General features: G+C 36.2%; 2 protein-coding genes across 4 annotated transcripts in view; both read right to left on the minus strand.

The window, feature by feature from the left end:
* Positions 1-23,668: 23,668 nt before the first annotated feature.
* PDK1 (pyruvate dehydrogenase kinase 1) lies at positions 23,669-49,691 on the minus strand. The gene is made up of 11 exons (XM_044666503.1): positions 49,482-49,691; positions 46,176-46,317; positions 43,961-44,032; positions 41,011-41,195; positions 40,684-40,779; positions 38,682-38,759; positions 37,040-37,116; positions 34,743-34,841; positions 28,567-28,677; positions 24,781-24,894; positions 23,669-24,402 (listed from the first exon to the last, which is right to left on the minus strand). The coding sequence occupies exons 1-11, from the start codon at positions 49,654-49,656 to the stop codon at positions 24,262-24,264; spliced, it is 1,290 nt and encodes a 429-aa protein (XP_044522438.1). The 5' UTR covers positions 49,657-49,691; the 3' UTR covers positions 23,669-24,261.
* A 21,579-nt stretch (positions 49,692-71,270) lies between these two features.
* Positions 71,271-72,089, minus strand: part of ITGA6 (integrin subunit alpha 6) — a 96,203-nt gene continuing 95,384 nt past the window's right edge. For all 3 annotated transcript variants that reach the window (XM_044669792.1, XM_044669791.1, XM_044669790.1), the window contains one exon: positions 71,271-72,035. In XM_044669792.1, coding sequence (XP_044525727.1) covers positions 71,874-72,035 — 162 coding nt within the window. In that variant the 3' untranslated portion in view covers positions 71,271-71,873. The remainder of the gene's footprint in view (positions 72,036-72,089) is intronic.

Below are 72,089 nucleotides of genomic sequence, written 5' to 3' on the forward strand. Positions count from 1 at the left end.
AAACCTTGTTCTTCTATGCATCACTGTATGTCTCCCACACACTGAGCTTAGGATCCTCTAACATTCTGGCTTACATAAGTTTTCTCTCTCCCAACACCCTCTTTTTTGGTGATCTCATCAGCTCCATTTGGCTGAATGATAATTTCTCCCTGATAATTTTGAGGAAGACTCCAAAATCTATAGGTCCAGGAAGAATCTGTCTCATGAATTTCAGATGTAAACAATCAACATGTATTCATTAAGTACTTCATGTATCAACATGTTCAAACTGGAAAACATTATCTTCCCCAAACCTATCACTCCCCTAAACTTCCTATTTCTATTAAGGACACTGCCTTCTTTCCAGTCTCCTACCTCTGTTCACTAAGAGTCATCTCCAACCCTCCACTCTCATTTCCTATGTCATATCAATTATCCAATTTTGCCACTCCTGCCTCTGGCATCTATTCCTTTCTTTCTACTCACATGAACATTATTACCCCAGTACACAGCCTTATACAATCTCTTTCCTGGACTATAGAAATAGCCTCAAATTTTTAAAGTTTTTGTCTCAATTTTATTGACCTCTCTTATTTTTTTAAATCATCAGAATTTCTCCCAATATGCCCTTCTACAAGAGATATAAAATTTTTAAATATTTTTAAATAATAAAAAGGAAAAGAAAGAAAAAGGAAGGAAATCAGCAAAACCAAAACAGTACATTTAAAAAATCTGAAAATCAAGTTATCCATATCTGTTTACCCCCTGCCCCTCTGCAAAAGGAGTTGAGAAGGCAATATCTTCTCACATCTCCATTTTGGACCATACACGCTCTTTAAATTTTGCAAAATTATATTGAGTTACAAAGCTTAAAAGTTCCTACTGATGTGTCAGTTGGATTTCCTTTCTATGCTTGAAAATGTGGACTAATATAATTTTGGGGGTTTTGTACAGTAAACTATTTAACACCTCTACAATATTTGCAGCATGAACTACTTAAAACTGATGATTTTTTTTAAGTTGGACTGTAGTACCAAAGTCTTTGAAAGGAAGCTCTAAGAATATATTGCACTTTCACAGGCTCTGCCTTGGAAGAGTTATTGAGGAAATGGTTTCAGAGATCTTTCCTGCCTGATGAAAGGATCCTTAATCATTAAAACATAAAAGGGGAATGTTTCAGATTAGTATTATTTTGTTTAAAGTTTGGCCTTTAGAATTGTATTTTAATTATTTTCTTTCTAAAAATGATTCCTTTCTAAAGGAAAGAGCTACCAGAAACAACCAGAAGCTAATAGAACAAGCAGAAACTACCAAAACCACTGAAAAGGAAAGCATGAGTTATGAAATTTCAACTCTGGCATCACTCTGGAGAACTAGGTACACTAAATCATCTATTACAAATGGGATTGCAAAACAGTGAAATGTCTTTAGAGAGCAATGTAGCAATATCTTAGTAAAGTTATAAAAATTACAGTGTACAGTCCCTTACATGCCTTTATTGGGAATATACTAAGTAAAGAATATTATGTAAAAGTGGGGAAAGTAGGTATATGATCAAACATATTTATAGTAATAGTATTTTGTTATTCCCAAAACCTTCAGAACCATGAAATGCCTGACAAATGACGAATGACTGAATACATTTTTTTTTATCCTGGGACTCCATTCTAGGAGCATAGGGCCACAACCAGTAGGCAATGGGTCACACAGTCACTCAGGGGCACCCAGCTGGGAAGTGTCTGAGCCCAGACTTGAACCTAGGACCTTTCATCTCTAGGCCTGGCTCTCAATCCACTGAGCTAACCCAGCTGCTCCTACTTTAGGTTGCAGTTTCTTTAGCAGATGTAGTTTTTACAGGGTGGGGTTGCTAGCCCCACGCCCAACCCTCCTCCTTTTTCATCCGGGCTAGGGACCATCCTTGGCCCACTAGATTACAAATATAAAAGAATAATACCAACAACTAAAATCAGTCAGTATAAGAAATGGAAAGAAATGTAGGAACACTTTTTGTGAATTAATTTGAGCAGAGATAGTAAAAGCAGAATAAAAGAGTTCATAGAAACATATACTACTTGGAGTAAAAGGGAAAGGATTTCACTACAGAGATGAATGGAAAAAATATTAACAGGGACACAGAAGCAAATAACTGATAAGTTATTGTGGTTTTAAACAGGTGGCAATTAATGTAATCAATATGCTTATTAATTCATTCAGCTAATTAGTGGAAGAATTTAAACTAGAACCCAAGACTCCTGACTTCCATGTCAGCACTCTCCCCACTTATAACACATGCTATTGGTTTTTCTTTTCCAGAGAAATTGAATTCAAAAAAAAGGAGATAGCAATAAAAAGTGTTCTGAAAAAGAAAGTCCAGAGAGACACTGAATTCCTCAAGACAGCCTATGCCACGGTGAGGTGATTCAATTTGTGGGTACTTTTCCCATTTCTTTTCCTCAATGATTTATAGAGTCCCTGTTTGTATGCACTCTCCGGGAAGTTGTGGGATATAGATGGTGAGGAAGAAGAGGAGGAGGAGGAGAAAAGGAAACAGGAAAAAAGAGAAGAAAAGGAAGAGGAGGTAGAGGGTGAGAAGAAAAAGGAGGAGGAGGAGGAGGAGGAGGAGAAAGCAGAAAAATAGAAAGAAAACGAGGAGGAAGAGAATGAGAAGGAAAGAAAGAGGAAGAGAAAGAAAAAGGGGAGGAAAAGGAGGAAGATGGAAAGGAAGAGGAAAAGGAAAGGAGGAAGAGGAGGAAAAGGTGAAGAAAGAGGGAGATATAGGAAAGGAATAAAAGCAATGGCCCCAACTTGCCAGTAGATGGCAATTTGGGTGGAAATAATACAAGGGATGTTTCTAAAGAGAGCAAATGCCACTTCCTTTATTCCTAAGAATTCTGAAGATTGGAAAAACCAAGCACTGTATTATTCTTTTCAAGTGCCATTAGTAATATATATTCACTATTGATTCAAAAGTGTGTTTCCAAGTCAAGATTGTAGGTGACTTGCTCCAGTCTTCTGAAAAAGCATAAATAGTCTTGTCATGCTCATGTAAATTAATTGCATGGGACATAGATGATGCCTCAATACTTTCAAATTATTCTCTTTTCCTTATTATTTACTCTCAATATTTACAACCACTACTTTGCTTATGAGGGCAGCTTTCCTAAATCATGAAAAAAACCTTGACAACAAAGAACTGAAAACTTCAGAGGTGAAAGCCACCTTGAAATCATCTATCCCAACTTCCCAGCACTCTCTCAACTATTTTTATAGATACAAATACACACTGTGACTCAGCTTATAACGTTCCAGAACCCATGTAGCTAGTATATTTAGTTTTTGGTTTGAATTTTTAAGTCCAGAAAGAAGTAAAGTGATATAGGGACTCTTCTGTTGTCTTTTTCCCCTTCATACATTGACAACAGAGCAATATTATAGATGATAATCCTCAGGGATGGTTGATATGGAAAGTATTTTTTGGATAAATAAGGGGGGTGGGGTTGCTTTTTTTTTAAACCCTTACCTTCTGTAAGGGCTAGGCAATGACTTGCCCAAGGTTACACAGCTAGGAAGTGTCTGAGTCTAGATTTGAACTGAGGACTTCCCATCTCTAGACTTGGCTCTCAATCCACTGAGCCACCTAGCTACCTCCTAAGTAAGGTTTTAAAATAGGACTTTGAAAGAGCCAATGGACTGGGATTGGTAGAAAGATGAGAATTGTGATGATTCTATTGATGATAACTAACATTTATATATCACTTACTATGTGCCCAGGCACATTATTATCTCATTTGATTCTCACAACAACCTAAGAAGTAGGTGTTATGATGAAATGCATTCCAGGTGGGAGAAATGGAGTGGGCAAAAGCACAGAAGTGGAATGAAGTCTACATAAAATAAACTGAGAACTTTTAGTTGAATGGCTTGGGAGAACTGCTAAGGTTAGAACTAACTAGGTAATGGGATAATATGTGAGGGGTACTGAGAATGAAAATCAAAAACTATGTATGTAAGAGGCCAGGAAACTGGTGGTATAAATGGCAGTACTGAGTGGGGAAGTAATTATTTTAAGCTAATTATTTTAAACCAAGATAATTTTGGTGATTATGGTTTTCCCTTTTCTACCTACGTGAAAGCCATCTATTTAATATCTTTTAGAATTTTTTGATAGATTGAATTTCTAGAAGCTCCTTTGGAAATTAAAAAAAAAAAAGCTACCCTGCCCTTTTGGAAAATGGGAGACATCTGCTTGCATTCAGGTTTTCTAGTAATTCTCCAGGATTTCTCAAAGGCAGTAGTGCTGCCACAACATAAGCAAGGTCTTGATGCCCACTAAAGTTATACCAGTCCTCTACTCACAAACTGGAAATGTATCCCTATTGCCTAGTGAATCAAAGACCAGACTCAGAGTCTTCCATTACCTGACCCAAAATAGGTAAAATAGGTATTTTTCAGGTTTACTCCTCACAATGCAATCTGACACCTGACCATGAAATATCTTTCCTTGCTTGCCTTTCTCCAAATGCCCTTTGCACCATTCTACTGTCATGCCTATTCTCATGTCTGCCTAATCAAATCTTCAAAACCAGTTTCAACCCCTTGATAGAGGGTTGAACATACCTTTGTATTCCATGTATCCTCTCAGCTTGAAGTAGTCTCCTCATTTTCACTTTTATTGTACAAAGTTGCACAATTCATTGAGCAATTGCATTTTTCTTTTAGTTGTATCATGCGTCTACATATTTTCCATTTTATTATCGTATTATACATTTCTTAAAGACAGAGATCATATCTTTTCCGTTTCCTCTGCTCCATAGAATCTAGATAAGCAGCTTGCAGGTAAATAAGTAGAGGATGAGTGAATGAATTATAATGAGTTCATTGAGGAGTAGGTAGCGAGTGCAGAGATGCACTAGGGGCATAGATAACTTCAGCTACTCAGGAATATGGGTTTTGAAAGTAGAATTTTTTTAAAAATATGACACATTTTAATATATTAGAAATATTGGAAAAATTTGAAAATGAAGAAAAACATTTTGAAAATTTTCAGATAGCAGAAGCTGAAGCTAAATTATCAGTATATGAAAAGAAAAATGAAATTAAGATGGACCTACAGTCAAAGTTGGAAGAAAAAGAACATCTACCGAACAGCATCTCAGGAATGACACAGGCCAATGCGTCTTCCAATTTGGGTAAGCCCGAAAGCAATGTGGAAAGTAAGAAATGCTTGGGGTTTCTCAAGGGCCGCTGAAATGCTGAGAGGAGAGACAGATGTCAGAAATAATTAGGATTGGTGACAAAGCAGATTTAGTATGGATGTTTAGGCAGTTTGTATCTAATAATGGGGGAAATCTACATTTACTGCCAAGTTTAATGGCATATTGAAAATAGAATAGCTGATATATGAAATATATTGAAGGATTTTTTTAGTTCACTTTCCTCACTTCAGATCCAAGCATGATCAGACTAGTAAAATAAATTTTTTGTAAAACTCTGATAAGCACATTGAATTAACTCCTTGCCTTAGAGTAGTAGTTATTTCCCAAGTTAAGAATTTCTTTTCTTCCCTTCTTCTTCCTCTTTCCTTGCTGTCTTTCCTTAGTCCTATTCTTCTTTCTTTTTTCTCTTCTTTTCTTTCCTCTCTTCATCTATCTGTCTTTTTTCGTCTTTAGGGGAAAGGAAGGGGAAATTGAATTAGGTCCATATTAAAGTTAAATACTAAGATGACATACAAGGATTTTATGGGTTTAGCTTATGGAACTATGCCCACCTTCATATAAAACTATCAGAAAACAGAACATTGACTGAGAGGAGTTAGGAAGTGAGAGTAATGTGAAAGAATTCTGGTCCAAGGACAAAATCAAACCAGTTATCATAAAAAGGAGCAAACTGGTGAGGGTCATATACATAGAATGACTCATACTTCTAAAGCTCTTTTAATAATTATAATACAATCTTAAAATCCAAAGTAAAACAATACATTCCTCAGACTGCCAACTTCTATCTGTAAATTGTCATATGCTCTTTTTTTATGGAGCAAAAACATCTCAGGGGTAAAATAATATTGAAAACCTAAGAAAATAAAATTTAATAAGTTTTCATGTTAAAGGTATATTCTTGGATTTTAAAAACAAATTCAAGAGCAGAAATCCAGGGAAAATTCCCACTTCCCTTGGCTTAGGCAACTTGTATTTTTATTTTCCCCCCATTTTTTAGACAACTTTTTGTGCCTTCTACAAGTTTAGTTTCATCATAGTTGAGAAAATTAGCAAGTTTAGATTCTACTTTTGCCTCAATACCAATTTACCAATTAATAGTCTTTGAAGGGAGAGTAGTAGATAATAAGGGAGAGTGCTAAAAAGTTAGTCTTCATAATATATGTGTAAATGTGTGTCTATTTTTCAAAAAATGTAACATATGAAGTGTTAATATATTTATCATTCATTTCTGTGAGTTGAGTTTTGAGCAAACTAAAATCTGTTGGGAAGACAGAAGAAGGCCAAGTTCAGTGGTATTTCTTACATTTTGCCAAATGTGTTTATAATATGAGGCCTAATTTATTTAGACATTGTTCATCTTGATGATTCAGAATTTCTGAATTTTAAGGCATTGTTGTAAGTAATTCTTTTATTTTTTTAATTGTATTTCTTTTGCAAATGGAGACCTGTCTTCTCTCCCCAATTCTCACTCCCACCTCCCTTTGAGACAGAAAGAAAACTCTGTTACAAACCTATATGGTCAAGAAAAAACAAAGTTTCTCTACAATTCCAAAAATTTCATCAGAAATGCCCAGAAGTCCTCTTCTGTTTTATTAAAAGTCTTCTTCCCAATCCCCTCCCACCCCCACAGAAGTACATTCAGTTTTGCTATTTTATAAAGGTAACTACTAGAGTAGATTGTACATAATTCCAATTGTGGCTCTTTGGTATTTGAATATATTTCCTTTCTGGCTGTTCCCAGGCCTTTTTTTTTTTTAACCTTAAAGGTTTCTGGATGTTGGCTACAGTATCCTCAGGACTTTTCAGTTTTTGGATATTTTCAAGAAAATGATTGTTGGGTTCTTTCTATTTTCACTTAGCCCACCAGTTCTAAGAGGTCTAAGCAGTTTTTCTTCTATTTTTTGAAATTGAGATATTAACGTTCAGTATAACATAAAAGGACATGGGTTCATTAATCTGTGGAGGGAACCGCTGACACAAAAAAACACAGGGAAGGGAGAAAGTAAGAGTAAAAGACGAAGAAAAAAAACACACACACACACACACACACACACACACACACACACACACACACACACACACGGAATGTGCAGGGAGCCCTAACCCCTTCTCCTTCTCCTTTGACTGATGGGAGGTTTGTATTTAAATGCAAATCAACTAATGAGAATCAAGCAAATTCACAATACAACAGATGAAAGAAATTAACATCTGTTTTCACCTGGATGCTACAAGATTCTTGGGGAAAAAAATGTTCATTCCTACATTTGCTGATTCTAAAGTGAGATACAATATGTAAATCTGTTTCCTGCATTTTATGCCTTTGTATCTAATTCATTTTGATGTTCCTTGAGTTGAAGTTTATCTGTAGGAAGCCTTTCCTGTTATCACAAATGTGTGAGAATTTCTTACTTGTGACTTTTGGAAAGCTGATAGATAAGCAATCTGCTTGCTCAGATGTTGACTGAGAGGAAGTGTCTTTTTTTGTAGAAAGATATAAAATAAGTTTGTTTCCTGCCTTAATACTTTAGCCCCAAATCAATTCTTTGATTGAAGGATCCAGTAAATCTTGTGAATTATTAAATATGGCCATAATAAGAAAATTGCTTTTGCAACCATATCTTGCTTTCACTGTCCCTCAACCATTGTTTATTGGGATCAGCTTTGATCATATTTTCATAATCCTCAGGATTCATCATTCTGATTCCTACATTAAGATGTCAAAGCTTGTTTTTGTTGTTGTTGTTTTACACAGCATTCTGGCAAGCCAGTAATTCTTAAATTATCTCTCCCCAGACTTTTTCCATATTTGTATTTGTACTCTGAGATACCCTTTATTTCCTTCTATTTTGTGTTTGTTTACTTTTATATATATATATATATATTTCTTTCTATCTCATAGAACTAGTAGCTTTATTTGTTTAGTACAACTTCATTTTTAGAAAGTTTGTTTCTTGAATAAGGTTTTATAGCTCTTATTCCATGTCTATTAATTCTCTAAATTTTTCTTCAATAGCTCTCATTTCTTTTCCCATTTTTCCTTCTAGAACTCTCAGTTAAATTTTAAAATCATTTCATCTATTTAGAAAAAAGTTTGTTTTATCTCTTATATAAATTCTAATTGAGCTTGTACTCAAGATCTTTTTTTTTCAATTATTAGATCTTTTTTTTTTCTTCTTCTAGTCTTGTGGCTTAAGCATCTTTGTCACCATAACAAATATTTATGGTGGTATTCTGGTATTCTTTATTTTCTGAGTACTTCAACCTATTTCTCCATTTCAGATATTATGTTAGGTGTGGGCTATGTGCACTTCTAGGAAGAAGATCTGGGTTGAAACTTTGTCCTCTTAGGTCCTTTTGCAACTTTCCTTGAGGCTCTTGAGTGTTGTGACAGTCTGTGATCTCAGGGACAGCTCAAGCTGGAGACATGGAGGCTGTCAAAGCTCTCAAACTGGTTTTATCCAAGGTAGCATATGAACACTGCCCTCTTTGTTTGAGTTCTGTTGCTTTTCTGATTCAAATTTGGACACATGCTACAAACCAGTTGACTTATTCCTATTTGGAGTCCCAAAAGACTATTTCTGAACTTGATTACTATCCACCAGTTAAAAATATCTGCACTCTCCACTTTTGTCTGGTTATTCCACTACAAACTCCAGTCCTGATTGAAGGCTGGAATTCAGATCCTATAATGGTGCTAGAGACAAAAGTCTGATTTTTGCTTCTGAACTTGTCAAGGCCTGTCTTAGGGCCCCCAACCATATATCCAACCAGGAACAGCACCCTTGAATCACACTGCCTTTCCTAGCACTTAGACCTGTGACCCAGAACTGGCTGGGTAACAACAGAGCTGCCTGATAACAGCTGTTCCCACATCTTGCATGAGATCAAAGTACCATGTGCTGGGGCATGTTTACCATGATGCATAGCCTAGGTGGTCTTTTAATTCCTGGGTCCTAGAATGTGCCTAGTGGTGCTCACTTGGCTGTACCTGTATATGCTGGAAATGGTCATCTTTGTATGGCCTCCCATGCTACCCCAAGCTGGAAATATCACTTTTTTTCTTGGATTTCTTGAACAGAACTGCATTTTCCATATCTTTTTTTAAGGAGTTGTGTTGAGAGTTCTGTTGTATTTCTCCCTTCTACTCCACCATTATAGCTCTGACCCAACAGCTCTCTTCTTAAGAAAAGTCTATTCTATTTTAGGACTCAGTCTTTTAAGACATGGCTCTACAGAAGAATACTCTTAATGTGGATGACATTAAAATAATTTCATTTGAGATATGTAATTGTTACCATATGAAATGGAGAAAGCTATGTAGAATAGCTATCCTAGCTATTTGACAGGTAGTATTCTCTTAAGATTCACTGTAAAATGGAGCTTTTATCCTATGTAATAGCTTCTCTATACTTTTGCTTTGTATTATGAAACCTAGAACTTTGCAAATAAGTATAGGAGTTGCAAAACCTTACATGTGGCAAGGGAACTTGAAAGGAGATAGGCCTCTCTATAATCTCTTCCCCCCTGCTCTGTGTACCCCACTCCCCCAACCATTCTCCAAGGGAGACTTTAAATCCTGCCAAAAGGGAAAGTAAGGGGTTAGGGTCAGAAGTTAGGCTGTTCTGCTCTCTGGTCTCCTCAGAGAGAGGGTGTATTGGGCTAGAATTATATCTATATGCTCCATTAAACATTATCAGTCTAAGACAGTGATGGCAAAACTTTTAGAGACCAAGTGCCCAAACTGCAACCCCGAAGCCACATGTGAGCCCCCCATTGTACTCCAGACAGGGGAGGGAGAAAGTACTCCCACTGGGCTGCTGGGCAGAGGGGTAGGTGATGAAAGAAATGTCCTCCACCTCAAGAGTAGAGAGGGGGAAGGGAGCGAGCTCTGGTATACTCTGGCACACATGCCATAGGTTTGCCAACATGGGTCTTAGGAGTTGTAATTTTCAAATTCAAGCAATTTTTGCAACATTACAGGGAAAGGAGAAAGACTCCAAACTTTGCTTCTAAGACTTGACTCCTTTCCCATCAAATACCAAATCCTTAATGAACATAGACAACAATAGCCAAGAAACCCATGTATCCAAATCAAAGCATAAAAGAATTTAGAGAAAGTATATGCAATAGAACATTGCCAAATAATACAGAGTAAAGGAGCCCTCTCTCATTGGAAGCAAGGTTTATTCAACTCAACTGAAAGACAGTCTTAGGTCTCACTCAAGGAGAAGTTTACTGAAGTCTCTAGTGCAGAAAATGGGGATAGGGATATGACAGACACTGTTAGTTCCTCTCGTGTCCCTTTCATAACTCCTCCCAGAGTCTTTTCCTTCTGCAACCTGAGATGGTGTTGGCATCTTCCATCTTCAGAAGCCAGAAGAGACTGAAGTACTTGAAACAACTGCAGGGCCAGAAAAAATCACTGAAGAGAGACTTAAAGAGACCAAATTCTCCTCTCTGCCACTCTCACCAGCTCTGCCCTGCTCTTTACACAGGTGCAGAACATTGCTCTCTACCAACGAGGAGAGAGCCCCATAGCAATAGGTTTTGAGACTCAGGTCACACGGGCTTACAAAAGAGCAAGTTTGTGGATAAATACTATCTGAATTAAGATGATTATTATTGCCTCCTTTGTTTGGCTTTATTTTATTCACTTCGTGCTAAGTATCATGAACATGACCTTGTTAACTTGGAGTTAGGCTGATTGAATTTCTTTTGTGAACTTAATGAGAATTTTGCTTTCCTAAATCTGCTTTTATTTAAAAAAGAAGATGACAACTATTTGTTTGAAATAAATCACAGTAGGTTTGTACTGAAAGGAATTCTGGGGATCATTCTTGTTCAGTACTATTGTCATTTTGTAAATAAAGATCCATGAAGATCACACAGTTAACTAGTTAGTCATACAGAAGGGAGACTCCAGGGCTCTTGGCTCATAATACAGTGCTCTGCTTAGTCTCCAGTGAATACTGCCAACGTGTTTATTTATAAGGTTCCTAACCCAACTATAGGATACTCTTGTCCTTTACTCATTAATGTAGGTAGTTCTCTGTGTTTTACTTGTTGAATTATTCTTATTCCTAGATGTTAAAGATAAGAGAACATCAGCTACGCAAAGTTCATCACTGGTAAAGGCTGCAAGGAAGTTTGCAAGATGGTTCCGGTAATATCTGTTTTGCATACTGACAACAAAATTAGAACAAATAAAAGTTTCTTCCTGCTCAGCTTCAACTGTTTATCTGCCATTTTGCTTTCTTGCTTTTCTTTATCTTCGTCTTAATTATTTCTTTCATTTGTGTCCAGTTACTCCCAAGTGCTTCCATAATCTTCAGATGGGTCATATAGTACTAGAAAGAATGCTAGATGTGCAAACAAAGGACCTGCCTTCAGATTCTGGCTTTCCCAAACTTTTACCTATTGGCCCATAGACAAGAGGCATTTATCTACTCTGGGCCTCAATCTCTCCACCTAACAAATGAAGATATAGTGTAAGACTAGAACAACGTCCATGTCCTGAAACTCTGATGCTAAGGTCTTTTGACAAATCATAGAGTAAGAGCAAGCAGAAAAAGCCCTAGGTTGTATGAAATATTGAATAATCGTCCATGTTTGAAATGGGTTTATTTAACTACATTGCAACATTTTAAAATTCAGAATCAATATCTAAGAATTCATTATGGGATAAAGACAAATCTTACGTTAACATTCAAAAATAATTCCTTAATCACACACACACACATTTTAAACTTATAGGCTTCCCTATCTCTTACCCTTGTGGCAAGTAAGGTTCTTTAGTTCGATGTTGGTACATCATTTGATTACATTTCTAACATGGATCCTTGGCTGTGTATTAAAATGTGCCCTATTTCATCACCTTGAATAACAGAATTTTCAGAAATGAATTGGGCAAAAGACAAAAAAATCAGAAAATTAAAGTGAAGGTAAATTTTTATCTTGGTGAATTTGTCATGTAGATTTAAGTATGATTTCCCACTCATCCCAAAATAGCATTTTGGTAACCTGGATCCTGTGCAAGAAAAATGTATACTTATACATATATGTATAGATATGAATCTATATGATGTGTTGGCTTACCTGTAAAAATTGTCTGTAAGTACATTAATATAAGAATAAAGTTAGTTTAGAGAGTAAAGGGGTTGTTATATTTGGAAGCTATTGAGAATCTTTGTGTTTTGATATGACCTAATTTGTGTTTCTGTGCAAATGCGAAGTTTTGGAGGGGTTCTTTTGTGTGAAATGAGTCTTGAGGTATATATAATAAACTCCTTGCTGCAAGAGACACAGCAGCAGCAGCATCATGAGCTGACAGAAAGACGTGTCTGTATCTGCTTCTTTCTTATCAACTAAACTGTCATTATCGTCATTATCAAATTACCTGGAAGTGATAAAAAGATCTCAAGAGACTAGTAATATTGATAATGGACACTCTTGCTTCACCCCGATCATAAAGGAAAGGCTCCTAGACAATTCTTATTATAGGTAATGCTCACTCTTGGTTTTTGTTATTGTCATTTTAAGGAAAGCTCTTTCTATATTTTCTAATATTTTTAACAGAATGGATTTTGCATTTTGTCAAAAGCCTTTTCTCCCTCTTTTGAAATAATTATATGAGTTTTTAATGCTGAACCAGATGAATTCCTGGTATAAATCTAGCCTGGTCATATTGTATGATCTTTTGATATGTTTCCATAACCTCAGTGGTAATTTATTTAAATTTTTGCAGCAATATTCACTAGGGAAATTGGTCTATGGTTTTCTTTTTCTATTTTGATATGTGTTGAAAGGCACACACTTTTTTCTAAGTACTGTTTTGGTGCAACCTATACATATTTATATATTGCCTTGTTATCTTTAATGAAATTATTTTTCTATTGTTCTTTTAGCCACCTATTCTTTATGGTTGTCACAAAATTTTCACAAAAATTTCAAATAGATTTTAATTTATGTTTCAAAGTCCCTTTACTGAATGTAATTTTTATTACATGATGGTCAGAAAATATTGCATTTGATATTTCTGTTTTTCTGATACTCATTTCTATTCTCATTAATATTCCACAAATATCTACCGTATCTGACCTTTCTAAACTTCCATTAGTTGCTTAGCTTCTTGTTATTTTATAGATTTATCTAAGTCAGAAAGCGATAATTGAGGTCCTTCACTATTAGAATTTTATAATTTCCTCTTGAAAGATATTTAACTTTTTCCTTAAGAATTTAGGTATAATGCCATTTGCTGCATGTTAATTCATTGTCTATGGTAATTTTTAGCAAAATGTTTCCATTTATCTCTTTTAATTATGTCTATCTTTGTTTTTCTTTGAGATAGTTACCACCCTTCCTACTGCTTTTAAAAAAGAAAAAAACAACACCTTACCTGAAGTTAAGAAATTTGCATAGGGTCACACAGCTAAGAAGTATCTGAGGGCCCAAATGAAGCCAGGACCTCCTGTTTCCAGGCCTAGCACTCTATTCACAGAATCACTTAACTGTCCACCCCTCCCCCCATTTTTAAAATCATTTTTTAACTCCTTAAGTTTGTAACTATTCCAGGAGTTCTTCTTGGTCTTGCGCCCAATCTGTATGTTTTCAAGGCTTTGTTTATAGTTTTCAAGTTGTTGTCTTCTGTGTTTGAATCTTGAGCTTCTCTATCACCATTGTAGCTCTTTATGGTAGAGGTTTTGTGTTTTGTGTCTTTTTGTGGGTTTTTTTTTTTTTTTTGCTTTTGCTTATTCTTCCAGTCTACTTCTAGACTTTGACTTTATGATATCATTGGTTTCTATTCACTTCTTTGGAAGACAGAGTGGGGAGAAAGGTCTGGCCTGAGCTTATGTCCTGTTACATTCACAATTCATTCCAGGGACCTGCACATTTTAAATGCTTCCGAATTGGTATGATTTGGGGAAGTCTGTTATGCCTTTTTGCTCCAAGTTCTGCAATTTGGGTCTGTTGGCATGTGTACTATTGAGTTTCAGTAGATTATTGTTGAACTTGGTCACTGTAGTCTACTGGGAAATTCCACAGGTTCAGAGTGATTGAACTGATGGTTTCCCTTTGGTCTTGGTCTCCTGCCTAAATTATTCCATTGCAAGCTTATGTGTTGGGTTAAAGGCTAGAATGAAGTCACTGCTCAGCTCCTGGATTCAGAGTCACATGGCAACATTTCTGGAACTTGTGTTGTGGTCAATGTTTTAGGTAGATGTTGCTTGTAATCACTCCTCTCTACTCTCAATTAGGACCATAATATGGGTAATAGGAGAAAAAGCTGCCAAAAGGAACCTGTCCTTGCTCCCAGAGCTAATTTTAGGGGTCACTTGGCTTCTCTTTCTGTCCTGATGTTCTCTCTCTCTCAGCTCCCTTTTTCAATCCTTGAGCACAGAAATAAAATAATAAAGCAATTTCATTAATGAATATAGATGCAAAAACTCCTTTGCCTGTTATTTCAAATAATTTATTTAATATTGGAATTAAATGATCTTTAGTGTTTGGTAGAATTCTCTTGTAAATCCACTGATTTCTTTTTCTAAAATAAATTTATTTATGTATTCTATTTCTTGCTCTGATAGTCTAGGCAATTTTTTGTTAGAATTTGATTTATCTTTCATTGTTAAATTTTTTCATATAATTGAGCAAAATAACTCATTTAATTTCAACTTAATTAATTGCTTTAATTTCAATTTCATTGGTGATATAGTCACCCTTTTCATCTTTAATTTTTCTCAGATTAATCAATGGTTTAATCAAATTAGTGGATTTTTCATAAAACCAATTCCTAATTTTATTTATTAATTCAATGATTTTCTTACATTCAATTTTATAAATCTTTTAATTTTTAGGAATCCTAATTTGGTGTTTAGTTGGGGATTTTTAATTTACTCTCAAGTTTTTAAAAATACATTCCCAATTCATTGATCTTTATTTTATTAACATAAGCATTTAGAGATATAATTTTTCCCTCTAATTACTGCTTTTTGCTGTATCCCATAGGTTTTGGTATGTTGTCTTTATTATCATTCTCTTTAGTGAAATTATTTTTTAATAATTTGTTCTCGAATTCACTCATTCTTTGTTTAGCCTCCAATTTGTTTTTATTTTTTTTCATAATCCCTCATTATAGGCAATTGTTATTATATTTTGGAAGAGTGATGCATTAATATTTCTTTTCTACATTTAACTATATTTTTATGCTCTAATATGGTTAATTTTTGAAAAGGTGCCATGTACCACTAATAAGGTATACTCTTTTCTGTTCCCTTTCAATTCTGTCTATATAATCTATCATATTTAAAATTGATCTCCTTAACTTCTTTTTTATTTATTTTTGGGGTTAGATTTTGCTAATTCTGAGAGGGGGAGATTAAATTCCACTACTATTATTGTTTTGTTATCTATTTTCATCTGTAACTGTAAAAATTTTCCTTTAAAAACCTGGATGCATATTGCTTTAATAGATAATGCTTCATTATCTATGGTACATTTTAAGATATTGTTTTCCTGTTTTTCTTTTTTGGTTATATCTATTTTAGCTTTAACTTTGTCAGAGATTATGATTATTACTCCTGCTTTCATGTCAATGGAAACATAGTATATTCTACACAAGCTCTTTATTTTTAACTGTATTTGTAACTCTCATTTTAAAATGTTTCTTACAAACATATTGTCAAGTTTTTATTTTTGAACCCTTCTGCTATGGTTCTTTTCATGAATTCATTCATCTTGTTCACATTCAATGCTATAATTACAAATTACGAATTGCCCTCAATTGTTTTTCCTCAATTTGTCCCTCTCTTCCTTTTTTTGCCATATCCTTCCTCAGATGTCCAGTAGCTCTCCATTTCACACCCCTTCTTAGAAACCTCTCTTTATCCTTTCCTTTGCCCTCCTTCCAAATTGACCCACCTTTCTAAAAGACTATCTTTTGTCCCTTCCCCCTTCTTTTAGTTCTTATTCTATTCATCTTTCCAAGTCCCTTATCCCCCCCCCACAAATTCTCTATTTCTTGATGAGTTCAATTCTAAAAATACCTCCCTTAATTCCCTCACTGTACACCCCCTCAATTTCTTGATATGTACTCCATTCTAGGTATCCTTCCCTCTTCTTATCTCCTTGCCCTCTTTTCTCTTAACCTACTCTTCCTGTTTAGTCCCAGTCTTGTGGGGGGGCTCTTGGTACCCTCTCTTATCCTATGTCAATCCCTCTTTTATCCCATCCCCCTTCTCTCCTGTTTCTCTGCACATTAAAAGTATTTTTGCCCTTCTGATTGTATATGTTGTTCTCTTTATCCCAGATCTGATGAGAGTAGGGTACAAGACTAACAGCCCTCTACCTCCTCCTCCTCTACTTCTAGGCAGTTCCTCCATTCATTCATCTTCCATATGAAAATTATTCCACCCTACCTTCTCCTGGTCTACTTCACAATCATTTCTGCTCATTCCATTGCATTCACGTTGACCTCAGGCCTCCTATTTCCAATACCTAGGCAATGATGCCATTCCTAGAGGCCACAGATGACATTTTCCCATACAAGAATCCCACACAGGATTCCATACAGGAATCAAACAATTTGACCTTTTGCATCACTTATGCATCACTTTCATCATTACCTTTGTATGTTTCTTATAAGGGTTTTCTACTGAATTTTGACTTTTTCCCCAGGAATAGATGAAGCTCCTTTATTTTGTTAAATACTCACTTTTAAATTTATTTTATTTTTATTGTGCTCATCTTTGCTGGATATTAGTCTTGGCTGTAAACCCAGTTCTTTATCTCTACAAAATGCTGTGTTCCACATCATATGTTCTTTTAGTGTTGCAGCTGCTGAGTCTTGTGTTATTCTGTAAATAGGTCCACAGTATGTTTTTTTTCTTATTGCTTGTATTTTCTCCTTAACCTGGGAAGATATAGATCTTAGCAATGATGTTCCTGTGCATTTTCATCTTTGATTCTCTTTGCAGCGGTGAACAGTGGATTCTTTCCATTTCTTTTTTACCCTGTAATTCTACAATTTCTATTCAGTTTTTCTTGAATGAATACTTGAAGTGATGGTGTCTAGCCTTTTTTTTCATCATGATTTTTCTGGCAATCCAACTATTCTTATATTGTCTCTCTGACCTATTTTCTAGGTCAATTGTTTTTGTGATGTTTCATATTCTCTTCTTAGGAAATCATTAGCTTATTCTTGTACAATTCTAATTCTTAATAAATTATTTTTTCTTGAATTTCTAGATTGCTTTTTCCATTTGAGTGATCTTTCATAATTTTCTTGATCTTGCATTGGCTTTTTTTTCCTTCTAATTTTTCCTCAACCTCTCTCATTTATAAGCTCTTCCAAAAGCTTTTTGAAACTCATGACCATTTTTTATATTTTTAAAATAGGTATTTTTAATTCTGTCCTCTGAGTTTGAACCAAGGTCTTCTCTGTCCCCAAAGTAGTTATCAATAATTGGGTTCTTTCCCCTTTGCTTGTTCACTTTTTAAAAAACATTTTAAAATTTTAGTGTACAAGCCATTTGACTTAATTACTGACTTATTTGACCCCTCAGCCCTATTTAGTTATTCCAGGTCCTAGACTGTGATTGACCTCAGGTGCTCCAACTAGAGACTGGCAATTCTACTACTACAATTGCAAACGGTCCATATACCCCTGTGGCAGCAACCAAAGACTCTACTTCCCTGGGAATGACCATTGCTTATAGGGCCCCAATCCTTCAGCACCCACACTCACTGATGCTCACTCCTTCCTCACTCCTCTCCAACTACCTAAGCCCAGGATAGAGCAGTTATCTAGTCCATGTTCTTCAGGCTTCCAAAGTTCTTTTTTAGCAATAAAGTTTGAGATCCTGCCTTCCAGGGTCTAGTGCCCATAGATTCTGTGGTGTCTACTACTTCAAACCCCAGGTGTGGGCTGGAGAGGGTCTATGGAGCAGATACAGCTAAGTGCAAACTCCATGACTCAGCAAACAAGGTGAGGTTGTCCATCCTGACCCCTGGGGGGCTGCCTTGATTCCAAGTTGCTTGGTCTGGCCCTGCCCCCAGAGCCTGCAGCAGCAGGACTGAATCCAGAGGAGTTAGAAACCTTCCTCCTTCCTAGTCCCATGATGGTTCAGCTTCACTATCAATTCCTGTCTGTTTCTGTTGTTTTTAGCATTGATTCTGTGGAGTTATTTTTGATTGATTGTGGGGGATATTAGATGGGTGAGGAAGCTTCACAACATACTCCACATCTTCCACCATTTTCTCTTATATTGTTCTGCTTCTGAACCGTTTATTTCAGAAGAGTACCTAAAAAGGCCTTTGCACACTGAATTTTAATTGTATGGGCTTTGCCTTTTCTTCTCAGTGCAAGATTGTGGGGAATTAATTTGTATATTTGCCAATTCCAAATACTGCTTTCTCAGGGATGTATTTCTAGGCTCCACAAAGTTTTATTCATGACCTATTATGGCATGAAAGTGACCTTTGTTGGGGGCAGCTGGGTAGCTCAGTGGATTCAGCGTCAGGTCTAGAGACGGGAGGTCCTAAGTTCAAATCCAGCCTCAGACACTTCCCAGCTGTGTGACCCTGGGCAAGTCACTTGACCCCCATTGCCAACCCTTCCACCAAGGAGCCAATACACAGAAGTTAAGGGTTTAAATAAAAAGTGGCCTTTGGGTTTCTTAAGGTTATGCCAGAGGAATGCAAACTCTAGAAAGTTCTACTACTCTGGAAAGGTTTCAAATCTGTTTCCATAAACAGATCAAATCTGCTTTCCAAGAATCAGCAGTGCGAGGCTTTGCACCTTGTCAGAGGGTTCATTAGCCATGGAATAATGAAATTTTGGCCATGGTAATTGCTGAAACAAAGAAAAATACAAAATAGCCCTCTTTTCTGCATGGTCTCTTTCTACTTCTTGAAATGAGCAGAGTGGCTAAATAAGATGGCAGATGGTTCTAAGAGTCACAATCATTAGACCATCTCTAAATTCATTTTTGGCTGTTGATATTCTAAATGCAAGATCTTTGACAAATAACCATAGAGGATCTACTGAAGTAGCTGAATTGTGTCAAACTTGACACTCTTGCTAAAAACAAAACAGAAAAAGGAAATTGCTCCTAAAACTGAAGGATAATTCATAAGAACTTTGAGAAATAAAGGTTGATACAATTGTTTTATTGTATACTCAAAGGCATCCAGAAACATAATTTCATGAAATATGTGATTCACAAATTGCAGTAGAGAAGATATTTACAAGTTCACCAGGAAAATAATTGTAGGAGGAAAATCTGAAAGGGGAAAGTGAGGAAAAAGAAATAAACTGGCTTAATGGGTTGGGGACACATGAAAGATGGTATATTTAGTCCTAAAAGAGTGACTAAGAAGGCAGTATCTTTTGGGGAAGTCAAGTTTCCATGACTGCAAGATAGAAAGATATGAGAGGAAGGAAAAAGTGGTTTGTTAATGACAGAATGGACATTCCAGAAGGCCCAATAAAAGGGCAAAGCAGAGTAGAACATTAGAGGGATAACTGATATAAATGGAGATGAAGAGACAAAGAGTGGCAGTGGTTGCAAGAGAAAGGAGCTTATTCCTAGACAATCTGTAACTCAGTAACAAGGATTCTGAGTAGATTTCACACTATGCTATCTTCATGCCAAAAAATGTTTAAACACAAGGTACTTCTCTCCCTGCTTATGTTGGTTTTGATGTGATACTTCTTTTTTTTTTTTCTTTAAAACCCTTACCTTCCGTCTTGGAGTCAATACTGTGCATTGGCTCCAAGGCAGAAGAGTGGTAAGGGTAGGCAATGGGGGTCAAGTGACTTGCCCAGGGTCACACAGCTGGGAAGTGTCTGAGGCCAGATTTGAACCTAGGACCTCCCGTCTCTAGGCCTGGCTCTCAATCCACTGAGCTACCCAGCTGCCCCCTGATGTGATACTTCTGATGTAAATCAAGGCCATTTATGTTTCCCCTAAGTTTTTACCTTCCAGGCTAAATAACCACTTCATGAATTTCTAAGTGCTCGTAAGCCAAGCACTTGATTAGAGCTGGAAAAATGGAATAGACTCCTGCCTTCAAAAAACTTTCATTCTACTTCAGGTTAACAACATGAATATGGATAAGGAAACATATATATAAGTAAGTCAAAGTGATTTCAAGATTTTGGAAATAGCACTTATATATGAATCAGGATCTTCTGGTAAGATGTTAGATAACTTGGGCTTTGAAGGGAAGCAGGATTTCCTAGAGGAAAGGAGAAGAGAGAATATTGCAGGCATAGGGAAAATTTGTGCAAAAGCAATGAAACAAGTGAAATGTCATGGTTAGAAAAATGAGCAGGCCATTTTGAAATAAAGAGAACATGGCAGGGAGTAATGTAAAATCAACCCAGAAAGAAAAGATGGGAGTCAGATAATGAAAAACTTTAAATGCCAAACAGGAAAGTTTGTATTTTATCCTATAGGAGATAGGGAATCACTAAAGATATTTGAACAAGGTCACTTCACATGGTGAGATGTAAAGGAACTTCCTCAGCCAAACCCCATTTAGCATGGTTTCCAGTTTCCCCACCATCTGGATCCTCTCTTCCGGACACGCTCAAGGTTTGCAGCTTTCTCTTCATCCACTCTCCAATGATGTCCATCCTTCCTCATCCTGAGCCCTGGCTTTTATTTAATTCAACTATCATTTTAGCACCTAATAATAATCATCATTATAACTAGTATAGTATTTCATGGTTTGCAAATTGCTTTATAAATATTATCTTATTTGATTTTCATGACAACCCTGTGAGGTGCTATTATTATCTCCATTTATAGTTGAGGAAACTGCAGAAGAGAGCTGAAATGTCTTTCCGAAGGTCACAGAACTATTTAAGTGTCTTATGGCAAATCCAAACTAAGGTTTTCCTGACCACAGGTCCAACACTTCATCCACTGTATGAATCAGCTACTCATATGCGATACTGTGTTGGGTTTTAGGGAGACAAAGAAAAAAAATTAAACAGTATTTGTCCTTCGAAGAGCTCATAATTCTCTTTACATTCTACCTATAGAACCTCAAAGACTGAGGGAGCTTATCCTACCTGGGGAGAGAGGAGGGCACCCCTAACCCCAAATAGTGTCCCCCAAAAAAACAGTGACTGAGAGCATAATCCCCAGACAGGAAAGTTCAAACCAGGTAACCTGGTCCCTGACGACACAGTCTGAGGGTGACAGTCAAAGAAGGACTCAGGAAAAGAATATTGATACTGCTGTGCTCAGGAAGGCTAGACTAGAGCCCAGTCAACAACCACACCATACTAACGCCTACTCTCCAGAATTTTAATGCATAGTCAATAGATATAAAAGTTATGTTTCTACATTTCTGTATCTCATTAGCATCCAGCAAGTGATAGGTGCTTAACTAAATCACCTATTACTTTCCTCCTCATTATTAATAGTAACACATTTCTATAGTACATCAAGGTTTACAAAGAAGTTTCTTCATAAATCATTAGGTAGGTACTGAGAACATTAATATCCCCGATTTCTAGAATACCATATATGTCTCGTCACTAAAGGGGGGAAAAAGAATTCATATAATCAAAGCTGTACTTTCTTATATTTACCTTATTCCTTTCTGATGAAAATTCACTTGAAGTAAGAAGGAATAGCTGATTTTTATTGTATAAGACATAGTAGTTCTATAGTAAAACTTAATTAGTTCTGAAAGGATTTTTAAAAAATTTTAATTCATGGTATTTAGTTTCATACACAAAGTGTTTCATAAAATTATACTTTATGCTTCCATTTGAATATCTCACTTAAATATTCTAATTCAAGGAAAGAAAACATCTATGTATGAATATAGATAAAACATAAAATAGAATATCTATTTTACTATGACCTCCGAAAACCAGTTCATAATTTTCTCAGGTGTATTGATTTAGAAAACAAATGACATCTACATATTATAGTTAAAACTAAATTATCTCCACTATATTTGCATGAATTAGATCCTGGTGAATATAAGTTTTAAAACGGCTAAGAGACATCAAGAATTGTTGATCAGTCAAGTAATATGCTAAACTACAAGGAAATATTAGGAAACTAAAAGTTTCTTGTTTGTAAGTTTCTGTGGATTATCACAATTATCAGTCAAGTCTACAATCATTCATCTTATCTAAAAGCATGAATATGTCTAAATTAGGTTGTCTAAAGGTAAAGGTACTCTTTATGATGGGGTAAAAAATAGAAAAGTAAATTTTATATGCCTCAATTGTAAATATTCCATTTTAAGAAAGACAACCATTTTACAATTTATTTAAAACCTGTTCTGATTTGAACAGTTCTAAAATTTTTATATATCATTATTGCTAGAAGTTTTGAAGACAAAGTTATAAAACAGCAATGGTAATGAGTTAAAATCATCCATCTTTCATCTACTAATATATAGTAAACTAATAATTCATTTAGTTTTTTTTTTAGTTGATCATTCCTCCAAAATTAGGTCAAACTGCAATGTTATATGGCACAAGCAATAATACCTCATTAAATGTGCACCATCGGAAAACATGCTAACCTTTGTAAGTGAATCTATTTTTTCTATTTTCCAATAAAAAGCTTTTTAAAAAAATGCATTCCCTCACTGGCTTAAACAGAATGATACAGGATCCCAGAATAGTCATTACTTTACAGTCACATCACCAATACTGAATAAGAGCTGGCTTCTTTTAGGTAATTTATCATCACAAAAATCAATTAATATTTGTGCAAATATTATGATGCTACTGGTCCTAATTATATACAGCTTTTTATCCTCAAGTCTAATCACTGTTGTCAATTGTTATTCCTTCTATTCTTATTTTTTCCTATGAGCTATGAGTGCCTCTCCTATGCAATCAGATTCCCAGTGGTTGAGGTGGCTGGGAGACTGACCAATTGAGAGAAGTGTATCATGCTTTTTTATGTCTGTGGAAACAATCCAGCCCTATATCATTATGCCCAAGTGGTATGGATTACCTCACGATCATTAGAATCCTCTTTTGGGGAAGGAAGTCAGATCTGTGACTTCACTGCTATGATGATCTCTTTATTATGAAAATTCCCTCCACCAAAATAAATTAGCAATTCACAATCTTGAAGAATTAAGGCAAGGAGAAGTGGCTGACCTTTGGTAACATAACTGGTACATGTCGAGAGGCAAAACGTGAACGTAGATCTTTCTGACTACAGTGCCAGCCTTCTACCCATTATGTCAGACTGCTTCTCAATGTCATAATTAGGATCACTACACAAATTATAATCATATAGTAAATAGTCATCCTCTCAAAACTTTTGAGGATTTTAAGATTTGCTTAGTTATTTAAGTAATAAAAATTTTCCTTCTGAAGTTAATCAAAAGAACATTCAGTGTAGATTTCACAGGATCTTGACTGAACAGAGAACTAGATATCAACTGTTCAGGAAAAGAAAATTTGCTTCTAAAAATAAGTGGCTCTAGTCAACTATATGTTGAAAATATGAATAGCAGGTGGCATTAAACCCATAGGGTAATAATTTTCTGCCTTCATATGTGTAACCAATAGGCAGTTATTGATTAATGTGAAAACAATTTTGATTACTCTCCTTCCTGAGTAGAATTAAAGCATGGCAAAATTTCTCCAGACAATAAAAAGCTAGTTAACCAATAATTAATTAGTACAACTAGGGAAATGCTTTTAATAGATATAAGTGAAAGATATAAGATAAATTGCACGGGTCCCATGAGGAACCTAAAGAGTTCTATACCTGAAATCTTGTCCCTGAAGTCCAGTGAAAAGGAAGTAAAACACGTTAGCCACATTTGCAGTAGTTAAAAGTAAATGTACATAGTAACCAAAATTTTCTTTCTTCTTACAGCTAAATGGTACAATTCAATGCTTTTGGAGGTCAGAAAGATAGCTATGAATTTCAGTTTCCATTTATTCCACCCAGTCAACAAGTATGAAAATCAGATGTGAAATATTTGGCGTAACAGTTTTTTAAAGTCGCTTTCAAATATAATACTAGAAACCTTTTCTGTTGGGTTTTTTTTCAGGTGACAGATGCAGTTATACACTGCGAAATGTGGTCATGTCCTTTGGTTCACTGCTTGGCACACACCAGTCATCTGCCTCATGATTGGTATTATAATGTTTCCAAGCAGCTTTATTATACACTGGGAGCCTCTCCACTGACTCTGTTGATAGGGCCTAAAAGAAAAAAGAAACTCAACTTAAGTTCAGCTTATAACATAGTCAATGATACTTTAAAATAGAAACATCTGGGCCATTATGAACGGTCTCCCTGTTAGGTAAGTGGCCACTGAAGGGAACCTACATGATAAGCCAGGCTTATCACTTACCTCACTGTATTTCTTAAAGATCTTTAAGATGTATTTTCTACACACAAGCATGCATGCACAAATATTTACACATACACATTCATATGCATATGTATGTACGTACTCACACACACACACACACGCGCGCGCACTGAGGTAAAGTTGGATTATAACTTAAAATAAGAGAAGCTTTTTGACAAATCAAAGACAAACTGATCTGGCAAATATAAAGGGCTGTAGTCATTACCTTAATGTAAATAACAGCATCTGTCCCATAACCTTCTAAGGAATACAATTTCAGGTCTCCTTGAAAGTACTGTGCATAAAGCCGAGATATTGGCAATCCATAACCAAAACCAGCCTTTTAATAAGAAGAAAAAAACTGATGTAAATTTATAATCATACCAATTTGCTTACAAGACTATTTTGTTCACTTTTACATGTTGTTTATAACCCATGTTAACTTAAATGTGAAAGAAGGGCGCGCCACTGATTTTCATTCTGATGTTCAATAGTTTATTATAAATAATGAACCATAAATCTGAGTACTTTTTTTAAAAATCCTCAGTTTTGTCTATTTAAAGTTCCCTTTTCCTTCATTCCATATAAAAAAGTTTGAGTGGGGTCCTTATGTGTTCTTGCTAAGACGACCATAATATAGTACAGCAGAAACTTCCTTTTTCTCTAGTATAATGTTTTTGGCTACATTTCTCAAAAGAACATTCATCTCTCTGACCACTTCCAGAGGTACCAAAAAACAGAAGAACAAAGGACTTGAAATCTATAACCAAGGCTTGAGTACTGGATCCACTACTTTTCAGCAGTGTAAGCTTCGGGCAAGTGACGGAATTATTAATCATTTTAAAGAATGCTGTATTTTTTTTAAATAAGTGAAGCACTCTTGTTTCATCTGAATTATCACCTCATTTACAAGTTTTAGATTTTTACATTAGGTTTTCTTAGAGTAAAACACTAATAATAACAGGCAACTTTTCAGAATTTTTTTAAAACTATTTTCTTAAGTCTCTATGGTAATTTTTCTATATATGGTCTACAAGTCTAATTTTGGACTACACACTAATAGAATCTAAATTTTTTTTAATCTACATAATAAGAAGCCTTAATTTTAATTTATTTTTAGCATTTAAAAAAATTTTTGAGGTCCCAATTTTCTTTCCCTCCCATTTCTCCCTACCCTGAGAAGGTAAGCAAAATAAAATGGTACTTCCTTTTAAGTTCATCAAGTCTCCTTATGAAAACAAATGGCATTTTTTCATCATGACTCCTTTGGAATTTTCTTGAATCATTGAATTGTTCAGATTAGTTAAATCTTTAACAGCTGATTCATCATCATTCAACATTGCTGTTATCATATACAACAGCATCCCAATTCTTCTCACTTTATACCTTGCTTCAGTTCTTTTACGAAAACACCTCCTTCTTCATTTCTTAAAGCACAATAGTATTTCATCATAATCATACCACAACTTGTTCGGCCATTCCTAAGCTGATGAGCATCCTCTCAATTTCCTATTTTTTGCCACCATAAAAAGAGTTGCTATAAATATTTTTCTACATGTAGGTCCTTTTCCCTTTTTCTTTGATCTCTTTGGGATACAGACCTGGTAGTGTTATTTCTGGGTCAAATAATATGTAGTTTTATAGCCCTTTGGGTATAGTTCCAAATAGTTTTTCCTGAACAGCTAGAGCAGCTCACATTCTCACCAATAGTCTATTAGTAGATTTAGATTTCTCCTCATCCTCTCCAGTATTTATCATGCTGATAGGTATAAGGTGGTACCTCAGAGTTGTTTTAATTTGCATTTCTCTAATCAATAGTGGTTTAAAACATTTTTTCATATATCCACAAAAAGCTTTGATTTTTTTCTTCTAAGCTGTTTTTTCATATCCTTTAACTATCAATTGGAGAATGGCTCTTATTTTTATAAATATGACTCAGTTCCCTATTTATATATTTGAGAAATGAGGTCTTTATCAAGAGAAACTTGCTGTAAAAATATTTGATATTATTTCATTACTTTTGGTGCTTCCAAGGTGCTACGATGATCCAGGGAAAGGTATGGTCAGGGCTCTCCTAGTCTGTACTATGATCTCTACTCAGGAAGGGCCCCATCTCTCCTGCAGCCTCAAACATTAGCATTCCTCTTGGCCTCAGAACTGTGACCAGGTCCCCTGTTGTCAGAAAACCACAAGTACTGGTACAATTTTCTATTCAGAAACTAATAACCAGGGCCTCTGCTTCCTTGTGATTACCCATAAGAAACTGCAACCTAGAACTATTTATGAGCACTAGAGTTTCCATAAGTGCCAGCATAGCGTCCCCTATAATCTCCTTCTGACCAGCTGTCTGACCTCCTTTCTATCTCTTATCTGAAAGCTCCTACAGCTGCTTCTTATAGCCACCTCCAAAGCCCACTGCTGGGGCTCTTACCACACTCCAGGCCAGCCCTGGTACCTGATGAGTATCCATTGTCAGAGACTTCTCCTATTGACCTTAGTTGTCTTAGTTTGGAAAAATATTTCACTCCAACCTTTGATTGGCTCTGTTGCTCCAAAATTTAATCCAAGGAGTTATTTTAAAATTGTTTAGAGGGTTAGATTGGGAAGCATTCGGCGGGGCTGCTGCCTGTACTCTACCATTTTGATCATATTTCAGAAAACATTTAATTTTCAATAAAATCTTAACTATCTCATATTCAATTTAGTCTTCAAATAAGCACTAACATTTTCAGTGTTAATATTTTCTTCATAATATCTCCCTATATATGTAGATATATATAATACTCTAGATGTAAGTAAATATCCACATATAATTTCCATAATCATTTTATGGGATTATCTTAGCATAAAGGAAATCAATGAATAAATTCAAAATACTAAAACTATGCTATAATGTAGAACCACATTACAAGTAAATTTGTAATGAAGCCATTTTTGTAAATCCTTGGGAAGGATTCAAAATTTTAAAATTAATTTTATTTTGGTCATATTACAGAAAACCTTTAATGGTACCCTATAACTGAAAGCAAATGAATCTGTTGCAAGATTGCAAATCATTCATTTGGGAAACACACTTATCATAGAACAATCTGACCTAGACTTTTGCAAATGTGAAAATAATACTGGCATAGGTCAATAAAAGAAAGTTTATAGAGAATTTGATCCAAATCATTAAACAAGTAGTAAAACTGAATAGAACCCACCTTTCCTAAATTTTAACTTTTTAGCAGTTTGTGTACCATGAATGACTCTTTCATTATTTGGCAGTCATTACTCCTACAAATAGATTATAATAGAAGTCCATGAACCCAAGGACTTTATCAATTCATGTTTATCTATTTGAGCATAGTACCATGAACATACTCTAATAATTTAAAAGGTACATGACATCATCACTGAATGTATTCCTTCCACCAATGCAGATAACTTCAATGCCTTCACAGAATATCTTCACGAGCTATTGTGGTTAAAAAATCTATAGCTCAGTTACCAATCATATGAGATATACAGTCTTTCGCTTAGCTTTTTTGAGCCACCATAAAAAGCAAATGTCATCTTGAGCTGCATTATAATAGCCAAAGCGTTTAGAAATAAGGGTCCCTATTTACTGTTTTCCCCATATCTCATCTGAAGTACAATGTTCAGTTCTAGTGACTATGGTTTAAGTACAATGATTAGCTGGAATGCGCAAAAAAGATCAATCCAGACAGGATATTTTTCCTGGTATGAAATCTAAATTTATTTCTTTGCCAAATCTGCCCTTTGCACTCTCAGACTAAACAGAACAAATTCTATTAAGTTTGCAATACCTGCACTTATGCCAAAGGGTTTTTTAAAACTAGGCGCACTTTTCTTTACAGAATAATCTTCCCTGATTCTTTGTATAGAACTCCACCTTGTGGCCATACTGAGTAGTTTTTAAATGATGCCTTTGGCAGCCCCGTCCTCTTTTTACCTTGAATTAAGGAACATCACTAGAGCGTATTTCAGTATTATGAGATTGATTACACACCAGGGGCACAGCTCGAGATGTCTCAACACGAGGTCGGGGTGCAGTTGAATACATGTAGTTGAAAAGTCTATCAATTTTCCTCAAAGGAACACCACCTCCACGATCACTCATCTAAAAGAAGAAAATATATTTTCTAACATCTTATGATTAAAAATAGTATTAACCTAGCACATATTATACATCTACAGATTCATATCACTTTTGAAACAAAGGCCTTTTAAATCTGGCATCTAGTAAGTAAGATCCAAGATATGAGGGCATGTAAACACTGCCTTTATTGACAGTCCTAACAGCTGAGGTAAAGAAAAGCCCTTATGTGCCTCTTCAAATTGGTTAATTGCCATTCAATTAAACCTATTCCCATAGAGTAAAAGGCTTAAATAGAGCAAAGATTTTACACAAAGATTAGAATGCTGCTACAACAAAGCCTGATAAAATGCTTAATTTGAGCCCTACCTTGAATATTATTTATAAGTTTTTTGAAAGAAAACTGTTCTGGCTATAGCAAAACAACACTGACAATTTCACTGTGAGATGAGAACATATAAATTCCCTAAATCTTTGCATGGTTTAAAATGTTTAATAAATAAGACTGTAGGCATATAAATAGGATTGAAAGTCAAACTGATTTTTTGTCTCACAACTAATGTGAGCTTTAAGTTTGTCAGTCAGAGGGAATTTGTCACTTTTCACTAGGTGTGAAATAAAAAGCACTGTACATGACTGCATGGTATAATTTGCCTGAACGTTAGTAAAAAAAATTTTTTTAATACCATGGAATGACCTAATCCATTACTTAACTTTTAGAGTGAAAGACCCAAAATATGAAAATTAGTGTGGGAGAACTAAGAACAAGTTTGAAATGACCTTTGAGCTTCAAATACTATAAGGGATGTAGTAGCAATTTGTCTTTAAAATTAATGAAGCAGTGGCAGCTAGGTAGCACATTAGATAGAGGGCCAGCCTGGAGTCGGGAGGACCTGGGTATTGATCTGTCCTCAGATACTTCCTAGCTGTGTGGCCCTGGGCAAGTTACTTAACTATGATTGCCTAGCTCTTACTGCTCTTTTCTCTTAGAACTGATACTGAGGCAGAATGTAAGGGTTTAAAAAAATTAATGAAGTGGGCTCCAGAAACTTAAATATGTAAAGGATTTTTCATACTGTTCCTTAAACTAGAATAGCCAGTTTTTAATGTAAACATGAAGTTTTTTTAATTCATTTTAACTGGCCACACAAGTAATCAACATTGTTAGCAAGCTACTAAATAAAATATACATAAAAGCTGCCTCTTTTTTCCCCCAAAGTGAGCAAAGTAAAGTATTAATCTTAAACAAGCACACAGAAGAAATCATCCCTATCCTTTTGGAGTGGGAACTGAAGCAATAAGGCAGATAATGACATCTAATTCCCATTTTGGGCTTCATTTACTCTTTTTATATAGGTACTATAATCCAAGTACTCTTGAAAGGATTTCAGTTTAGCTCTGAATAAAAAGTGAAAGGCAACTTGGCAAGAGGTTGTTTTAGGTAATGAGATGGGAAAGCATGAGAAAAGACAAAAAGCTGAGAAACAACAAAAGAAATTTAACTAAGGCAAAGAAATGAACCAAGATGGTAGAATTGGAATAAAAGCTGATTTACCCTTTGAAACCTTAAACAAACACTATATGCAAATGAAAATTTATATGAAAGCACTTATAAAATTTGAGTACATTAATGACATAGTTTAAATGCTTACTACAAAAGAAAAACATTCTAGCAGTACTGGGAAGCCAGTACCATTAAATATATAGGTTACAAACTAAATTTTAGTTCCAGGAAATAAATTATCTACTGTAGAATATTGTGTGGGGAAACTTATCAATTACTTCCTAATACTATCATCAACAATATCCTTGATGTATTTATAAGATGTTGTGTTTTCATAAAAATCCAGGATTTAAAATTTTGTTCGAGAAAAAATTTCAGAGAAAGAAGCTTGCTAACTCAAATCCAGAAAATGAACTCTTTGAAGAAAGATGCCTGCAAAAATCTACACTGCATCAAGAAGATCCAGAATGAACTTTGGGGGTGCAACTGATTGAACTGAAGGGGGCTGAACACATTTATTTTGAATTGTAAAGTCTTATGCCAAAAGGGACTGCCCCCTAATTGGCTTTTTGTCAATGTACCTAGTAAAACATTGGTTTGTTTTGCGTGCGCTCTCTCTCTCTCTCTCTCTCTCTCTCTCTCTCTCTCTCTCTCTCTCTTTCCCCTATTTCCCTCTTTTCTCTAACTATTGTAGTTAGAAGATTTTTAGGGGTACAAGATGATTGTGTCAAATGATCAATTGGGGAGACAAGTCTTCCAAATGATCACAGGGGGGATTGTGGAGATGGGATTAATCCTACCCTGCCTATTTTTAGAATTAATCATCAAAATCCTCAAGTGGGGGAGGTTTATAACACACCTGTGCAATAGTGGGTGATAAGAATCAACTGACTGTCCTCTGGGCAGTCCTAAACAAAGCCTTTGTTGTAATTGGTACCTGCAAAATGGGAAGAAGGCACAGGAGGGACTGACAAAATGACTTGTTTTTATAAATTGTGAGAACTTCCAGGGCTCCCTCTCTTTTCTGCCTTGAACTGGACCTGGGGGACCTCTGGAAGAGGACCTTGGACTGCTTTATATTTCTCCTTAGAACTATCATGTGGGTAAATGAAAAAAGGCTGACTCCCTTCCTTAGCTTTCCTGGAGGTACTAGCCTCCAGAAGCTCCTTGATTGAGAGGAAGTCTCCTGGCTAAAACTCTTGTTAAATGACCTTTAGGCTCTCCAGCTGGGGCCTCTGGAGCCTTGCCGGAGTAAAGCCAGGGCTTGAGCACATAGTCTAGCTCATTAAGTTAGATCTCTTACTCTGCCCTCTTCTCATTTCTCTACTTTCATTCTTTCCCTATATTTTATAAATAAATTGCTAAAAAATCATTTGGAATTGATATATATTCATTTCTAGCAAACACCCTTTTGAATATTCAGTCCAACCATAATAATTTTACCCTTTACAATGTTTCTAAAGAAACATTTCATATAAATGGTTGTTGGGGGGAGGGGTTGTATTTTTGAGGGTAATAATAAAGTTCAAAATTACTTCCACATCTTTGTTACTTTCACCTCCTTTGAATATCTTGATAATCAATCAATTTATGATTTGTATGATATTATGTCACCTCTAGCACAGACCTCCTCTGTGTACAATTAGTCTAGTCTAACTTATTTTACCATGCTTTTTCTCAAGTCCCTTGAGATTGTGATCAGTCAGTCAATAAATATTTAAGTGCCTATTATGTAACAAGCATCGATTTAAGTGCTAGGGATACGAAAAAGAAAGATAATCCCTTCCTTCAAGGAGCTTAGTCTTAGAGGGGAAAACAATACACAGAAGGATGCTAAAAAGGAGGGCTAATGGGACGTACCTAAAGCAAAGGCATGATAGAGAAGTCCAAAGGAATATAGTTGGATAGGAAGTGAAGAGATGGAAGTTTTGGGAAGAGTCCTCTCAACCCTCCAATCAGAGAGGTCCCAGGGCAGAAGGTACTGATAAAAGGCTGATATGATCTTGTAGGATGTTAAGTTCTACTAGGACTATGTCTAATCACTTGTCATTGAACAAAGATCTCACATTTAGAGTGGTCAAAAGCAAAGTTAAAAGTTTTAGACATTTTAAAAACTGAAATCTTAGTAATCTTGTCTCCTTTTCTACCAATCTGCCATTTGTTGCAAGGAAGGGTTTTTACTTAGGGGTGGAAGATTTATTGGGTAGTAACAGTTAAGAAAAAGAAAAAATCAAGATTCTCTTTAATCAAAAGAAGATTTTTTTTTTAGTGCAAAAATATTCACAAAAGTTTTGTTGCTACCTTATTAAATTTAATATAGACTCATTCTTAAACAATGTATAAGACAGGTTCTCTTTTTAGGTAAGCACATTATTTTTGCATATGAAAATGTTTATATTTACTGATAACTATTAAGTTCACAATAAAAAAAAAAATTTGTCTTTGAATAAGTAGAAGGATGTACAAGCCTGAGGGCCATTTTATAGTATGTTGTTGCTATTTTATGACCTAAGAAATTATCATCAAGAGATAGCCCACTGGACTGTCTTTACCTTTCGTTGTATCACCAGAGCTTAGCACAGTGTCTAGCACATAGCAGACACTAAATAAAAGCTTACTGACATTCTCTCAAACTATGAAAGTTGAACCTCAGAAAATAGAGTCTTTCTAATATGACAAACCCTAACAGAGCTTACACAGGCACAGCCTTAAAAATCCCAAGGTCAACTCCCTTTCATGACAAGGCATAGAAATAGAAGTCTGGGGAGGTAATAACCTAATTAAGGTTAAATTTAATTCTAAGAAATTCCACTTCAGCTTATTTACACTGGGTATTACTATAGAAAAGCCTCAGTTGGAACCAGAGGTATAATTCTATACTGCAAAGAGTAGAAAAAGTAGTGCTAAATTCAAGTAATTTCAGCAGCCTATGGACTAAGAATTTGCTGTGTGACTCTAGGTAAGCCATTTAACCTCCATGGACTTAGAACCAGTTATGTGATTCCAGGCAGTCATTTACTGTTTAACCTTTATATACTGAGAAGTGGCTATGCCACCACTGCCAAATCAATTAACTTCTGAGTCACAGGAAACTGTGTAAAATTCTAAGAGACTGTCCGGAATGTGAAAGGGTAGACAGAATTTCTACATTTGACATGTGAAATTTTAAAAAGCCTTAGGACTAGGTCCCTAGAACCTTGGTAAAGAAGTTCTAATATGAGTTAAGGCAATGATTTAATATATGGAAGTTTGATGTAGGTGGTATACATAAAAAAAAAACAACTTGGTTATGATAAAGAACATAAAAGACAAGTTGACAAGCAGGTAAAAGATTGTATCTAGTATAGCTTCCTCCCTTCCCCCCAGCCCCACACATCTCTTCAGACTTCTAAAAAGAATGTGTTGATGTTGTTGTTACTATCCCATAAAATACTTTGTATCAAATTAAAAAATAAACTTGCCAAGAATGAAGTCCTAGGACAGAGCAGCAATAAAACTATGTTAAATGCATCATAGTTCTGTCCATCTGGAGGTCTATAAATAACAAGGTACTATCATGAGCTGCCAGAACACAATTTAGACCAGTGCTGGATAACTTCAGCTAGAATGTTTTATTTGGAATAGCAGCATCCTGTAATCCATGAATCATAAAGGCAGAATCAAAAACACAGCTGCTAGAGTAGTTAACCAGATAATAAACATCAACTATATCCATATAAAAAGAATTAAATGACCCATAGGATTTTTTTTAATCACATGGATGAGAATACTCTCAAGGGAATTGTACAGAAGTGGGCAGAAATGTATCATCTAATAAATTAGCACAGCATAGACTATAAACCATGAAATATGCAAAGAAATAACTATAAACTCACCACACATTTTTAAATTTCTTCCAATAATAGTAGCAAATTGTGATATGCCATCCTCATTTCTCTTTTGAGGTGACTAGTCAGGTTTAGGGGGAAAGGGAGAGGGAGAAGTTTCTTTATACAAAGCTGATTTGTAGTGATATTAAACCATTAACAATAACAACTCACACATATATAAGATGTTTTAAGATTTATAAGGATCTGAGCAACTGAGCAATCTAGTCTATAGATTATATATACAATCTACATAAATACTCATACATTTGTGTATTTTTTAAACCTTGCTTTCTGTCTTAGAATCATTACTAAGTACTTAGAATCAGTTCCAAAGGAGAATGGTAGGGGTTAGGCAATTGGGATTAAGTGACTTGCCCAGAGTCACATAGCTAGAAAGTATCTGAAGACAGATTTGAACCCAGAAATTGTCTCCAAGATGAGCTCTCTAAACACTGCGCCACCTAGCAGCCCCAATACTAATACAATTCAAAACTGATATATCATGAACTCCCTAATAAATGAAACCATGTGCCTATATTCAAATATCTATTTTTGCCTAAATTAATGGATAATTTCATAGCCAGACAATATCAATATATAACTATTAGCCACAACTAAAAAAATTTTCTTTCTGATTTATTGTTTTAAATCTTGAAATTAACAAAACATTTTTCATTTTGGCATATCTAAGCACCAAAATTTTAAACAGCATTTACCTTCACAGTCAAGTCCTCATTACCCAGTGTTACATGAACCTGAATAGGAGGGTAAACACCTTTGTCAGCATGGTGTTCCATAGTTGCTCTCATTGCATTCTGAAAAATATTAGTTAAGATATAATTTTCCAAAACTAAAACTTCTTTAAAGTTTCTAATCCCAGTGAAGGAAAATAACAAATGGCATAAAGGACCCAGAGAATTCTTCTAAGTATTTTTAAGGAATATTTTTTTAATTCATTAGAATTTTGACAGAGAAGGGCAATTTTGAGATTTTTGATTCTTAAATTGCTCTCTATAAACAAAATACTTCTAAAACTCTTTAAAAAGTTACACCAAAGCAGAAAATTCTAACAGAATACTATTGTGTAATTATACTAGGTAAAAGAGCTTTCCCCTCCTCCAAAAGATGTGTCAACACACTGTACTTTTTGTAAGCATAGTTTGAAATATCTCAAAATGTCCAAAAGAAGGAACATTTTTTCATAAACAATGACTTCCAGTATCTAATCCTAAATTATCTCAATGAAAGATAGGAATAAACAATTTGATAATAATGCACATTTCTAACCAATAATCAGGTTATAGCAACAACACATCCATATCTCCAAGTTTCCTCTATTTTCATCCTGCATTAGTCATTTCTTATCATGTGGTAAGGAGCACTGTCTAGTTCTACACTTCACATAATATGGAAATAATTGTTAACAAAATAATAAAGAGCATGTCTGTTCCCTTTATCCAATGATGGGCAAACTTTTTAAGGAGGGGGCCAAAGGAAAGGAAATGTTCATCTGTCAGTGTGTTTCTAAGGCAACTCTATTGAAGTTTCATTGTATTGTATCCTACTCATTGTATTCGTCAGATTAGGAATAATGTCTTGCAGCCAAATAGAACATTTCAGGGGGTCACATCTGGCCTGCAGGCCGTAGTTTGCCCATCACTGCCTTTATCATGTGGGAGTCAAACTATAACAGTAAAATTCTAAAATAAAGACTTTTAACACAGACAAAAAATGCAAAAAATGACAAGTCTGACATTAAAATGGTATGTCAGAAAAATTTTAAATGCAGAAATATCTCACTAACATTATATGACATCACTGTCAAGTGATATGTTCTAAATAAAATACCAAAACTTTATTTTAAACATGTTGATTGAAATCTCTGTGAAACACGTGTCCTTACTTTGTTAGAGAGGACACTGAAAAAAAAAAAGCTTTTCTTGAAGATTAGTCATTACAGTAGCATGATTTAATGGAAAGAACTTAGGTGTTTTAAGTAAGAAGTTATAGGTTTGTATCCCAATTCACCTCTCACAGCACAATCCCTCTGGACCTCAATATTCTCATCATAAAACAAGAAAGCTGGACTAAACAGTCTCAATGGGTTTTTCCAGATCTAAATCCCATGAACCTATTCATGCAATGGGAAGACTAATAGATGATCTGAGTTTGAACCCAACTTCAACACTTGCTGGCTCTGTAACCCTGAATGAATCATTTGATTTTTCTATGCCTCAGTTTCCTCATCTGTAAGATAAGGACACTAACACTTACACTATCTATATACTTCAAAAGGCTGCCATGAAAAAAAGCACTCTGTAAACCTTCTAGCTCTAAATAAATGTCACCAAATAATGAACATTCTCCATTACAACAGTGTACACTCTTAGTTTTCCTGTCTCCTTTACTGTTAGGCTGGTATCTATCACTGCTAACTAATGGCTATTGCATTTGTGGTAAATGATTACTCCTTTACCCCAAACACTCTCTGTCTTCTTTCCCCTACTAACAAGCATTTAATTTGTTATTGTTTAGAAACCAAATAATTAAGCTTACTAAGAATTGTCTTATAGTAAAAACCAACTGAGTGAAAGGTTGCATTTTTCCTCTATGCTGTCTATTTCTAGCTATCTAGGGCAGTGATGGTGAACCTTTTAGAGACTGAGTGTCCAAACTTCAACCGTCCAGCTACATGTGAGTCCCCCTTACCTCAGACAGGGGAGGGAGGAAGCAGTCCCACTGGGCTGCTAGGCAGAGTCGGGAGGTCATGTGAGAAATGTCCTCAGGTATGTGTGGAAGGGGGGGGGGGCAGCCCCCTCCAGCACATGTGCCATAGGTTTGCCAACAAGGTCTAAGGCCACCAGAACACTGACTTCCAGATAAGTGGGGTATGAGAATATATTTTTAATGAAATTCCATTTTACTTTTAAAATAGTTTTAGAAGTTGAATAAGATTCCTAAAACTAAGGAGAAGTCTAAGCATACAAAGCTTATGTAATTCCACTTTACAAACCTTGAAAAGTTCAAACACCATGTGATAGAGATGTGATGGTACATAAACCACTTGCATTGGTTGTCCTGGTGATTTTGCTACAGTGGAAAAAGAAAAATGTAACTATGGAATTGGATCTACCCAAGCATCTTAAAAGATAAACAATATAATCAAGGAAGAAAACATTTACTATGAAGGACAGTATTGTTTTTGAAATGTTGTTACATAACTCCCTCTTGATGGCAATAACATTTGAATCGCCTTGCTAGTGGAACTCACAATTGACAATAACAGCATTGATATTATAGTCATCTCAAAGAACACTCCAAAATAACTTAGCGGCTATTCCCATTACTCTGATTCTTTTAATCTTTTTTTTTAAAGGCACTGTATCTTCAAAATTATAGCATTTTGCTTTCCCAAAGAGAAATTTTAAAGAGATCAAGTAAACACTAACTTCCAGTTTACACTTTTTTTGTTTTTGAGCTAGGGTTTTTTTGGACAATTCATCATAAATCCAGAAAGTAAAAAAAAGGTCATTGAAAACAGCTCACTAAGGCAAAATTTTTCTACTCTTTTTCAATTACTTTTAAATATAAATCAAAAATACTACACTACTTTAAGTGTATTATTTCAACATTCAAATGTTCACTAGGATCATGACAATAATCATATCTGAAAATTAACAAAAGGTTAGGGAGAAAACAAAGGATTATGAATCGTTATGGTTTATTATTCCAGTTCTACAAATCAATGAGTCACACATTCTTATAAGACATAAGTGGAAAAAGCACCGGAGTCAAAGAATCCAAGTTCAAATCCTTCTTCTGACACGAGCTATGTCACCTAGAAAAGTCAAATACAGTTAAAGTTAAATGACTTTTTTAGGTCACATAGTTCATTTCAGAAGCAGGAATTGAACCTGGATTCTTTAACTCCTGAGCCAGTTTTTTTCTACTGTCTTTTATATCACTCAAAGGTTCACAGAACTGAAATAAGCCAAAATCATCAATCCAAAGTCACTTAACTTCATCTATAAAATGGAGTTGAATTAGATAGTTTCCAAGGTCTCTCCCAGTTCTCTATGATCTTATTTCCTAAGGGATAAATAGTCAATACTTTTTGTGCCTATCTAAATTTCTTCATATCACTAAGATTATATTTAATGTAGTCAAGTTTTGCTTACTTAAATGGCTTTAAAAAATCAATGATACTTGCAAAAATACCTAAGTTATTTCTCTATTATCGGTTACCTATCTTTACCTCCTACATTTGCATGAGTACACACAGTTTCCTATCCTCGCATCACAGAACCTGACTTAAAAGGAACTCAATGATCATTAAGGTCCCTTCCAGCTCTAAATTTATGATCCAATGATCCAATTTACCTCTTTGAGTCTGGTTCCTCATCTGTCCCTTCTAGCTCTAAGTTCTATGAAGATATAGGATGATATTTATACTAGCTAACTTAAAAGAATTCTAGCAAAGGAAATATTTTGGAAGCTATTTTTTTAATGTAAGTTTTTACATGTGTTTTACATAATGCAAAAATCCACTGTTAAATAGTGATCTTTTATTTTCATATTCACAAAAAAAATCAGTAATACTCTATCTCTCAATTAATTTTTACACTAATCATTGTGAAAGAAATATACAGTCTTACCATTTAATTCTTCAAGTTCTAGTTCCGGAGAATTAACATAATACAAATCACAAAGACGCTTTGCATTTTCATAGCCATCTAGAGTAAATTAAAAAGGAAAAGAAAATTGGGACATTAATGCACTGCTGGTAGAGTTGTGAACTGATCCAACCATTCTGGAAGGCAATTTGGAATTATGCCCAAAGGGCCTTAAAAGAATGCATACCCTTTGGTCCAGTAAATATCACTAACTGGGTTTGTACCCCAAAGAGATAATAAGGAAAAATAGTTGTACAAAAGTATTTATAGTCATGCTTTTTATAGTGGAAAAAAATTGGAAAATGAGGGGATGTTCCTCAACTAGGGAGTGGCTGAACAAATTATGGTATCAGATGGTGATAGAATACCATTGTGCTGAAAGGAATGATGAAAAAGTAGGATTTCTATGTGATCTGGAAAGACCTCCGAGAATTCATGCAGAGCAGAGGAGCAGAACCAGGAGAACATTGTACATAGAAAATGAAACACTGTGGCACAATCGAACATAATGAGCTTCTTTACTAGCAGAAATGCAATGACCCAGGACAATTCTGAGGAACTTTTGAGAAAGAATGCTATCCACATCCAGAGAAAGAACTGGAGGAGTAGAAACACAGAAGTAAAACATATGATTGATTACATGGTTCAATGGATATATAACTGGGGTTTTGGCTTTAGAAGAACACTATTACAAATGCAAATAATATGGAAATAGGTTTTGAACAATGGCATATGTATAACTCAGTGGAATTGCCCATTACCTCTCTGAGGGGAGGAAAAGAACATGAATCATGGAACCATGGAAAAGTATTAGAAATAAACTTAAAAATAAATAATTAAAAAGGAAAAGGAAAAGGAAAAAGAGTTAAACATATTTAATTCATTTTCATACACTGAAAATACTAGGATTGCTGCACTAAAAGAGGCCAAATTGATGAATAAAGTTTTTAAACCTTTGGCTTTATTTTGATGAGTAAAATTCCAAATGAAAAGAATGCTTTTACTAAAAGTGTTCCATCCCAGATATGAGAAATGCTTGGAAAATATGCTAACAAAGTTGATTACTGGTACATTATATAAAATACAATCATTTTCTTAAACACGTATAGAAAAGCATTAGTTTTTTTGACCTTTACTTAAAAAGTTTCTCTCCTAGATAAATGATGCACAGGTGAAGTATACACTCTAATTCAATTTGTAAACATGTAAAAATGTTTTTGCTACAGGCATTTATTATCAGACTGTTGAAGTTTATGAAGATAATTTTTTCTGTTGATAATCTAGTCAGCTGAATTTCTGGAAGGAAGGCACTAGTGATGAAATTTCATCTGAGGACTATATGTCAAAAACAAATGCTTATTTTAATTAAGAGTAGAAGGAGTTAGAAAGTTATATTCTATGTACTTTACTGTGATGTCACATATACTGACAAAGTACTATAGACCATACAAACCACTGCCCTTCATGCATTCTACATTTCTTCCAAACCAGGTTTTCTGCCATTTGTCCTCCCCTACCACCAATACCTTCTGAAATTCTAACCATCCTTCAAAGTTCCAGCTCAAATACCACCTTTTTTATGAAGTCTACTAATTCTTCCATCCCAGTTAGTAGTGTTCTCTTTCATGAACTCTTAAAGCATCACTTTGGTTAATATCTCTAATGCATTTACTGCATTCTATTTTGTACTATATTTGTTACATTTATTTTCATCACTAGTAGACTGTAAACTGTTTGAGGGTAGGAGTCATGATTTATTTATCTTGTGCCTAATACATTAGCTCGTACAATATAAATATTTATTAAAATGTCTCCTCAATGATTATAACACATCAGACAATTACAAAGCAAACTTACTTTGAAATCCAACATTTGATACTTGCTAAATTTTTCTATATAACATTACAGCTAATATCTTACACAGCTAGGGAGTAACACCTTCGATATCTATATATTTTTTAAATAGAAGTTTGAAAGAAATTACCTTTAATAACTTCGACGACATTACAATTTGGATTAATGCTTCCAATGTGTTTTCGGTGAGTTGAACTTCCTTTTCCTTTTCCACCAAATAGTAAGGCTACCGAAAATTTAAAAAAGTAATGTTAAAATAACTGAATACTACATTTCAATCTTATAATATTTTTGAAATATATATTTCCTATGAGCATTAACATAACCACTGCTATTAGCTAAAGACTGAAATGCTATAAATGTTTCACTGATGAGCACAAAAGGAAATGAATTATTCATTAATGTATCAACATATTTCATTTTAGTTTTTCTCCTCTCTGTGATCCTAGGTACTTACAGTGCTGATTAAGTAGCATTCTGATTGAAATGCGACTCATGTAAAAACGATCCAAAAAATACTGGACATTCTGGCTAGTCACTGGATCCACACCAAAGCTTTCCTTGTATTCAATCACACCCTGAGCCATGGTAGGAATGACATCATTATGTCGATTTCGGATTCTTATCACAGTGTCTGTAAAACTAAACAAAACATACTTGTTAAAATGGCCCTTCATTTTATAATGTGAATTTAGAGTTAATTTTAAAAAATGAACTAACAAGAAGGGAAAATGTTATTCCTCAATTCCTAAACAGAATATATAATAAAAAATAGCATCAGTGCATTTTTTTGGGTGGTGATTAACCAGTATATATCTTGCATAAAGTGCAAGAGTAGTAAAAATAGCCAGTTTTCAATCAGTTCGAATTTAGTTTTCTTGCCCACCATTACCCAAACTATACTCTATGACACTTTATTTAAGCACTACAAGGTATTTCTTTCATCCATTATTAACATCCTCTACACAGCTGCCAAAATAATTTTCCTAAAGCATAAGTCTAACAAGTTCATGCCACTGTCACAAAGACCTTCGCTGGCATTCATCACCCCTAGCATAAAATACAAGACACTCAAAAAACAGCATTTAAATCCCTTCATTTTGGCTCTAATATATCTTTGGGGGCCTATTTTATTACTCCTCTTCACATACCTAATGTTTCAGGCAAACTGATCTATTTACTGTTTCCAAACATAGCATTACATCTCTCGTGTAAGTGTTGCTACACAAAGTATCCCATGTAATATAATTCTGCAAATGTTTTTAGAATCCTTTCAAGGAACTAAGAGTACTATCCTCTTAAAGATGATGTTAAATATGGCTATTGTGCCCACCAGATTTGTTCATATACATATAAGCTTATGTCAATAATTAGACTATTGATACAAAGATATAATAGTCAATTCTAAGTTTTGGTTATTCCCTGACCATTTCCCATGCCCCATATCCACCCAGCCACACACACTTCCAATGGACTTTATCTTCATGGTTAAAATGGTAGAATGAATGAAACAATACTGTCTCAGTCAAGGCCATTTCCTAGGAGGTTCCTTCCCCAATCTCTTAGGTATTAATGTTCTCTTTTGCTTCTTCAAATGATCATTTATTTCATCTCATTGCAAGTTGAACAACCTAAGATGCCTCAGGGAAGAAATACTTTTTAATCTTATCTTTAAATCCTTAGTGTCTAGCACAGTTTTTACACATGGTGGAAGACAGATAAATGCTGGCTGGGTTTGTCATCTTTACTGAGCTCTCACCATAAGAATGGTACTAGAGATACCTCCAGAGTATGACAAAACAAAGACTCTACTCTTAGTAATTGGGAATCAAGATAAATAGGCAATTATCACTACTTTAGCTCTAGAAATTGTTCTTTACCTAGAATAAAAAAAACCTACGTATACCAGACAACATTATTTCATTCATTCTACTATGTTAACACTATGAGAATGAAAGCAGGGGGATTGGCAGATTAGTGGAAGGGGGATGGGAAAAGTGACAGCCAAAACTTATAATGGGCTATTACCTCCTTGCACCAATAGTCTATAGACTGACATAGTCTTGTACATAAATTAGCAAATCTGTAGTTGGCACAATAACCATGTTAGAGATAATGGTGCTTAGAAAACTAAGGTAAATTAAGAAAAGATTCACAGAAGTATCAAAGGAAGGTGGTTATTTTAAAATATATTATAAATATATACAATATCATTTTAAATCCAATTCAATGTTCTACATAAGCACGTTCCCCTGTTATGTTAAAATAGCATTTCCAAACTACCTGCTAGTTCCTTAAAAAATGGAACTTGTTTTCTAAAAATAACAGAATTTATAGCCTATAAATGAGTGTTGTACTTTCAAAGTACTAGAAACCTTATACCTAGCATTAATTCTTTTTTTCAAAAACTGAAAACTATATACTCAACTTGATCATCCTTATCAAATATACTTTGAATGACTTTTTTTTTTTTTAAACCCTTAACTTCTGTTTATTGATTTATAGGTGGAAGAGTGGTAAGGGTAGGCAATGGGGGTCAAGTGACTTGCCCAGGGTCACACAGCTGGGAAGTGTCTGAGGCCGGATTTGAACCTAGGACCTCCCATCTCTAGGCCTGGCTCTCAATCCACTGAGCTACCCAGCTGCCCCTGAATGACTTTTAATATCCAAAAATCATTGTTAAATCTTTATTTTTTTTGTTCACCATTAATGATATTCAAAAGGACATGACACAAGTTCTAAAGGCAATTCTAAGTAGAGCTCCAAAGATTTTGAGCAACAATAGCATTAGTGAACAAAGTGTAACCTCCTAAGGTAATGTCGTTGAAAGAGTCAAAACTCTTTCAGATGTATAAATTCTAGTCTATTTTCTAGCAAATAAGTCAAGTGATTTAGGAGTTAAGACAAATAGAGGCAGAGAATCTTAAGGGTGGGATGAACACTTGATTAACTCTCTGTGACCTCAAAGAGTTAATGAACCTTCTAAACCAAACAACTCCTTTCCCTGTTAGCAAAATTAGGTCCAATTATTGTGTCATTTAAAATCACTTGGGATACTTGGAACTACATTTCCCGTGATCCCCAATGGGTTTCCTGTTTTGGATTACGTATTCAAGATGAGGGATGGTTTTTAAAATAGGGGGAAGTGAACTTGGAACTTCCTTTCCAGCTACCTGAGCGCGCGGGAAGAGGAAAAGGTAAATGGCTGGGGCGGCAGTTTTGAATTCTTACAAGCGTGTGGTCTAATGAATTTACCAGCATGGCCATGGCTTTAATTAAAATACTAATTTCTATAATTATAGCAGCCTTTATTATTTTTAATTATAACAGTTTTTTTGAATAGTACTTAGAGGATTTTAATCAAACAGAAAAGGCATTTACAGGAATGGGACTGAGAATATACTTACTCATAAACAGCTTTAGCATCTTCAGCACTTTTATTTTTAAAATAAAGGAGTTCTTGTAGACTCTGAATATACCTAAAATGTAAATCCTCTAGGTTAAATCTGAACATATATGTTCCAAGACTTTAATTTGTAAAAATATTTCAAATTTATTTTTAATATGACCTTTCTTCAGGAACAATATTACGGTGTCACATTAGCAATGCATCTATCATTGAAGAGATACTTTTATACTTAATTCATAAGCAAGTTTATATTTCCTTCCTGCCAAGATATTGGCAGGAATAAACATTACTGGCATCCGTAAACAATATATTATTCAAGAATCGTAAGATTTTATCAAATTATTTTTTCTCTTAAACTATTTCCATTATAATAGCTTTCATATGTCTTTTAATTCATATAGTTCATATGTATACTCAACTGGTGAGTTAAGAGATCTAGGTCTTAGCTCTGCCACTAGTATTAGTTTCCTAATCTGCATATTGAAGCAACTGGACTAAGCAATCTCTTAAAAGCCTTTCTAAAACTAAAATTCTGAAAATCTAACTCAAATGTCTAAATTCTAAAACTCTTTATTTTTACAACATATATGATTCTCTAAGAGAAGATGAACATAAAATAATAATAAAAGCAAGTTTTTATTTGTTTAGCATTATAAGGAAGCTGTGATACTTGAAACATTCAGTACTGCATTTCTAAAAGAGAAGAAGGTATCACCAGCTCAAAAACAAAGAAAACAAAAGGCGAGAAGGCTACTTAACTTTTTGAAGTCATAAAATTAAAATTTTTCTAACAGTAAAAAGAGTAGAACTCAAATCACTACACTATTGTCTATTCTTGGTTAAAGAGAACAGCTATATGGTGCCATGAAAATTTCTTCCTCTCAAGTACTCCATTAAGATTCAAACTGTTATATGAGAGATCAAGCAACAAAGATGTCTTAGGCAATATCTATATATATGTTTTTGTTTTTCTCACTACATGTCTGACTGAATTACAAAGGTATATATTTTGCTGTTGTTTAGTTGACTAAGTCATGTCCAACTCTTTGTGACCACACTGTTTTACCCATCTCCTTCTCCAGTTCATTTCATAAAATGAGGAAACTGAGGCAAACAGAGTTAAGGGACTTGCCCAGGGTCATCCAACAGGTAAGTGTTTGAATCTGGATTTGAACTCAGAACCTCCTGGCTCGAAGGCCAGTATTCTATCCAATGGTTCACCTAATTGCCCCCAAGACAGAAATTAGAGGAGATATTACTGTTCAATTATTTCAGTGTGCATGTATATACAGAATACATATAAAACATTCTATATTAATCATCCCATATTTTCTTTTTGAAAGTACACATAACAATGGAATAACTATTTTTAAACATGAAATGCACTATTTTGACTGAAACATATATTTCAAGTATGAAATTCCTCAAATATTTCAGCTTTCCTCTCTAATTCTTAATCATTTTGTGCTTAATCAAATCTATAACGGTTTAATGCTTTTTAAAACTGGCACTGCTGTTTTAAAAAATTAGTATGATTATGCTAATTGTGACCTACTTCTTTCTTTTGTGAACCTAAAAAATGGATATGCAAGGGCAAATTCTTTCATGGAAGTATAATTTCCACAAAAATGAAAAAAAAAACCTATAATTTCTTGAAATAACCATAATCAAGGATTAAAGTTTTTATAACTAAGTTATTTTTCATTCAAAATTCATCTTGGGCAACTCTTTTGCTTAATGTTTACATTGCTTAAAAAAACAGCAATAGCAAAAACAAAGGGCAATTACTTGAAAATAACACAGCAATTAATAAAAAGATTATAATCAATTCATTAAAAATATGACATAATACTGAAGATGTTTTTACAATGGAATCAATTCATTTACTAAAAATGTGTACTTCTAAAGTACAATTAACCATATTGATGGCATCTGTTTGAATTTTAAAGTGTTCAAAAATCATTCTTGTGAAATTTAATAAAAAAACAAATCACAAAACATACTTAAATATGGTACCTGTATTTCTGTGCAGCACTGCTTCTCTCAAAGCAAAGAATAGCCAAGTCTAGGACTTAGGAGACAAACACATACAAGAAAAATAAGGACTGCTGTATGATCCTGGTGGTTCAATGAAGATTAACAAAAAGGCCACATTTAATGTTAGGTAAAGTATTCTCCACTGATATTCCAAAAAAACAAAACAGGACTCTTACCAGCTCTGTACCAGTTGAACTGAAGGTGTTCTTAGAAGATTATCTGGAAGAAGACTTATTTCTTTCATTATGTTTGCCAATCGCACTGGCAACTCTTGCCGCAAAAACATAAATGAGGTCTTTTCACATGCATTCACAGATCCTGAAATCAAAGGAATTTGGAAATCAAAATGTAATAGTGAAAGAAACAAAACTATTCCACCACCAAAAGTTGCTTTCCTATTCTATTTACAAGCAGTGAAATTCTGAAATTATCTGCTTATAAAATTATCATGTTGTTTGAAAATTGAACCTTATTGGAAACAATGAAATAGGAAGGAGAAAGAAAATCACATTAAGAACAATTCAACTCTGCCTAGAAAAAAATGTTTTATCAAGAAAAAGTTCCAAATGACTAGATCTTTGTCCCTCATCAAAAAAAAAAAAAAATAACTCATTGACAAGTAAACTCAATGACATAAGATAAATAACCACTACTATATTCTTAAATTTCTATCAAACATTTCATTCAAAAAAGAATGACTTCTTGATTCACTATGTGAATAAAAAAGGTTCAAGTCCTGCAAAGTGTGCATTCTTCTGGTATAAATAAATGAGACTAAATATAGTGATCCAACTATTCTTCCGGGGAGTCATCATTGTGCTTTGGTGTTCACTCACATTACAATATAATAGGATCAGTATGTCCTACACATGCTGATAACTGTAACTAAAACACCAAAAGCAAGAATTTTTTTTTAAGAATGCTTCATTACCATACCCTACTATGTAGCAACTCTCAAACTAGTGATGAAATCTGTTTCTCTTCCCCTTGAATGCTACAGATGCTTTGAAATTTTCTATGATTACTATGAGACAGTAAATGTCCATTTCATTTAAACAGTTATACTATTTTGTATAAATGTAAAATTATAGCTACAAATTTTGATTAAAATTAAATAAGGTAATAACTTTAAAAAATTATAGCCACAGCTATATTTTATTTTATAGCAAGCTTTTTAATGTCTTTTTTTTTTTAAAACCCTTGTACTTCGGTGTATTGGCTCCTAGGTGGAAGAGTGGTAAGGGTGGGCAATGGGGGTCAAGTGACTTGCCCAGGGTCACACAGCTGGGAAGTGGCTGAGGCCAGGTTTGAACCTAGGACCTCCTGTCTCTAGGCCTGACTCTCACTCCACTGAGCTACCCAGCTGCCCTTTTTAATGTCTTTTACTTGTTTTTGAAAAAAATGAAGTAACTTGCCTAAGATCATGCAATCAGGGGAAAGCTAGAACAGAACCTATGTCTCCTTACTCCCAACAAAGTACTTTTTCTACCACAGTGTAATTCTTCATACCATGTTTTCTCAAAAGTTTTAAAGGAAAACACTTTCTCCTAAGTCAGTTTTGATGGCACACTTAAAGAAAGGCAATGACCCAGCCTTAACTATCAGAGTAGTTGTTACAAATTTCAAATAAAAGATATTCTAGTCAAAACAAGCAGCCCTCAAACTTGTAATCTTTACTTTAAAATAAAGAAATCCTCAATATTATATTGTGGGTATTCTCTTACGACAGTGAATCCTGATAGCAAAAGAAGTAAGTTATCCCAAAGACCCACTATGTACAGTACTTTTTTTTAAAGATTATTTATTATTAGAAGTTTCTTTTTCTTTTCCTCTCCCTCTCTTCTTCCCCTTTTTATTTACATCCTTTAGTCTTAGAAACAATATTGTGTATTGTTTGCAAAGTAGAAGAGCAATAAAGGCTGGGCAATGGAGGTCAAGTGACTTGCCCAGTATCACAGAGGACCTCAAGTCTCTAGGCCTGGCTCTCAGTTCATATAGCTGCCCCCTTCTCATGGACAACCTGGAGTGAGGGAATTCTGAGTTCAAACTGGACCTCAGATACTACATTTTCCTTAATTTTCTCATTTGTAAAATGGAGATAAGATTAGCACCCACCTCAAGGGTTGTTGTAAAGACCAAATGAAATAATAACTGTAAAGCATAGTGCCTACCACATAGTAAGCATTATATAAATATTAACTACTATTATTAACATTAATTAGTGTATGTTTGGCTTCTTTCCAGAAGGTTATAAATAAACTAATCCCAAAGGCTTTTAAAATGCAACCACCTCTTTCTTTTTCTATCACCAGCTGAATGTCTTCCTTCATTTGGGGAAAACTTTTTTAAACATCAATTTGAACAGAAAGAAGAGTATGACGTACTTAAAAGCAGTCTGTGGCTTGTGTTAATGGAAAAAAATTTGAGGTCCACAGTATTTCATATGCGGCTTATCTATGCTCAATATTTATTTAGAGAAAATACTTTCCATGAATTAGCAATATTTATCAGTCCATAAACATTTTCAAAGCACCTACTACTTACCATGCTCACTGCTTTTCCAATTATCTCACTTGACCATGTAAGCAACAAACACTACAATCCTCACCCGAGGAGACAAAGAAAAATTGTCTCTCTAACTCTCTCCCTCCTCTTCCTCCCCACCCCCCCAACCCTACCTTGAGAAGCTCTATTTTATTGCAACCCGTAGAAAAGTATATGATTCTCTTTCAAGAAAAGGAATAAAATGTTTTCTTTAACATGTCTAGATGACTTGTTACTTTCTAAAAAAAGAAAGTGAACGGTAATCTGCGAGGAAGAAAAATTCTACACCAACACAAAACATCAACATAGCCGTCGTAAGTTTTTTCAACCAACCATAATCATCTGCCTAAGAGAGCAAAGGCTTTGTGCCAAAATGAGAACTTCTCATTCTCCTGCCTCTTCTTGCATATTACAAGTACAACTGTAGCTTCTGTCGGGATTTTGTCCGCACCTGTGAGCTCTAATTACTCCAAAAACGTAAAAATAAAGAGGGGGGTGGGAGGGCAATCACTTGGCAACGGAATGAGGCCCTAAAATGCTTCCTTGTCTTCCTCCCCCTCTAGCACTACAGGATTTTTCTAATTCCTCGCGATTATTTAAAAATAGAAAGAAAAGAAATGCACCAAATGAAACGCATGATAAATACTAGATTAGAATACGCCTGTAAAATCGGGAAAAGAGAGGAGATGAGAGACAGGGAGATAGAGAGTGATCTAGACAGAGATGGAGGGACAGGAGGAGAGGGCCAGACTCAGCCCAAGGCTGAGCTGGAGAAGCTCGGGGACAGAGACAGACACAAGTGACAGCGCGTAGAGCAGACAGAGGGACACACAGAAAGACCCCGGGGCAGCGGCTTCCTCCCTTCCCCGTCCATCCCGAGGCCCCGAGGGTAGGGATGGGGGGCGCCGCCTCCCCAAGAGAAGCATAAACCCACTCACCGAAGTCCAGAAACTGTTTCATGGAGAGCGGGGACGGGGAGAAGCGCGAGTAGAAATCCACCGGGCCCGGGACGCTGCGTTCGGGGCCGGCACCAGAACCCGGATTTGGGCTGGGACCTGGGCCGGGGCCCGGGCTGGCCGACACGGCCCGTCGCAGGTACCTCACTAACCTCATTTTGGACCGCGATCCAGAAGAAGCAAAGAAACAGCAGCCGCGGACCCGGGAGGCGCCATCGCGCGCGCGGTTCCCGGCGTGCGTGGTGCTTACGTGCGGAGCGTCGGGGGAGGAGCCCGGAAGAGGCGGGGTGTCAAGCCCTGGAGCAAGGTAGCTGAGAGCCTCGCCCCCCAGGAGACCCCGGCGTCACCCCACCCTCTCTCGTTTTGGGAAGGGAGTGCATGTGTGGCTCTTTCTCTGGCAACTGGAGGCCCGTCCTGTACTGGGGCAGGGCTCCACCATCCACCTTTTCCACAACTGTTCTTAGACATTGTCTACTTCTCTCGCGATGTGCCCTGCCCCACGTACGATAGAGTGGGGGGGGGGGGGGCGTTGACAGCGACGGTCCCATTCCTGAATGGCCCTGGAAATGCCTGGATGCGAGTGTTTTCCCGCCGCGTGCGCGGCTTACCGCCCCCCACCCCCAGCCACTCTTCCCTATCCAGTCACCTAGCTGTAGTCCCCTTTGGCATTAATTCCACCTTGCTTCCTCTAGGACTAAAGAGTCCCCTGCCTTCGGTAATGCACCAGAGGATGAATCCACACTACGGATGCTTTGACCTGTTACAAATGTTATTTAAACATGGGCTAGATGGGGGTGGGAGAGAGGATTTGGACTATAATCTCTGTATTCAGTTCTCTGAAAAGGCTGCCGCTCTGTGGTCTGCAGGGATTAGAGTTATATTTATAACCTCTCCAGAGACAACTAAAGTGGAAGTTAATTCTTTCGACAAGCATTTATGTGCCTTCTCTGTGGGATTACTTACCATTTTACACTGCATATATTTTATGAATACTTTGTTGTTTGAAATTTATCTCCAACATCAGAATAGGAACTTCTTGAGGGTAGGTCTTTGCATCCCTAGAATTTAGCATACTGCCTAGCACATAAAAGTTGTTTTTTTTAATGGTTGATGACTTGTAGACTGCCAAGCAGTGTACCAAATCCTTGGATGCAAAGGAGAAAAAAAATACCAGTCACTGTCCTTAAGGTTGCTACTTACTATTGCACAGAAACAACGTAAAAATAAATACAAAGTAATTTCTGGAGAAAGGGTATTTGCAAATATGGGGATATAGAAAGGTTTTATGTAGGAGATAGCAGTTCAGTTGAACCTTGATGGGAACCAGGGATTCTAAGAAACTTTTTTTTTTTAAGTAACTGCATTCCGGGTCATGGAAAAGCATCCCTAGTCATTTAAATTCAATAAAGTAATAAAATGAGACTTTCATCTTGAAACAGTGAACAGTTAACCAAAGGGGATTTCCTTAGCCTTAGTAGGAAAGAGATACATGATAATCAAAGATAATCCTTTTTGATTCAGCTAAATGTAGTTCCCCTGCCACTGAGTTGCCTATGATTGTATCCTTGATTAAGCAACTTTTATGATTTCTAATTGCCAGAAGGAGCAAAAGCAAACTCCTGTATCAAGCAAATCTTTTACAATCTGGCCCTAACCTACCTTTCCAGGTTTTCCTATCTGTACTCCAGCTAAACTGACTTCCTTGCTGTTCTTCATAAACAATATCCCATCTCCCTTCTCCATGCCTTTTCACAAGACTATCTTTGGTGCCTGGTATTATAAGGGATCTACCAAGCCCAAAGAACTAAGACTCAGGCTGTTGGCTGTCTTCCAGTCACCTGAAGTTTAAAAGAAAAGAAAAAAGGAAAAAAATAGAGCCATAAGGAACTCTATTTAGGTCCTGATATGTGATCATATCAGTTAGGCTGCTATGTGGAGGATAGGTAGGATAGTGAGACTAATTAGATCATCTTACTACACCTCCACCCTATCCTAAAAGAGGCTATGTATGGCATTATATTTGGGCTACCAAAAAGAGGAACTGAGGCACAGAGACTAGAGGATGGAGGAAGAAGCCATCCCTTAATGGGATCAGAACTCAGTTCTTCCATCTCCTTATTCCACTAAATCTAAGGAAACAAACAAGCAAACAAACAAAAACCCAGCAAATTCTGCCACCATAGACTGAAGTGCCTTTCACTCCTCTCTGCTTCTCAGCCCTCTCATTTTCTGACTCTAAGTAGCTATTCAGCCAACTTCCCCACTAAAGTAGTAATTAATTTTTGTACCTTTAGAACTGGTCAGAGGATTATTATCTGTTGCCCTACTCTATGACATCCCTAGATGCTCAAATTGGAGAAAATCAACACTGGGGGACTTTGGTGTTCCCCCACATCAAGTGTTGGGGTTTTTTTCCTTAATCTCGATATTGGCATGGGCATTGTAGGGAGATGGCATGGGCATGTACCCCTTAACCCAGGCAAACTGTAAACAGGGAAATTCCCTTGCTCCTTTCTGTCCTTGTGACTTCTAACCCAAAAATATCTGATAACTTCTATAAGACCTTGAGATGATTATCATCCTTGGATCATCCTTTAGTCTGAGATGGATATAGAGATGCACCTCCAGGCTACACCCCGATACCATCGAACTGTATCTCAGGCATCCATCTGTTCCCTAAACTATGAGAGTTTTCAGGCAGACCCCAATCAGATGACCAAACACCCCACCAAATGCCTGAGTGTTTACCACTCTAGAGTCATGTCCATACTGTGACACACCATCACATACTCTCACTATTGTAAAGAATATCAAAAACCCTAAACTGAAGCATTCTGGGAGCAACCCCCCAGGGTTGTTCCACTCATGCTGTCTTACTGGCCAATAATTCTCTTACTAATAAATCTCTCTTTTTACTTTTAAGCTAAGTTTCGGAGTCTTGCATTCTTGCAAAATGTATCCTTCCCAAACCCAGGGGTTCACCATTAAGGCCCATAACATTGGCTGTACCCCACGTCATCTGGTTGTAACCCCACAACAATATGACCGTCAGTCTCTGGTTCTGGTCTTAAGTGAAGGATAGAGAAGCTTTAAGCTACCCTTGAGAGCCCTTATTAAAAAAAACCCAGCTCCTAATCTAGAATGTGGTGAAGGTATATGAATAGTTGCTCATATTATAGACTTTCCAAGGGCAGCAAGAAGTGCTATATCAAGGTTAAAACTAGATAAAAATCAGTGTCCTGGTAGGGAGTGTTAACTTGGAAATAACACAGAACTACTAAGGTAGTCAGCAAAAACCAAGTCTTTAATCAGGAAAGAGATAGTTTTCAAAATCTGGCCACCACAGATCAGAGTCAAATGCTTAAAAACAAAAGCCAAGGGCTCTGGAACTCTGGGAACAAATGCACCACCAGAAATGATTCTCCCTAGAGTGACAGAACTTGGGGGTCTTTTATACACTCTGGAGAACTTGGTATAACAAGCATGCATAGGCAGGCTGCAAAGAGGCTGCAGCCAGCAGTTGGGGTATCTGGGAGCGGTCAACTACAATGAATAAAAAAGGAAAAGATCAAACCAAGAGCTGGCTTCTTAAGAAAGGACTTTAATATAATGGGAGAAGCTACTAAGACAAATAAGAGTACACAACTATATTTACTAGTCCTACCCAAACTGGGGTCACCAAACACTTCAAGGTCTATTGTTCAGTCCAAAACAGGTGAACCTGGTACTTGAGTTCTCAAGGGGCAGGCGCAAACTTGGCAGTTGACAGGAGCATCCTAATCATCTTCTAGTCACCAAGGAATATAAGCATCTGCAAAACATTAAGCCAAAATATGTCCCCAACAAGGAGGACAGCAGAAATGTTGCAGGTACACACTAAAAAACAACTTTAAGTAATGTTGCATGTAGTTGTTAGATGGGGGGAAAATAGTAGACCAGCTGGCCAAAACAAGATGGCTTTAGGGGGAAAACCATAAATAGCTTCAGAGATCCCACCATAGCCAGGGGCATGCAGTAAAGAAACAACTGCCAAAAAAGTATCAACTTTCAGTGACTTCTAGGCACAAAGACTGTACTAGCTACTGAACATTGTGAGGCACAGGCAATAATAATTAAACATGCTCACTGAACTTTATAATAAATTCACTGGTTAACGACTCAACAAAAGTTTAATAATTACCCACTATGTGCCAAACATTATATCACGTACTAGAAATATAAATAAAAAGAATGAAATAAACCCTTCCCACAGGGAGCTTATATCCAAAAGGAGGAAACAACAAGGACAGATATGCATACATGTGTGTTATGAATAAATACAAATGTGTTCAAAGTAGTTTACTCTAGCAGATAGGAAGATTAGGAAAGACTTCCTACAGAAGATGATGTCTTAGCTTCATTTTAGGACCAGGTTGTCTCCTATGTAATTAACAGGAAGAAGGCCAGTTTGGCCAATTTGCAGAGTGCAGGAGGAGTAATGTCTAATGAGGTTGGATAAATAGATTTCGACCAGATTATGGAGAGCTTTAAAAGGTTAAAAAAAAAATGAAGTTTATATTTTATTCTAGAAGCAATATGAAACCTCTAGTTGATTGAGCAGGGAATTGATATAGTCAAATTTGTGTTTAAGGAAAATGACTTTGGCAATAGTGTATGTAGGCTAGATTAGAGTGGCAAGAGACATGAATCAAGGAGATAAATTAAGCAGCTATGGCAGTAATCTAGGTGACAGGTGATAAGGGCTTGAACCAAGGTACGAGCTGTCTCTGAATGGAGACAAGGGGTCTGATGCAAGAGATGTTGTGAAGGTAGAAATACAAGATTTGGCAACTGATTGAGGAAGAATGAGTTGCAGATATTACCAAAGTTATAAACCTGGGAGATTGAAAGGATGGTGATGACTTCAACAGGATCAGGGAAATTTGGAAATGTGAGTAGGCTTAGGAGATAATGATTTCAATTTTGGCCATATTTAGTGAAGCGGTCCACTGACTCCACAAAGATTCCTAGTGGGTAGGACACACAGAAAGGGGAACCAAGGACTGAGAAAAAATGGGTTACGGGTTAAGGACTGATGGAAAGAGAACATAAGGTGAGAATAAAGACACGCAGGCAAAGAAAGTTCTGGTATAAGGTAGTCAGACAGAGAGTAAACTCTGGTGGTCAAGAGCTTCCATGGTTCAGAGCTTCACTGAGATGAAGCTCTGATGGTCAAGAGCTTAGATGGTTCAGAGCTTAAACCTTAGCTGACATACTGCTCTTTTATTGGAGTTACAACAGTATAAGGGGAAGGGAAGAAACAAGTGGTCTGATATATTGGCACAATGAGGTAATCATCACAAGATACAAACTATTGAAACCTAAATCAATAGGTAGAGCTAACACCTAGATCTGGACTTCATATGGCCTAAGGCATCTACAGTTGTTTGATATATATGTTAACTGATTATTTTAGGTAAAATAAGGAGACTGTGATAACTGACTAGTCTTCCAAAGTGTAGCCTTAGAGAAGGGCTAGGAATTTGGCAAGGTTGAGGTTCAATTTAACTCAAGATTACAGAAATCAATCATAAGCAATACAAGAGTCAGTTTTTTGAACACTCTTAAAATAATATCAAGAATAATGTATACCTGGATTACTACATTTAGTTTAAGATTACCATTCCAAAAGGTGTAATAGGCAATTGGTGGAGCAACCCTGATAGTCGCTCCACTCATGCTGCCATGCCCTGTCTTGGAGGGCAACCCCCCAGGGTTATTCCACTCATGCTGTCTTGCTGGCCATTAATGCTATCTTACTAATAAATCTTTCTTTTTACTTTAAGCTAAAAAAAATAGGCAATTGGTGATGCAAAACTAAAATTTTAATAAATTTAATAAATTTTATTTTTAATAATAAAAGTATATATAATATAATAATAAATATAATGAAATAAAATAATATATAATGATATGATATATAATAAAATAATGAAATTTAATAAATTTAATAAAACTAAAAGAGAGTGAGAGATGAATTATATCATTAGAGATCAGTTAAATGGAGAAGAACTGATGAGAACTAAGGGAGAGGGTAGAGGGAGAAGAGAAGAAGATTCAGGACAGAGCCTTGTGGTACATCCAAAGTTAGGGGGATTAATATAGATAATAAGCTAGCAAAGGAAAAGGAGAAAGAATATTCCATTAAGCAGGAAGAGAACTAGGAGAAAACAGTGTCATGAAACCTCAGAAAGGATTTCATAATCATCCCTTTCCTCTCCCTAGTTCCTGGGTCTTTTAGTGTACTGGCTTTTGTTTAGGTTAATAGTTTAGAAATTAAGATAGGTTTTTTTTGTTTTCCTACAAATGCTCTTGGTAGAAAAAAATGAATTTGAAGAGTTACCAATGCCTGATCATAGAACAAAAGTAGGGCACAAAACTCAGTTATCTTTTAATCACAAGCGGAGAAAGGGAGAAGAAAGGAATGTCTCACCACAAAAGAGAGCTATTTTTGACTATTGGTATAGTTTGGAATAGGTAATAAAATGTGAATACTTCTAATCTGCTACTGTGTTTAAAAGTTCTTTTGAATCCCACTAATTAAGAGACAGAGATGAGTATAGGACCTGCAAGTAAAATCTACTAGTAGCCTTAATTCAACCCAATTCAATAAACATTTGCTAAGTAAGCTCCCTGATAGATGCTGGGCATACAAAAACAAAAATGATAAAAGTGCCTTTGACAAGTCCACTGTCAACTGGGTTTTCTGCAAGTTTTAAGTTTGCCCTGCCCCTTGAGAACTCAAGTACCAGGCACACCTGTTTTGGACTGAATTATAGACCTTGAAGTATTTGGTGACCCCAGTTTGGGTGGGACTGGTAGGCAGAGTCAAAGGTTGAGTACCCTTATTTGTCTTAATAGCTTCTCACATTGTATTAGAGTCCCCTCTCAGGAAACCCAGCTCTTGGTTTGACCCTTTCCTTTTGTATTCATTATAGTTGACTGCTCCCTAATACCCCAGCTGCTGGCTAAAGCCTCTTTGCGGCTTGCTTGCAATTTGTCAATGCATGCTTGCTATGTACCAAGTTCTCCAGAGGGTATAAAAGACCCCCAAATTCTGTCACTCTAGGGAGAATCATTTCTGGTGGTGTATTCTCCTAGAGATACTACTCTCAGAGTCCCAGAGCCCTTGAATTTGTGTGGCTTTTAGGAGCTTGACTCTGTGTGACAACGAAATATTGAACACCATCTCTTTCCTAATTAAAGACTTGATTTTTGCTGACTACTTTAGTAGTTCTGTGTTATTTCCTAGTTAACATCACTTTCTCCTGGAGTGACACATTACATGTACATATTAATAATAAATGTGATATAAATTATATATTAATCATTGCCTAACATAACATTACTATTCCCTGAAATAATACATTTCAGCAAACCATAATAACATAGTATAATGTTCTATACAGAGTCCCTTACCAAAATATTCTGAATATAAGGGATTCGCCAAAGTTAGGTGGCAGTGAATAGAGCACTAGGTCTTAAGTTAGGAAGATCAGAATTTAAATCCCAACTGAGATACTAGCAATATGACCCTGGGTAAGTGATAACCTCTGTTTGCCTCAATTTCCTCATCTGTAGGATAGGCATAATAATAGTACCTATTTCCCAGGGTTATTCTGAAAAGTAAATGAGATAATAATTGTAAAGCACTTACCACAAGGCCTGCACATAGTAAGTGCTAAATAAATGCTCTTTGTTATCATTATTTTATTATTAATAATTATTATGATAACAGTTGGATTTGTTCCAAAGACAAGTTTTATCTATATGTAAGTAGGTATTAACTATGTGCATTATTTATTCAATAATTAATTTTTAAAAGTTTTTGCTTTACTATCCCCTTTTCAATCTTCTGTAGTTTTTTACATTATTGACCATGCTATCCTGAATACTCTTTTCTTTATGGATTTTCATGATATTATCCTATTCAAGTTTTTCTCTCACCTATCTTATTGCTTCTTCTTGCTGATTCTTTTTCCATGTCACTTCCCATGACCATAGGTATTCCCCTAATAAACTGCTCTGAGCCCTCTCTCTTTTCTCTCACACATTCATAGTCTTGTTAGTGATTTCATCAACTCCATGAGATCAATGACCATTTTTATGCAAATGACATCCATATAGATCTATATGCAGATCTTATTTCTTTTTTTAAAGTATAAAATAAATGTTTCCAAGTAAAGAAGTATGAAATGAAAACAGGTGGAAAGTGAAAAGATATGATCACTTCTCATTTCAACTATTGCATTGCCTTCTTTTGGTCTCCCCATCTCAAATCCCTTCTCATTCCAATCTATCCTCTACTCAGCACCATGAACCATGCTCATGTAAGACAGTGAGTTTAATTGATAAATATTGTGTGTAATCTGACTTCTACAAACCAGCTATTCCGTTTCTCTCCCTCTCCTCTGGCCTCCCTACTCTTTGAGACACAACAATATTAAAATTAGGCCAATTAATAACCTTACAATGACCTCTTAAGTGTTCAAGTGAAAGGAAGAGTCAATCAATCTGGCAAACTTCATTGTTGTCTTATTTTAAGAATTTTTTTTAAACCCTTACCTTCTGTCTTGGAGCCAATACTTTGTATTGGCTCCAAGGCAGAAGAGTGGTAAGGGTAGGCAATGGGGGTCAAGTGACTTGCCCAGAGTCACACAGCTGGGAAGTGTCTGAGGTCAGATTTGAACCTAGGACCTCCCGTCTCTAGGCCTGATTCTCAATCCACTGAGGTACCCTGCTGCCCCTTATTTTAAGAAATTGTCACAGATACCCCAACTTTCAACAACCACTACCTTGATCTGTCAGCAGCCATCAACATCAAAGCAAGATCCTATACTAGCAAAAGTTTACAGTTCTCTGAAGACTCAGTTGATGGTTAGCATTTTTTAGCAATAAAATATATATATATATATATATTTAAACCCTTACCATCTGTCTTGGAGTCAATACTGTGTATTGGCTTCATGGCAGAAGAGTGGTAAGGGCTAGGCAATTGGGGTTAAGTGACTTGCCCAGGGTCACACAGCTGGGAAGTGTTTGAGGCCAGATTTGAACTTAGGACCTCTCATCTCTAGGCCTGGCTCTCAATTCATCGAGCTATCCAGCTACCCCCCCCCCAATAAAATATTTTATACCCTCCAATAAAATATTTTAAATTAAGGTATGTACATTTTTAAAGATATAATACTATTGCACACCCAATAAACTATAGTATAGTATAAAGATAGATTTTAATGCACTGGGAAATTAAAAAATCCATATGACTCACTTGATTTTGATATTTGATTTATTGCAGTAGCCTGGGACCCCAAATATTTCCCAAATGTGCCTGTACATCTTCCATTCACCTGTCAAAGTAATCTTAAAGTACAGGTCTTACCACATCACATCCCTCCCCAACTCATAAATTCTAGTGACTCCATATCACCTCTAGGATCATATATAAAATCTTTTGGGCACTCAAAGCTCCTTCATAGCCTCCCCCACTTCCAACCTTTCTAATCATCTTCTTCTACCTTACTCACCTCCATAGTATCTGTAATCCAGTAACCTCCTTATAGTTTCCCAAAATGAGATAGTCTATCTCCTGTCTTTGATTATTTTTACTGGCTCTCCTCCATAACTGGAATTCTCTCTCCCTCTTCATTCTGCCTCTTGATATCCCTCATTTGTTTCAAGAACAAGATAAAATCCCACCTTCTACAAGAAATCTTGTCTGATCCTCTTAATTCTTTATTATATTATATTTGTTAATAATAATATAGCAATCATAGTAATCATATTAATGTTGATATATGTTGTAGATTATATATTGATATATTACATCTATTATATCATATATCTGCATATCATCATCCTATTTACTATTACTATTTATTATCTCCTTATTCTATTTACCTCCATTTATCCAGTATAATGCTTGTTTGTATATAGTTACTTGCATATCTTCTTCCTTACCCCCATCTCAGACTGTGAACTCATTGAAAATGGGGACACTTTCTTTGTATCCTCAACTTAGCACAATGCTTGCTATATGAGAGATACTTAATAACAACCTAGTTCCTTCCTACATTTTCAGTCTTATGAATTGTTTCCCTCCTATATTCTGCAACTTGGCCTTCTTGACATCCATACACTTGCTACTCCATCACCTATTTTTCTGTCTTTGCTCTAGGAGCCCCCAAGACTAGAATATGCATTCTCCTCACCTATGTATGTCTCTTTGGATCTACTGATTTTCTTCAAGACTGTCACTTGGTTTTTCTTTAAAAGTATATAATAAATTCTACACATTACTTTCAAAATTGTCTTTCTTTTCTGGGCTTTCTTCCTGAACTTCCTTCAGTTCTCTTCTGTGCATTAAAAGGCCCCTCTTTTCTTGACATCAGAATTGCTAAATTCTCTATCCCTCAACTACTCTCCTTCCCCAAAAAGAGAAACAAAAGAAAAAATCTCATAACTAATAATCATCAAGCAAAATAAATCTACATAACAGTCATATCCAAAAACTATGTCTCTTTCTACACTTTGAGTTCATGCTCACTCTGTCAGGAAGCAAGTAAAATGCTTCATGATAGGTGCTCTGGAAACATGGCTGGTCATTGTATTGTTCAGAGTTCTTGAGTCTTTCAAAATTGTTTCCCTTCCAAAGTTATTTTCCTTGTATACATGATTCTCCAGGATTTGTCCACTTTACTCTGCATAAAGTCACAATATTCAGAATTCTCTGAAATCATTTTTTATCATTTCTTGCAGTGCAGTAATATTCCTATGCTATAACTTCTTCAGTCATTCCCCAATTGATGGGCATACTCATGAATATATTTCCTTTCTCTTCTTTTTTTTTTAAAAATTTTTTTAAACCCTTGTACTTCGGTGTATTGTCTCATAGGTGGAAGATTGGTAAGGATGGGCAATGGGGGTCAAGTGACCTGCCCAGGGTCACACAGCTGGGAAGTGGCTGAGGCCAGGTTTGAACCTAGGACCTCCTGTCTCTAGGCCTGACTCTCACTCCACTGAGCTACCCAGCTGCCCCTGTTTCTCTTCTTTTTAATCCCTACTTCAGGAGAAAAATATGATATTGGCTTGGCCTACCCAAGAGCAATTAATATTTTTATAATTGTTTGGATCTATTCTTATTTGCATGAAGGGGCTTGTAATTATGTTTATATAGACCTTGATTTGTTTTGGAAAGTAGACTCCCAAGTATTTCTTTGCAGTTATTTTAAATGGAATGTCTCTTTCTATCTCTTCCTGCTGGGCTTTGTTGGCAATAAATGGGAAATGATTTATGGGAATTTCTTTTATATCCTGCAAATTTGCTAAAGTTGTTTCAGCTAGTTTTTTTAGTTGATTTTTAGGGTTCTCCAAGTATACCATCATACCATCATATCATCTGCAAAGAGTGATAGTTTTGTTGCCTCGTTGCCTATTCTTATTCCTTAAATTTTTTATCTTATCGTTGTAGCTAGTATTTTTTTAATTTACTTTCTCAATTACATATAATAACAACTTTTGACATACTTTCTCTGAAATTATAAGATCTAAATTGTCTCCCTCCTCCCTCCTGGAGATGGTAAACACTTTGATCTGGGTTATGCATGTATTATCAAAAGATACTTCCATATTGTTCATTGTTGTAAATGAATATTCATATAAATCCCTAGGAAGATGTACAAGGGCCTCTCCTCCCTCTCAGCCAGGTAGGGCACACAGAAGTCTTCCCCTATTTCCCTGCTGTATTCCACTTGTAATAATCATAGATCTCAAACATGTGGTGAATGAATCTAGGCACCTTGTGGAACCAAAAGTCTAGTGCTCCCTGCATAATGGACCGGAGAAGCATGGAGAAACTAGAGATAATGAACAGCACCCTGACAAATCCCATTTTGAGTATTTTGTAGGTAGCTGACCCAACTGTGCTCGCCAAACTGTAATAATGGACTAGAAAGGCTGATAATAGAGGGGCTGGTGGTACCAATAAGTCTCCTGGGCCAGGGAGCCTACAACTACAGTGTTTGTTGATTCGAGACAGCTAGGGATGTGTAGGCCTGAGCTGAGATGTCCAGTCAGCCTCCCTGCTGTCTGTAGGCTCTGTTAAGGTTGGGAGTTAAGAGCCCCTTCCTGCTGGTGAGAAACGAGAAACCAACAAGAAGTGAACCAGTCACACTTCCTGAATAAAATGGATGCCTTGTCTAACCCCCTCTGGAGACAAGTGGTAACTATCCTCCTTCTCCTCAGTCCCTTAGCCCTGGTTGATGTTATAAATGAACTATGGAAACTCTCAGAGTCAGGCAAGGGGTTTATTTAAAACACAAGGGTAAACTGAGGGAAGAGGATTAGGGTCAGGAGAAGCTGTTGCTATGGGTGAATGGTCAGTGCTGGCAGAGGGCCTCAGAAGGTAGGATCAGGCTGAGGGAACCAGCCCCTCAGCCAGGGATAAATCCCACTGCTCTGATGTAGAGTGGTCTACCAGCTTGACAAAAGAGGGTAATGATTTGGTTTAGGGGTATCCTGTCTAGGCTAACTTAACTAATTCCTTCCCACATTCCACAACCCACTAACCACACCTCCTGGGACCCCAAAGGGAAATCCAGGGGGTAGCTGGATGTCTGGGTGAGGTCAAGGAAATCAGAACCCCCAGATTGGTTCTCCAGGGGAATTTATAGTCCCAGCTCCAACAGTCAGGTCTTGAGACAGGGACTTGCTGGGTCAAAGTTCCATTCCCCTAACTGCCAGGATTGCCTAGGGTGATTTTGCAAATGCAAGAGATCTTGCATCAATCCTGTATTACACATTTGGTAAGTATATATTTAATATTTATATTACTTCACTGTCTATGGTACCTTTTAGCAAAATGTAGTTTCCCTCATTGTCCCTTTTAATTAGATCTATTTTTGCTTTTGCTTTATCTGAGATCATGATTATTACCTCTACCTTTTTTTTCTTTCAGTTGAAACATAATAGATTCTGCTCTAGCAGCCCCTTATTTAATTCCATGTGTGTCTATCTATTTCAAGTGTGTGTTTTTGTAAATAACATATTGTTAATAGTCTGGTTTCTAATTCATTCTGCTATTCCCTTTTATTTTATGGGTGAGTTATTCCTATTCCCATTTAGAGTTACGATTACTATGTATTGATAGGCTTGAGAAGCAGAGCTGATAAAAACAGCAACCTACTGAATGGCAGGATAACCCCCAACCGGTAACATCTGCTAAATGATGGGAAGACCCCCCAACCAGTAACATCTGTTGAATGGATGATAGGAAGCATGTGTAAACATCCAACCCCGCCCTCTCCCCTCCCCTCCCCCCCCCCCCAGTTCCTGGAACTCAACCTATATAAGCTGGCTGAGCCTCTCATTCAAACATTCCATTTCCCTTGGAGGCTGTGGGACCCAAGCTCGATCTTGCAATAAAACAGTACCTCTTGCTTTTACATTATCTGGTGTGCCTCCTAATTTGGGAAATCAGAACTGGGCCAAACATTTGGGGGCTCATCTGGGATTTCCTGACTGGACCGCACACAGATAGAGGTACTGGTTCAGAGGGCGAAAGGGTCAGAGAACTGTATGTGATGTGTGATTGATGTGTAATGTGTAGCGATGGGGAACCAATCACAGGATTAGGGCATATGACTAAGTGGCCTGGTTAACCCCGCCGACTTTGGGACTTATATGAAGGGGGCTTATTGTTAAATCCAATCCCAATAAGTGATTTGGTTCTGCCTGTTTCTGAGTGTGGACCAGCCTAATACGTGTTTCTCAGACTTCGCGAGAAGCTGAGCCAGAACAGCTGGGAAGCATTTGAGAAAAAGCAAAAGTGGATTGACCCTTTCAACCATCCGAGCAGAAAAGACTCACTTTGAGGGGTTGGAGGCCCTTCGCCCAGAGTCCTGGGGACCTAGGACAGTGACTAGGTCTCTGCAGTAGAGGTTAGAGTCCTCTGAGGCTTGGGGCCTGAAAGGTGGCACTGGAGGACACTCCAAGGGATTTCCAAGACCGGAAATCAAGGTATTCATTCTTTGGGAACCTAGGGGGAGGGCCTGTTATTTTGTCCTCAGGAAATGTTGTAGAGAGTAGTTTTAGTACCTTCGTGTTGTTACTGTCCAGTCCTGTTCATATTGTTGTTTGTGCCTTTGTCTTATCGTTGGTATTATTACTTTTATTGGGGCCTCTGATTTCTTGGTCTTTTGGCTCAGAGAATATGGGACAGACAGAGTCTACTCCACTGGCCCTTATTCTCTCCCACTTCTAAGTTTTTAAGGTCTGAGCTCACAATCTCTCTTTTCAAGTCAAAAGAGGGAAGTTAGTGACCTTCTGTGACTCTGAGTGGCCCACTTTCAACCTTGGTTGGCCTAAGGGCGGCACCCTCTGCCGAGACATCATCTCCAAAGTCCGGACCAAAATCTTTGACCCTATTTTGGAGGGCCACCCTGAATAGATCCCCTACATTCTTACTTGGCAGTACTTGGTCTTGGATCCCCCTTTTTGGCTATAGCCCTATGTTTTTTCAGAACCAAAGAAACCCATCCATGCACTAGCTCTCAAAGATAAAATGGAGGGGACGGGGAAACTCCAGAGTCCCTTGGCCCCACCAGAGAAACCCCAAAGTCCCTCAACTCCACTGTCCTGCCTGACTCCGATAGCATCCCTCCCAATTTGCCCGTACCACCACCCTCATATGCTCCCTTGTACCCAGAATGATTCTTGAAATTATCCTTGGCACTATGATTATCAGAGATTTGGCATGCATTGGATCACTAAGATCTGGAACTTGGTCTTTCTGAAGCAAAGATTGGGATTTATGCTTTGTCACTTCTTTAGGGAGCCATTACATTACCTATTGTTTTTTTGAGGGGCGCAGGTATGATGCCAAGGCTTCTCATACTCCCAAGGATATGGTTTTCTAGTATTGACTCTAAAGCCATTTTAGTGTGGAAGATCCTCTTGAGGTATCAAATTTGTGAGCAGAACTCCTGTATATCCAGAAACAGATTAATTGGGAATGTATAACAAAATAAATAAAAATACAGTACACTATAATGTTAATTTGTAGTTTTTTAAGTCAATATGAGATCTGCAGGGATCCATTTCTATTTGAGTTTGCCACTCCTGTTCTGGAAGAACGTTAGGACCTTGTTACCAAGAGGTGGAAGAGGGAAGGAGCGATATCTATCTGCCATGTGGGCTAGGTTAATTTTTTTGTTAATGTCTCAAGTCATTGACCTAGCTCCTTATGTTAAAAAAACATACAAAAGTCTAACAAAGGAGTATTAATAAAGAGCTCCTCTCTCAAGATTCTGATTGCAAGACCCAAATTTCCAACAGCTGAATCAGTACTACATCCTTGCTAAATATCCATTGCCTGTAGTGGTTCACTAAATTTTCTTCTGAAGAATGACAAGACCTGTTTGTTAAGACTGTTGTGGTAGATTGGGTCTGACTGGTCTGGTGCTTCTGGTTCAGAATTAAAATTAAGTGAGACTGTCATAGACAATATATAGATGGGCAGCTAGGAAAATAGAATGGTGGCCTTAGTTGGAATCCAGCCCAAGACATTTAATATCACCATGACCATGGGCAAGTCACTTAACTCATCCTCAATTTTCTCATCTGTTAAATGAATTTAATAGCACCTACCTTCACAGTTATCATGAGGATCATTTAAGAAAACATATGTAATGTGTGCTGCAAACTTTAAATTGTTAATCTAAATGCTAGCTATCGTTAATATTAATTAGACTAATTGTTGAGATCCTCTCATGTATGTATGAGTAAATGTGAAGATTATATAAGAAAACATCATTATCTGACCTCTCCCCACATCGTAATGCTTCTTGGCTTCTATTTCCAAGTGTCTATAGCTATCCTAACTGACAGGTAGGTTTAGAGCAAAGAGATTTTCACTCTGACACTTAGCTTTGCTGACTGTTATAAAAATGGCACTTGACATCCTTCACTTCAATGTAATCATCAAGTATTTATCTGCTCCATTTTCCCCATCATGGTGCCTGGCCCACCTTTACCCTGTGCTAGGCCAGTTTTCTTGCTAAGGTCTATGCATTGGCAACTTACTTCTCTTGAGACAGACAACTTAGCTGTTAATCCTTTTATTACTTTCCTCAGAGATGGGGACAAGTAGTAACAGCCACTCCAGAGATGGTCTCAGTCAGCACTTCAATAATACTCCCAAATTATAACAGCTGGATCAAACAGCTTCCAGAACTGAAAAACCTGTATTTATTTTAAGGTATGATAAAAGTAGAAACACTGATTTTCCATTTGACCATAACCAGGCACCAAAGAAAGCATCCATTTATTTGTTTATATAAACTCTCTTGAGGTCACAACTAAAGCAATTAGTTGTCCAGAACCTCCTGGGATTCATTTTCCCCACTGAGAACTACCGGAAAAAAAGGCCTCTTGACTTTAGTTCAGAAAAAAAAATACATTTAAAATCTTAAACTAACTGTCACCAAAGCTGATCAAACAGTACTTACCTCTAGGTATGAGGTGAAGTCCTGGAAACTAGAATATTGTGTTTGCTTTGTCTTCTGATGTCTTTCTTCTCCTTCATGGGCATATAACATAAAAACTAGTTTGCTAAACTGTCTTCTTTTGCCCTAAGAAAGATGTCCCAGTTGTTAATCCCTTTATTCGTAGTTTTCACATTTTCCCTGCCTTACTAAATACTTTAGAATCTATTAGTATTCTGACAGGCTTGACAAACCACTCATTTCTTGCCTCCTTACATTTGTACGAATCATTCCTTTTTTCTGGAATATACTCCTTTATTATGTCTTCTTCCTCTTGGAACATTTTCATCTTTCAAGGCTCAGGTATAAACTCCCTATTTCTCCCACCTGTCTCTCCCTCCTCCAATATTCTCAGAATACTTTGATGATCCTCTCCTTTGCCCCATTCCTTCCTTCGTTGTTTAATTGTTTCCTTGGTTTCCAACTCTTAGTGATCTCATTTAAAGTTTTCTTGGCATAGGTACTTCTTTAGCTCATCTTACAGATGAAGAAATTGAGAAAAAACAGGGTTAAATATCTTGCCCATGGTCAAGCATATGAAGTCAGATTTGAACTCAAAAATATGAGTCTTCCTGACTGCAGGTCCAGTGTTCTACCACTGCTCCACCTAGCTGCCCTTCACACCTTGCCAGATGTGACAATTATTCTTGTCTGTGCATGTCACAGTGAAATTTAAGTTCATTTTCAGTTTTTGTCCTTGCATCCAGTCACTTGGCACAGTCCCTTGAGCACTCTTCATGATCTCTCCTTTACTTGCCTCTTCTTCATTTCCTGCTTTATAATATATCTGTACAAGTTGTTATCTGCCCAATACAACATAAACTCATTGAGAGCAGGGGCTCTCCTTTTGTCTTTATGCCTAGTATAGTGTCTTACATATAATCTATATGCTGAATGTTATAATGAATTTCTGGGACAAGATGGATACCACTTTGAGTGACAAGATTGTCAGTTGGAGACCTGGGAATGTACCCAGATGCCGTGAGCCAGGGCCAAAAGTCAGTTGGAGCCAACCCTATAAATACCCATCATGCACAGCACAAGACAGCTCATTCTGGAGCAATCTTGGGTGGCGGGAGGTTCAAGAGAGGGAGGGTAGGCCCTATATCTGCAATTCAACTTTCTTGCCTGAGAGACCTAGAGAGCTATTATATCTACCATCAATAGAGCTGAGAGAGAGCAGCACCTCTGTCATTCAAGATCATCAACAGCCTTCCCTATTCTTTGGCTTGGTTCTGGCCAAGTCAAGCCAGAGTTAGTGAGAGAGTGAAGAATCTCCAGCCTCTACCTGATCCAGCAACCTCTATAGCTTTGATCATCTCTTTAGATAATTAGCAAAAGCATTCCCAGATCCTCTATCTTTTCCCTTGTTCCTAACCCTGTTAAGCCAGAATTAAAAACAGTTGTTTGATACCAAGTCAAAGACTGAAGTACCTTTCCTGAGTGGTGAATATATCTAAAGCCATTGGGAAGGGGAAGATGGTCACGTAGTCAGACTCATAGCGTTATCCAATCAGCGCATTAATAGCCCATATCAACATTCAAACCAACCCCAGGTTGAGGAACTAGCGAAGTTGACAGGCTTAGTCCAGCAGAGCTTGTCAGGTGGGGAGAGGCATAACCCTTCTATTAGTAGCACTCACAGAGGTCAGTGTGTGTGTGTGTGTGTCCTCTCACACCATTCTCTTTTAACACGAATCAGTGTTTGTTGATGACTTGGAAGTGAATCTTCCAGGAGAAGTTTAACGAAGCTGCTAGAGTGGGAATTAAGTCAGTGATTGAAGGCTTACCTTCTGTCTTGGAACTGATGCTAAGTAGGCTTTAACTGGGGTTAAGTAACTTGCCCAGGGTCATACATTTGAACCCAGGACCTCCCACCTCCAGGCCTGGCACTCTATCCACTGAGCCACCTAGCTGCCCATTAAAGGCTTCTTTTTCAAAGAGTAGACCCTGAGCAATAATTTACTTTTTAGCAACAATTTACTTTTTTTTTTTTCCGGTTAACAGCTTAGGAAGGAGTAGAAATGTATTCCTCTTACCTTAGTGATAGTAGGAATTCAGGGCTAGATGATACCTTCTTTAATGGGGTGTTTACTGTATCTAATTATAAAATTTGGGTTAAGTGTCTGGTCATAAATTATGTGTAGGTCAATGTTAAATAAAAATACTATATGAAAAAGAATTTTAAAATATAAAATAACTTAAAATTTTAAAAAATGAAACCAATTTGAGGAGGATAATACTGAATACATTGCATGTATAACAAGACATTTAAAAATAACCTAACAATATATACATTTATGCATTTATGAGTTACTAAACTTCTCTTCATTTCTAGCCTTTATATGTTGGCTTTCATGTTCTTTCTGAGAACTTTAACTTTTTTTACTTTAAAAAAGAAATTACATTTATAGAATTAAAAGAGAAAATATTATACAATACTATACATATATTTTATGCATTTCCAAGTTTCTACATTTTTTTCCTAGATCATCGGTTGGCCTTAAGAGTGTTATCTATGGCTTCTACAAAACTCTCAAAAAATTCCCAATTAATTTCTTATACCAATCCACAATATGTTGTAACTTTGATGGGGTAAGTCACAATGTGGAAGGGATATCTGTACTCTAATGACATTATTTCTTTTTGGCTAAAGACATTAAAAAAAAATGTAACAAAGACCTACAATACTGTCCAAACACTAGCTTGGACTTTTCAGCTTCTCTGGTATAGACCACTTCAGTTCTTTGGGGAATCTGTGATCTCATAGATTTGGACTCTCTCCACAGATGTGATAGCAATACAACTACGCCCAAGTTAGTTTAGAATATGGTTTACAACCATGCCTGTGACTTGTTTGTGTTTTCCAGTAAATCTGTCAATGTTTCAGGGGACTTAATGAGTGAGGTAAGTTACTTAACTATTATTATTGTTTCCATCTTAGGGACAGACATTGACTCTGTTTAAATGACAATGACACAGTAAGTAGTAAAGGTAGAATGAGAAATCTTTCTTCTATCATATAATCTGGTCTATAATCAGTATGCAACCAGTAGATATTCTGCACAATTTAGGCTTTTCTTCCATTATGAAAGAAAAGCTTTGTAAAATGCCAAATAGCCAAAGGAAAAACACATACTTGATTACTTCAAATAAGTTCACCATTTTTTTTCCAAATTAATTTTCCAAAATTAATCTGGACATCGAATCATAGGTTAGAACCCGAATGTGTTTTTGAGGCTTTCTAGCCCAATATCCTCATATTACACATGAGGAAACAGAGTATGTGTCAGAGTTAGGACATACTAAGAACTCAATAAATAATATAGAGCAAAAAAAGGACCCTTCATTAGTATAGAATCACATAAAATAAGTATACCATTGTAAATAATAAAACAGTTGTTTAAACTATATAAATTTTCTTATTAATTCCAAATTTTTATATTGCCATTTCTTTGGGCACTTAGTTATTTGCTCGTTTAAAAGACTAGTCAAAATCAGATTTGGACAACTTCAAATGATGTGTTGTATTGAGTAAATAACTGATACTATTCCATAATTCTTATGTAAGATGTAGAAATAACTGCTTTTATGAAAGGAGAAAATCTGGCAATTAAGTACACTCCAACAAATGCTTGTTATATCACAGTACCAATACTGGCCTTATGACAATGACTAAACAATAAGTACTTTCATAAAAAAATTTATTTCACACTTTTATACAAATATCCACAGGAACGTTCTCATCATGGAATGATTTCACAACGTTAGCTAGTATAAAAATTTATCAAATGCAAACAGACCAGTGACTTGACTTGAGATGACATTTTTAGCAATCCTAAATTTAACACTGCAACAACATTCTTGCTTTTTGTATTGTTGAAATGATACCAACTTCAGGACATTCATTTTTTTTTAAATAACATCGGCCTACAAACACTGACACTATAAGCATTAGCAACTTATAAAGCCAGTTCATTGGGATCTTGAGTTATTCAGGCAAGAATCTGAATTTTTAAACACTGATGTGCCCGTTTTTCGAGACTAAAATTGTAAACAAAATACAATTTGTGTAAATGTCTCTCTGAATGAAGACTTTTGAAATGCCTAAGAATTTTAAGGGCATATAGTTCCTGAAAAGACACATATTAGGATTTTGTACATTAGGAAATTTCTTATACTAGTTTCAAACTAATTAGCACCTTCCTCCTATCCCTTCCCCCTATAACTTAACATTTTGGAAGATGATAGTTCAGTAAACTCTCACAATATTCATTTCTTTTCAAGATATAATCAATGTATATAGCACAGTGATTGCCTTCTTATTCTTATGTCAGTAGAATGCAATAAGCAATTTGAAAGCATCTTAAAGTTCTTATTTTAATAATCCCAAAGTCATTTAGGGAATATAAGTTGGGGAAAAACATCAATGCACTCTTTTGATGGTTCTAATGGAACCATCAAAATTAAAAGTCATGCTGTTATATCTGAAAAATAGTCACTGTTTTGACATTAGAGCATCATTCAGTAGTCTCAAATTGGATCAGTTCAGATCCACCATGTACACCTAGCCCCAAGTGCTATCAATAGAGAGCATCTGGAGGAGGGAGGGAATTATACCGGAATGGGGAAAAACAAGTTTATTTTCTCCGTGAGGTTCTTAAAGCATGTGTATGATGTTCTGAAAATCATTGCTGGAGGGCAAACAAAACACCTCCAAACAAAACTTAAAACAAACAAAAACAAACCAGGATCCTGACTGTTCAGTAAGGACAAAATAATCTCAAGAGTTAAATCCTATCTTTTAACCAAACCCAGATCTAGATGGAATTTAGGAAGAATGAGGGTGGAAAGAGAGGAGAGGGGAAGATGCTACTATATATAGTTAAGCTTTAAGTTATTAAAAAAATATCTCTGGTGTATTTATAAAGAATTATTATTTTCTTTTTTTGCAGTGAAAGTTTTAGGTCAAACCCACTAACTCCCCCATGTACTAATAACTGATCACCTAAACCAATCAAAGAAAGGTAAATTGGACAGTCTTTGGCCTATGTGTTAGTCAAAGGCAAAATGATTTATGAGAAAAATAAATACCAGGGCTAAAATATGTACAAAAAATATTACTAGTATTCAAGCCTCTGTGTGTGTGTGTGTGTGTGTGTGTGTGTGTGTGTGTGTGTGTGTGTGTGTGTTGTGGTGTATATGTTAGTCAGAAGAGAAAATGATAACCTGTGAATTTTGGTGTGAGCAGTATTCACACAAATCTGAGGTTAAAAACAAGATGGTGGGATGGCAGCATCACCTTCTATTGCACGTTTACTTGAAGACAGTACTTTAGCTTAAACCTTTGTTGATTTAAGGTTCTCAGACTCTAGTGGAAAAAAAATGTTAGGAAAGGCAAATGCTGGGATTACAACTTACTACATGCCACTGGATGTCAACATGACTGATGATGGTGACTTTCTTTCTAAGACACTAATGGGAAGATTTCACAGGAGGTATAACTCAGCATAGCCTTTCTCATCATAGGTCAGCCACACCAAAATGAAAGGCAATCTGGAAATTTAAATTAAGGCAGTTAAAAAAAAATCAGTTCCATCCATCCCAAATTCAGCTGTGCAAAATAAAAGCTTTGGGATCCGTAACAATATCCACAGTTGAAAACTGTAGGTTCATACTGTCTGTAGTAAGTCTGAAACCAATCCTCAGTTACCAAAGGAACTTTTAAAATCCATTTAAATTTCTGAGTTGAAAAAAAAAGAGAAAAGTCTGGAGAGTGTGCTGTTTTTCCCCCCTAGGAGTAGCTTTCATCTTCATTCCATTTTGTGATCCACTGCTTTTTTTCCAGGCCATCATTATATTTCTCATCTTTGATCTGTCGTTCTTCTTTCCGGATTCTTACAGCATGGTATCGGGGAACACTGTCATCGTACCTGGAGCGCTTAAAGAATCCACACTAGAGAGGAGGCAAGAAAAGGAGGAACAAAAATATTCAGTGATAAGATACCCC

Source organism: Gracilinanus agilis, chromosome 3 (genome assembly GCF_016433145.1).
Source record: "Gracilinanus agilis isolate LMUSP501 chromosome 3, AgileGrace, whole genome shotgun sequence".
Taxonomy (NCBI): domain Eukaryota; kingdom Metazoa; phylum Chordata; class Mammalia; order Didelphimorphia; family Didelphidae; genus Gracilinanus; species Gracilinanus agilis.

What these genes read in the sequence shown, in the direction of transcription:
- PDK1 (XM_044666503.1), bottom strand. Translation starts at nt 49,656, where the DNA reads ATGAGGTTAGTGAGGTACCTGCGACGGGCCGTGTCGGCCAGCCCGGGC. An exon ending in GTTCAACTGGTACAGAGCTG is followed by an intron (nt 44,033 to 46,175) that starts GTAAGAGTCCTG and finishes TTTACATTTTAG; the next exon opens with GTATATTCAGAGTCTACAAG. An exon ending in AATGCTACTTAATCAGCACT is followed by an intron (nt 40,780 to 41,010) that starts GTAAGTACCTAG and finishes AATTTTCGGTAG; the next exon opens with CCTTACTATTTGGTGGAAAA.